Source organism: Megalobrama amblycephala, linkage group LG21 (genome assembly GCF_018812025.1).
Source record: "Megalobrama amblycephala isolate DHTTF-2021 linkage group LG21, ASM1881202v1, whole genome shotgun sequence".
Classification (NCBI taxonomy): domain Eukaryota; kingdom Metazoa; phylum Chordata; class Actinopteri; order Cypriniformes; family Xenocyprididae; genus Megalobrama; species Megalobrama amblycephala.
The window spans coordinates 29,711,148-29,772,095 of record NC_063064.1 but is presented as its reverse complement, the minus strand read 5'-3'; the positions used below and the strand labels follow the sequence as shown (position 1 = coordinate 29,772,095).

Genomic DNA, 60,948 nt, shown 5'->3' with positions numbered 1-60,948 from the left:
ATGATGCCCCAAAATAGGCAGTTAAAAAAATTTATTAAAAAAAATCTATGGAGTATTTTGAGCTGAAACTTCACAGACACATTCAGGGGACACCTTAGACTTATATTACATCTTTTAAAAAGAAGTTCTAGGGCACCTTTAATTCTTTAGATAGCAGGAAGGAGCTCTTTCACATTTTGTTTTTCCTAGAAATTAAATGCATTGGTTTATATGACAAGTAAATGTGTTTCTAAGTTCTAAAAATGTAAACCATTTTCTTTTAGGGACAGGTTAAGGGTGTGGGCTTGGGTTAGTCTGTAAAAACTATAATTAGCTTCATATAAGACAATAGAAGTCAATGGTGTGTCCTTATTTAGATAGTCAAGTAACCATGCATGTTCCTGTGTGTATATAAGTGTGTGAATGTGTGTATGTTTATGTGACATATCAGGACACAAATTTGTATAATGACATGGGTATGACATAGGTATTACAAGGAGAGGGTGACTTATGATGACATTACCCCATGTCCCATTTTTCAAAAGGCTTATAAATCATACAGAATGAGTTTTTTTGAGAAAGCAAAAATGTGCACAGTTTTCTGTATAGGTTTAGGGGTAGGAATGGTGTAGGGCGATAGAAAATACAGTTTGAACAGTATGAAAACCATTACGCCTATGGAATGTCCCCACAGTTTACAAAAACAAACCTGTGTGTGTGTGTGTGTGTGTGTGTGTGTGTGTGTGTGTTTTTATAGGGATGACAGATAATTGATTTAAGTCAAGGCCATCTAAACCGGTTGTTTGCTTTTTTTGGACTTTAATGTATGTGGTTCAACCATCTTCAGTTCCTCTCTTTTGTCTGCTTTTGATCAGGCTGTGATTAATCAGGAAGCTTATCTTTCTTTAAGAGTTGAATTACTGGTTTGCAAAGAGTCATTTCCATTTCACATGTAAGGTGAATCGACTTAGGATGTCACTGAAATGACTATCCTGTCATTACTATTATTTTTAGGACATATTTCATAAATGCCACCAGATAGAGTTTGAATAATCTTTCCTATTCATTATTAGTTATATGATATAAAAATATAATACAAATATAAAAATATATATATTTTTTAAAGCTTAGACAGGATCACCTTCACACTGTCCAATGTTCCTCAGAAGTCCTCAAAAGTGTTGTTATTGTTAACAAAAACATACTTTGAAAATCATTTTTGTTAGAAATAAAGCTGAAATTAAAAGATTAAACGAAATATCGAAATCTTGCCTTGGCAACTAACTGAAACATAAGTTTATTAAAACTACTAAAGATTACTAAAATTAAAGATTAAAGCTAATAAAATACTAAAAAAAGATGACAAAAGCATTTCATAAAATTCCCTAAAACTTAAAATAAAATAAATTAAAATGAAAACTGAAATATAAAAATTAAAAAAAGGTCTGAAGGTGAAAAGTATGACTTCATTTCCTATTATTAGAGCCAAATTTGTCCATTTGTTAAATTAAAAAAATTATAGTTCGCTCATTCAGCTGCTTATCGTTTCATCCAAGGCTTCTGCGCCAAAAAAAAGACCAGAGAAACAGCATTTTCCCCAATCAGCAAGGCAGAAAATACCAGTCTATGTGAGTAATTCCCAGGTTTGCTAGATAGTGCCCTGTAGAGCAGCTCCAAGACACGCATCCCTTCAAAGTGCAGAACTGATCCAGGATCTGTTTTAAAAGTGCAAAAGTACAGTTCACCTTCCTCCTGTCTGGAGCCAGGCCAATAGTAATGAGGCAGAGCACAGGGGCGTGGATGTGATAAAACAGGCAAAACAGCTATATCTCTGTGTTCCACAAAGATACAACATACTTCAGAGAATGAAATACAGCAGAATATCAGATAAAAACAAACTTGAGTCATAAATAAGTATTTATTTCTATTACTTTAAAGGATACAATACACTAAGAACTATTCAGTTTGGGTAAGAGGACAATGTTAAATACTTTTACACATCACAACATACTGTTTTATCAGTGCACTTTGCTTTATATATATTTTTATATATATACACACATACACACAACACAGCAGAGATGTCTATTTCTTCTTGAACTTGCCTTCATTTTTTTTTTAGGTAAGACTGCGAAAGGAAAATAAAAACAATGTAAACATTTTCTGATACACAAACTGGTAAAATAAACGGGTAAAAAAAAAAAAAAAAAAAAAATGAGTTCAAATCCTTTTGTGAGGTGGAAAGTTGTAGTTGACCTCAGAGCTCTCAAACAGCATGTTTTTATAGTCTTACTTTCCTCATCTTTTTCAAATTGCATGGCACTTGCTACATTTACTGAGTTATCACGATGGTTCTGGAAACAATATAGAACAATAAAACATCTCATTCACCAGCTGCCAGCAGCCAAAGTCTCTGGTGCCCACACCCATTGTAATCACGTCTAACAGGAATGCACATACAGTAACAGGAAGATCAGTATGTGTGAGCTCGGCCAAACGCAACACGTATGGACTTTAACTCCACATAGCTCTTAAAAAAAAAAAAAAAAAAAAAAAAAATCGGTCGAAGATGCGTTTTCATTGAGGAAGTGTTAATGACTGACTGTTTTGAATGAGCAAAACAAAGAAATACAAATCAGGGGCAATTGTTTCCTCGTGCGGGCTTGTGTGCGCCAAGGGAGATTGTATTCGTTGAGTCTTTGTAATCCGTAGTTGGGTATTTAAGAACTAGAATATAATGGGAGGTAGTACTCGAGAAAATCCTATTCCAGACAATGGCTCACAGCTTCACGTGGAGACAGCACTTAAAAAGAGGAGATAAACACATTCACAGGTTTAACAAGTATTGCTTTTTGTGCAACAACAGAACACACTACACCTTAGCGAGAAGCAAGGGATCGGAAATACTCTGTTCATTCAGAGGGCAACATTTCAGCTGCCGTTTTAAGCAGCTTATAAAAGCAGTGCCAAAATTGGGCAAATGTAACACATTCAGCTCTCGAATCACTCACACACTCAACTTGGAACAGAAAAGCAATACTTAGCCTGTTCCTATGTAACACACACTCAAGACTACAAGTTGTACAGACAGGCCACAAAAAAAGCACACAAAAGAGTGTCCTGACAAAGGCTGAAAGCAATAGCCCAACAGAAGAACTGCGAAATAGTGTGCATGTGTCAGATTTCATGCAATGCAAAAAGATGGAAAAACCTTCACTTATAATGCCGGCTGCAAAAAAAGCCAGGCCGTTTTTATACTTCATATATGGTAGACGACACAAACGTACAGAAGCATTACTGACCCTATGTCCCTATGATCAAATGAACGTGCTCAATGTTCCAAGACATAAAAATAATCTTCAATGCAATATAAAATGAGACTACGAAAATTTACAACACTGAAGTATGAAGGTACCAGACCAGCTAATACCAAACAACTGCACCATGTTATCATTTCAACACTTACATTTCACATAACAATGAAATAAAAAACAATTTCCGAGCTCGCTCTAAGAGAACTGTTAGAACCGTTTCCGAGTTTCCAGTCCCAGTAACTGCAATTCATACGTAACTCGCTCGAATTTACGAGCACTACAGCAAAACTGCGACAAAGCAGCAAAAAAAGTCTTCGGACAAACGTGTCCCAAGTGATAGCTCACTTATTTCATACCAAGTCTATTTGGTGCGTCGTTTTCCTTTTGCTTTGACAGTCCCAGTCCGAACTCGAATCGGAGGCATCTGTGCCTCGACTCGCTGTGCTGTCCATTAAATACTTCTCATGTTTGTCCAGGTATGATGGGCGTTGTGGCAAAAGGAAGTAGTGCGTGTTGCTGGCTTTCCGGCCGTTCTCCATGACGGGCAGAATGCATGGAGAGCCTTCGCTATTCTGCCGTTGCAGGCCGCGACTGACGTATTTGGGATCTGGGGCAAAGCTCTGCGTAGGGGGCATGATCCCGTTGAGGTACATCGGAAGGCTCTTTGGGCTCGGGGTACGGGAACTACTGGTGGATAAAGGTTCTCTAGGGGGTACTTTCGGAGGTCGGTCATCGTCGCTGTTGGCTCCCGATGAGACTTCGGCTGACCAGCGGCGGGAGTCTCCTGTTTTGATTGGTCGTGGGGGGATTGGAACTCTCGGAGGAACTTCCGGTTTATCCAGGCCTTGCGTATTCCAGTGGTGACTGGACAGCCGGAAGGAGGTGGGCTTGTTAAAGCAGCCGGCAGGGCCGGAATGGGAGCGCCGCAGCTTCCTTTGCGTACGTTCCTGCTGCCTGAGACAGTTCTGCTGCTGCTGCTGCTGCTGTTGTTGTTGCTGGTCGCGGAGTTCCTGTTCCCTCTGCTGGATTTCCCGCTCCTGCCTCAGCTTCTGTGACTGCTGCTTCTGCTGGGATGCTGGACCTTCAAAGTAGGCATAGTTAATCTGTCCACAGCCCCTGAAACTCCTCCTACTGGGCATTCCATAGCGGAAAGGAGAGGGTTTGGAGTAAGGTTCGGAAACCAGGCAGCGATTGTCATCTCCGTTGAAGAATTCTACCTCACTGTCCACAGCCTGATCCGGGGAAAGTTCCGCTGAACCAGGAATTGGGGGAAGGGGTTTGGTGACCCGGCTGGGCGTCTGGGGAGGACTGATGCAGTCAGATACGGATAGACGTTGAAAGCAGGGAACCACTTGGTCGTCTTTGGCAGGGCTAGACGTAGAAGGGTCTGTGTGCAAGGTGAGCTGGGAAGGTCGGGGCTTTTTGGGGGGCAAGGGCTGGCCTCCTGGGCTGTTTGGTGATTGAAGATGAGTCCGCTGTTCTGTTTAAATGGGAAGATGGCAGAGAATGAGAATATAGCCGTTTTAAGACTGAAACTGATCAATTGTTTTTTTATGCAAATTATGCAAAATGTTAAAGATGTGGCAGCAAAAATTACACTTCCCCTTAAAGCTTATGATTTTCTCCAACAGTATTACATTTTTAAATTATTTTACATTTGGCAGGCACTTTTACCAAAAAATTGTTCACCAAAAAATTAAAATACAATCATTGACAGACATGGTCACTATAAATTGTCATTTTTTAATGCACTTTTAATAATGATGAGGGTTATGTTACTTACTGTCTGCTCCTGAAAATGATGGCAGCACCTGTTCCTGGGATTGATGCTTAAAATCCCTAGAAGAATCAATTGTGAAGCATAAGCTGCAAATTAAGAACAGGACAGCTAATCAGATTGACGCACAAATCCGAGGTTCATTAAAATGCTGCACACCATTTCCCGTTTTTCTGTTCAGTCATGCAGTGCATGTCCAGGGACTTATAAAACTAATCCATTTTCAACTCTGAAAACATGTGAAAAATATGCACTCACTTGTGTAGATCATGGTATTTCCAAGAGGGCTTAGCTCCGGCCATGCTATGCCAATGGCTGCCCCGCAGGAATAGGCTTTGCGCGGGTAAACAGATCTCCTGGGCAGTCAAGCCTGCAGTGGACATGCTCCAGCTGCAGTCGGTTCGCATTCAGGCCAGGAAATGTTCCTCCCGCCAAGCTGGCAGCTGCTGGTCTGTACCTGAAACACAGCCATGAGAGGACAAGAGCATGAATCTCTGTAATACCACAAGTGTTTCTCTGACACAGGAATAAGATTAAAGTCTCCTGCGTCTCAGATTTCCTTTCTTACTGAGAAAAGGACCTCAAGTTTAATGCATCTTATCTAGAGTTCACAAGAGATCTTACACTGAGCACGTGATTCAAATAGGACAAAACTCAGAAAGCTCAAACATTGAGATTACTTCTGAAACTCTAGAGAAGATGCGATGGTTTAAACTATTGCCTTTTTTATGTCTATTTTCATTTCTTTCAAGGAATTTTAAGAGAAATGTCCAAGATTTACATTTACAATTATGCATTTGGCAGACGTTTTTAACAAAATCGACTTTCAAGGTACACATTTTTTTTTATTTTTTATCAGTTCTTGCTTTTCCTGGGAATCGAACCCATGACATTAGTGTTGCTATTGCCGTGCTCTACTAATTTAGCTACAGGAAGACACTTAAAAAAATGGTTAAAAAAAAAAAAAAATCTTAATTTTTTTAAAAAAGCAACTTGCATTGCATTCAAGGTACACATTTTTTTTTATCATTTCTTGCTTTCCCTGGGAATTGAACCCATGACATTAGTGTTGCTTTAAAAAAAAAAATGGTTAAAAAAATTGTGACTTGCATTGCATTCAAGGTACATATATCGGTTCTTGCTTTCCCTGAGAATCAAACCCATGACCGTAGTGTTGCTAGTGCCATGCTCTACTGATTTAGCTACAGGAAGATACTTAAAAAAAATAATAAAATACAGCCAAGAGCTCCATTAAAGAGCAACTCCTTAAAGACCAACCTTTGAGTTGCAGTGAAATATTTCAGTGGAATTTCACAGCCACTATCATGGCCATATGAACATTCAAACCAAACTGAGATCATCTAGGGATCAATGCAATGGTTTTGTTGTTGTTGTGGAAGAACTAGTTGTTTCTGGAGCCCAGGGCTATCAGCACACCATCCAATGCACCTCCTCCTCGCTTCCCCTCGCTTTGCAATGCAGTCAGCCATGTGCACGGGACTCCAGTTGTGCTCTTTCAGAAAAGAACATTGAGTAACATTCTGCTGAGCTTCACAGCCTGTGGTATGACAAGCGCTCAGTTTGACAGCACTAAACGACATGTATGCCCCAAAAGCCTTGAGGATAGTGCCAAACTAAAATGCACTCTTAGATGTCTCTCACACACACACACACAAAAAAAGCACAAACTTCACTGCAAGACTCAATGCTCGAAAAAATCCAGTTGTGTAGGATGCAATGACAGTGTACAATTTATCACTTTGCAATGTTTGATGAAACATCGCACTGTAATTTAGCATTCTGAGTCTTGTGCAAATGCGATTCTCACAGAGGAAGTCTAATATCAAATTATATATGCAAATGAGTCTCAAATTTCCTGCCTTGGGAACACATCTTGTGTTTAAAGGAAATTGCATCTACTGTTACGATTCAGTGTAACACTAGATATGGTCTAAAGCAGTTGCTTCAAGAGTAGAATCCAACGAAACACTTTTCACTCTGAGAAACCAGCTTTACACCCCTGAGAACTTGAAGAGTGATGGACCTGGAGGCAAGGTTCATCCTGGTTTTAGCTTACAAACACATATCACGCTCACAAGCTATCAAATCACCAACATTACGACAGTCTTCCAGAGATAAAACAACCCTATTACTGAGCAATTAGCATTTTTATAGAACAATTTATTGCAGGGCTGTTTTACAAGCATGGTGCATTTCTGCAGAACTGAGTGTGATATGCAACAAGTACAAGATCTTGCAATTTAAATCAATAATACACATTTCAAGAACAACCAATAGAGATTTGTACATGACTAACATCTATGACGAGTCAAAGAAAGCAATGCAACCATTTCCGAAACGGGTATGTGATCAAACCAGGTCTTTTCTGTTGACCGTCCCTGATCTGGTGCATAAATGCAAGCAGTTATGCATCCTGAAAGCTCTGGACCTTGGATACGGTCACTATGAGCACACAATGCAACCTGATCCGTGATAAAGAACCCCACGGGACGAGCGCTTCCTCTCACAACAGGTGCAAGACGGACAGACTTCCTAGTGTCCGGCACAGACATTTCTCAATGCTTTTGGGAAGACAATGCCAATGTGTTGTGTAGACGTTAAGTAAACAAAGCGTGCCAAATGTGTTCGCTGTGGCGTAACCCCCATGAAAGCTCCTTCTAAACACTTATAGACACACATTTACTAATTCTACCCTCTTTTGCATTTAAATCTGAGATTATGGTGTCTCAGAACCAAAACTACCGAATTTGAGACATTTGGTTGCATTGTGCAAGAAAAACATCAGTGTTGCATTTCACTTATAAAAATCACAAGAGAACAAAGCTTATTTTAGTACTATTAAGATTGTGACATTATAATTAAGCACTTTTTTTTTTTTTTATTAAATCAGCATTAGGGCTGCATACAACATATAGGTCTACTGCAGTTATACAATATTTATTTATTGCATTACAGTAAATATAAAGTGAAGAGAATAAGACATTTTTGCATTTGGCAAATGCAAAAATCATGTCAGACGGTTCCATTTGTTAACATATTGTAAAGCATTTATTCATTTAAGTTAGTTAATTCCAAGATAACACATTATTAAAATCAAAAGTTGCATTGGTTAGTATTATTAAATGGACCAGACCTGATATGAACAGCTGTATTTTTATAATCTAACATTAACAATGATTAATAAGTACTTTAACAAATGTATTGCTCTTTGTTAGTTAATATAACATTAACTAATGTGACCTTTTTGAAAAGTGTTTGCAAAAAATCTCAAAATAGGCATCATTTTCTTCATGCAATATATAATTTCTTAATTTTGCAATGAAATGAGGACATGTTCTTGACAGACTAGCATACAATGGATCTTTTGGAAATACCTGAAATACTGCTTATGAACTCACGGCACATCAAAAGTGCTTCTAATGCACATCTACTGTACTTGCATATTCACAGGTTTTTAAGACACCCATTCGGTCCCCTTATATTGACAAAAAGAAGTCCAACACTAAAGTGGACAGTCATTGTACATGGCCACAAATTACGAAATATATGCGTCCTGACAAACCACTAATATGACATTGTAAGAAGGTATGAAGGAGAGACAGTCGCGCGCGTTCACACCCCGCTCTTGTCACCTCGCCGCGGTTTCCAGGCAACCATACCCGATCTACCTGTCCGCTTCCGCGAACTGGCGGGATGAGTCACTTAAACTCTATCACACCTGACGAAACACACCTCATACATTTCTTTAAGAAAAAAAAAAAAAAAAAAAAGACTGATGTTCCACAAGATGAAGCAACATATATGTCAACATCACATATTATGACAGTGTCATGCGGGTTTTGTCAGCTGATAATCATTATGGTTGTTATTATTATGATGATAACAAAAACCTAAAATTAATAAAAAATATAAGGTAAATTATATTATGTTTTAGAACTGATTCTGAGCTTTCCATCCTAATTGAGCGCGCGCGCACACACACACACACGCGCGCGCACTCCTTATCGGATGTCCTGTCACAGAATCTGATAATATCGTTACACACGTCACTGTCGTCATCAGCACGCACACACATAGCGAGACAGACAGACCACAAACACTGACAATGTGACAAACGCATTAAAATTCACCTTAATCTCCTGGTAGATTCTAGGTGTCCGGTGTTAAAAGTTCATAATGCCGTAATGATCCCGTTCGGTCCGTTTGAAAGCTTTACTTTATCTCTATAGATGCGCGAGGACATACATTACAGCGGTCGAGAGGTTCGTTAAACGGGTCTTCTCTGTGCGCGCTGCTTTAAATGCTCGCTGCAGTCAGAGGACGCGCAAGCCCCGCCCCTCCACACGGGATTTAAAGACACAGTGCGCACACTGTTGTTATATATGTGCATGTCTCTGCAATATTGTTACTCTTTCTGTGTCATGTGTTTGTTTACTCTATATGCTTTATATGTAAATGTATAAGAAATATGATTTGGGGGAAAAAAAAAAAGTTTTTTTCACTATGGGCAGTTCTTAGAAGCAATGGCTCACATAACCTTGCATTAAAACAAACCCCTAAACCAACCTGCTGCTTTCGGTGTATTGATAAATAGATAGGAATGTCCTCACAAGTTTAAATTTTATGTCTCACTATATTTTAAGGACATTTTCATACAAATGCAAATAAAATATCCTATGTTTGCATTTTAATGTGAAACTGTCTTTCATTTAAATGTTATTTTAGCTACATACAAAATAATAATAATCACAATAAATAAATTGTGTGAGAGAGAAAGACTGATTTATTAAGTTGGCTTGAAAAAGCCAACTTACTGTTATGCTATTTTCTTCTGAGACCAAAATTTCTGACTCTAACTACTCCTAGAGCTTTAACTCTACAAACTGTTAAACTGTTCTGACTTAGTGTGCTATATCTTTTCTAACTTACGGATCCAACTTACGGTTTTCCCAAAAAATGACTATTAAAGCTCTGAAAAATCCCATTGACTTTCATTGACGGAATGTTCAAATGAGCCAAGACTTTCAAACTCAAACTGTCAAGACTCAATAAAGCTGCCATTCTATGTACTATTTCTAATCCATTGAAACTCATAGAATCTCATGAATCTCATAGCAACCACCCAGAACAACCTAGCAACCATAGCAACCACCCAGAACACCATGGTAACCACCTAGCAACCACACAAATCACCTTGGCAACATCCTAGAAACCAGTCTGAGTACCCTAGCAACTGCATAGCAACACCCTAGCAACCACCCAGAATACCTTAGCAACCACATAGCAACACCCTAGCAACCACTCTGAGTACCCTAGCAACCTCATAGCAACACCTTAGCAACCACCCCGAGTACCCTAGCAACCACCCCGAATACCTTAGCAACCGCATAGCAACACCTAAGTAACCACCCCAAGTACCTTAGCAAACACCTTGATTACCCTGATCTCTATCTATCTATGTATCTATCTATCTATCTATCTAAACTAAAACTGAAAACTGAAAACTTTTAAAATTGCTGCAAACTTTCTGGACTGGCTTTTTCAAGCCAACTTAAAGTTTGTCTTGACAAACTTTTTTTCATCTAGTTTTCATCTATATATATATAGTATTTGGATATATATATATATATATATATATAAAGTGATGTTATCACATATGAAATATTCAATAGTAAATAATAAAATATGCTAAATGACCACATCAAAATATTATATTGGTGTCACACTTTTTTCAGTAAATAACAGCACACATCCACTAAATTTCTAAAATAAATAAATAAATAAATAAAAAGATTTTCCATAAGGATAAACCACATTTTTTAGAGTTTACATTATTAATCTCAAAACATTTTGTTTTTTCCTAAATAAAAACTTGCCTTTGTCTCTCCCCCAAAGCAAAGCGCTATTAAAACTTTCCACTCTATTATTAAAAATACAATAACTGAGAAAGAAAACAGCTTTTGTTTCAGAGCCATAGTTTACACAAACCTGTGCATCTGAAATATTAAAATATGATATAACCATTAAGTATTTAAAAAAAGTGGTTTGGAGGCAGTAAATAAACATTAGATACCTAAAACCAGACAGACTGCTAACATGACATGACAGTCCAGAGTCCCTGCAGTCAAGACTTATTTGAACAGACAGACAAGACCATACAAGGCTACAGAACCTCCGTGAGACGTGCAAAGAGAGACATTTAATGCACAGAATGAAGAAAATAAGGGATCACGGCCCCGGTGACTCCATACAAACGATGAGACAGACATAAAGGTGGCTCCATTGCTGATAAGAAAGCACACACAGCAAACACTGGGATGTTTTACTGCTACATTATATTTACATGCCTGTCGAGATGGAGCCCGTATTGTCTGCAGGCTAGATGGATATTGGTGATGTCTCTTCATTATGGTCTGTGGGGTAGATAACAGCTGTTGTATATCATGTATAATACACATCTGATTCAGTCTTATCCTGATACCCATGTGGACGTGAGATGATTCCATCCCAGTGTTTCTGATTGTTTACTGTGGACTTCAATCAGGTCGCAGATCTGTTGTGTACAGAATAAAACAAAGCTAAATGCAAATAATAAAATGCAACTAACCAAACAATTATGCATAATTATGAATTGTACAGGCTCCTCAACTTTAAGTTGGGAGGAAAAACAGTTCTCATAGCTTTTTATGTAGATATCTAAGACTGTGTCCAATAAAAACTACTGCAGTCTGGTGCAAATCAGTGTTATTTTAGTTTTACAATGCAAGTGTTTTTTGGTAGTTTCAGCCCGACGCAGTTGTCATTTTCACATCCAGCGCCGACGTTGTTTAAATAACAATGCACTTGCACCCATCTGTTCGCCCATGGGCGTGCTGGTTTGAAAATGAGGTGTGTTCAGGTGCATTGTTGGCGTGTTGCTATTTTGAGGCAACTGAATACGACTGCGCCATTGACCAACTGAAACCTGGTCTAAAGTCAATGCCGCAGTATTTTTTTGTTATTTAAAGAGTGCATTAGTAATATGCGCCTATTAGCCGGGTACACAACAAACATACACTCTGCTTGTTACACACACAGGGAACCGCAGCAGCACACAGACATTTTTAAATATTAAAAATAAAAGGACTCCTCCCCAGAGAAGGGTTCTGTATTTCCGCAAATTCCGCCATGTAAACAGCGAATCCTCAATGGTGCCTCCAACTGGCTTTTAAAGGGAATGGGAGATGAGAGTCTGATTTGTTTATTGCGCGTTACATCCAAAACACACCCATGACTCATTAAGAGACTTGGTACAACCCTTTTGGACCATGAGCCTGGCGTGCTGACCATATTTTCCATCATTAAACTAGCAAATGAGGATTCGGATATGCCCTAAGTGCACATGCCCCATTCGCTTCAGACCATGTGCTTAGATTGTTAAAATAGGGCTTCCGTTTTTAGTTGAAAACAGCGTCATGTAAACAGCCCCTTAGTTATAGTTTTTATTTATTTAAGAATTTTAGTGCTTTCAGTTTATTGCCAAGGCAACATTTCTTATTTTCATTTAGTTCAAGTTTTTCAACTAATATTTATTTTAATTTTATTTCAGCTTTATTTTACGGAAGAGGATTAGGGCCAAGCAATAATAAAAAAATAAAACCATCTCGAGATTAAAGTTGTTAAATTTCGAGAAAAAAGTCGAAATAAAATGTTGAGAATAAACTCGTTAAATTACGAGAAAAAACTTGTTAAATTACGAGAAAAAACTCGTTAAATTTCGAGAAAAAACTCGTTAAATTTCGAGAAAAAACTCGAGAATAAAAAAGTCGAGATAAAATGTTGAGAATAAACTCATTAAAATATGAGAAAAAAGGTCGTTAAGTTAACCAATTAACCGCTTTTTCTCAAAATGTAACAACTTTAATCTTGAGATGGTTTTATTTTTTTATTATTGCTTGGCCCTAATCCTCTTCCGTATTATTTCAATTAACAGAAATGTTTGTTAACACTTTAGTATAGGGAACATATATAAACTATTAGTTATGACTTTTCCCTTAATAAATACCTAATTTATTGCTTATTAATAGTTAGTAAGTTAGTTGTTAAGTTTAGGTATTGGGTAGGATTAAGAATGTAGAATATGGTCATGCAGAATAAGGCATTAATATGTGCTTAATATGTACTAATAAATAGCCAATATTCTAGTAATATGCATACTAATAACTAGTTAAAAGACCCTAAAATAATAGTTTTAGTTTTAGTTAACAATAAAAACCCTGGTACAAATTCAGATAAAATAGACAGACCAACTTGTACAAGTTGAGTGAAATACCCTCATCTTCAAAAACCATGATGAAAACTTCTTGAGATAAAAGAAAACGCAACCCAGACTACATTAAATGCAAGCTTAAATTAAGACAAACATGGTTTAAGCAAGTTGTTCATGTTTTTGTTGTTTTTTACTTTTTTGTCCAACAAGCTGCAATGGTTTAGTCTGTATGAACACTACTAAATACAACAAATACGTTTAAAGTGTTAAATAAAATCTAGCAGCTCACTCCATGCCACAAGGCTACTTGAACTTGCATACTGAGCGTGAAGCTTTACATACAGTCAAACACAATGCCACACAAAAAACCTCAAAGTGCTAAACAAACAGAGCCGAGAGGCAGGAATGCAGCAGGAACAAAATGTGCTTGTGTTACAGTGTTGCAAATCTCTGTGTCTGGCCTTGGCCCCCCAAACCCAACAGGCTTATCATCCGATATTTGGCCGTGGATGAGCCGACTCGCTTTAATCCCCTAATAATTTCAAGAACATTCCACACATTCCAGCGGACCAGTTGTGGCCAGCAGGAGAGCGAATGAACTGTTGATTTTTGACATTGTGCTACACAGAAAGGTGAAAGTGCATGCATGAATCTATAACTGTGCACTTGTTAAGTTCGAGAGTGTACACAGGGGTCCATAAGAGCATGGTTTGTGTGTAATTGCGAATGTGTGCACATGTGCATTCAATGCAAATGTTCATGCAACAGCATGCATACATGCATTTATTAGGGGTGGAGGAACAATCGTTTATAATATATATAGAATAATAATATGTGATATATATATATATATATATATAGTAATAATCTGTCATTAAAATTTTATTTTTGCTATACAAAATAATAATAATCTCAATAAATCGCAATCTTCTACGGATTCGCATTGATTCACAAATTTCAAAAATCGTTTTTCTAAAGTGTTACACTTCTTTAATGTCAAAGTACTACTTAAAGTTATTGACACATTAAAAGTGTTATTAATCAGTAACAGTATATTAGATGAGTGCATTTGTTCTTAAAGGGACAGCAGCCTAAAAAACTGTTGCTGTCTGCTGTCTGTTTTATTAATGTTAATAAAAAACAACAACAACAACAAAAATCACCCACTGCTTTTGTATATTTTTGTCAATTGTATTTGTCCTATTGTTTGTAATTTGCTTCTTTGTTCCCATTTTAATAAAAATACATCAAAACAATAACATTGCCTCCATGCTTCAATGATATTTTTTTCTTTTTTTTTCAAGTCCTATTAAGATGTCCACCAATCAAATAGGAAAAGTAACACAAAACAGTAAACTAGAATATATCAAATTGAAATCTGATTCAAAATAGAGAATCGTGACCTCAAGAATCAATCTGAATAGAATTGTGAGGTACCAAACGATTCCCACCCCTAGCATTTATACAGATTAGAAGCTATTCAAGTATTATTTGCATTTGTCTATACATTAACCCAGCTAAGTCACAGTTTGTTCATCAGGAATCGCTTTCCTGCAGAATGCATTGTCGCTCGAATAAAAGTCAACTGTTTATGTCATTTGATGCACCTCGCTTTGCGATCAGGTGTGGAGACAGAACTGATCTGATCTGAGCTCAGATTGCCTTGTGTTGATAGAAACACGGCCATGAACTTTCCTCCGTTGCCAGATCCCTCCCAACTCCCGCTTCTCATACACACACACATACCACGCGCACACACATAGACATTCATCCACTCCATTGTTGATATGATGTCATCGTACGCACACATAGGAAGTGCCTTATAAAGTCAGGCAGCCATGCACCTTTGGAGCAGAAAGGGTCACTTAACCAGGCTTGAAGGAACACCTGCTTGAAATGTTTAAACAATAACATCACAGTAAGGTTGGCTCTCAGACGCATAAGGAATACTGATGTGGATTCAAAGGGATTTTAAAGGGCAAACATGGCTTTAAAATAACTTTAAATTGATAAAGTCAATTTTCTTCTTAAAGGTATACTTTTTCTGCTCAGAATTAACAAAATTTAAATAATCAATACATCATCAATCCTTCATCCAAAACATGTTTTTGTCTTAACCTGATTCACTACGGTAAGCCTATTATAAGAGTTTATATTTTAGCAGGATGGTTTTTGCAGGAAATTGCGTACATGCGTCACTCACCTTTGCATGTCTCGTCATATTAGTAAATAGAGAAAAGTTGCTCCGGCTACTTTGACATGGAGCAGCTAAATCTCCAACCTTCGGGGATTCACCTGTTTTAAACAAACTTCGAACAGAAGAGAGTCTGCTGGCAAAAAGAAAACGAGACAGAGCTCGTAATAAAACAAGAACCAACACCGGCTTGCCTTTTCAGAGATGGCGAGAACTGAGGGATTTGAAATGTTGAAAAAGTTACACAAAGATTCGTTTTATTACTCAACAGGTGAGTCAGGTATTTTATTGAACAGATAAGTTGCGATATGTATTGAGTTCATTGTAAAGCATTATCTATTGTGAAGGGCCATATTCATCCTCAGTCACGCAGAGCCGAAGCACAACAAAACAGGAATTCCTCCGCAAAATGCATGCAGTTTTGTTTTTTTAACCGCTAGAGGCAACCAAAAGTTGCATAGTGTCCCTTTAATAAGCTGAAATAAGGTTAAAGGGTTAGTTCACCCAAACATGAAAATTCTGTCATTTATTACTCACCCTCATGTCGTTCCACACCTGTAAGACCTTCGTTCATCTTCGGAACACAAATTAAGATATTTTTGATGAAATCCGAGAGGTATATGACTCATCCATAGACAGCAATTTAACCACCACTATCAAGGTCCAGAAAGGTACTAAAGACATCGTTAAAACATTTGAAGTGACTGCAGTGGTTCAACCTTAATATTATGAAGCGACGAGAATACTTTTTGTGTGCAAAAACAAAACAATAATAATGAATTTATGCAACAATCTCCTCTCCATGTTTACGTCCGAATGCCGGCTCAGTATTGGCCAAAGCTGATCACATGAGCAGCACGACGTATGCGTGTGATACTGGACAATGATGAGTCGGTGTTCTGAAGTTGAACCAGGAAGCGCTGGATGTAAACAATGTATGAGAATGACACAGAAGAGAAGAGATTGTTGAATAAAGTCATTATTTTTGTTTTGTTTTTGCATGCAAAATATATTCTCGTTGCTTCATAACATTAAGGTTGAACCACTGCAGTCACGTCGACTGTTTTAACAATGTGTTTAGTACTTCTCTGGACTTTGATAGTGGTGGTTAAATTGCTGTCTATGGATGAGTCATATACCTCTCAGATTTCATCAAAAATATCTTCATTTGTGTTCTGAAGATGAATGAAGGTCTTACGGGTATGGAACGACATGAGGGCGAGTAATAAATGACAGAATTTTCATTTTGGGGTGAACTAACCCTTTAAGCTTAAAGACAAAAATCTCTCATAATAAAAAAAGTCTCATAATTTGCTCTCATAATCCAACAGATTTCTGAGAGAAACAAGATATTCAATGTGAATTTTTTTAAATATTAAATATACCAGGAAGTGGAAATGGAATAGCAAAGAAAATGATTACATTCTGATAAAAGATTACAATAGTCATTTTCTTTGGAATTACATGCAATGACAAAGACTAAAAGCATGTATTAAGAAAGTAAAGAGTAAATTTTGATGTCATACTGACTTTAAAACATGGTTTGAAGTTAGATGCTTCTGTGTGTACTCTATTTCAGAATCTGATTCAATATCCCATATTAAAGAAAAATCACAATTAGAATCTTTTTGACAGCAATGAGGTGAAATGGAGAGCAAATTTCTCAGATTTTTCTTTTGAGAAAAAAAAAAACAATCTCAAGTGTCTCCTCTAGAGTTTCAAAAGAGATCAATGTCTCAAAGTGTTCTCAGATTTGTCAAGTCTTAAATCAAAGTCAGAGATCACAATTTTTATGCAAACAGTTCTCATGAAACAATCCGAGATGTTATGCAAGTTCATTTCGTAGCTCTATCCTCTTATCGCTGACTTTATTTCTCCCAACGAAACACCTATACAACACAATAAATACACGCAGCACCAATTCAAACCATCTCCATACGTAATGAAGAATTTCACACCTGTTGATTAAATACGGTGGAGATGGGCTCTCTTTACAAAACCACATGTGTGACATGCTGGCATATTGTCATGGACTTCCACAGGGAAAGGGTGTGCCGATTATGAGGGAAAGGGGTGATTCATCATTCATGAGGTTACCAGGTTAAGGACCTGCACCTGTTGATGTAATCTCACTTTGCACATTCCCAAACACTGGATCAAAGTTCAACCTGGAGATAAGGAGAGAAGCCAACAAATTTAGCTCCTCATGTGAGATGGATTAAAATCATGCAAGCTGTTTTAGAATTTAATGTACAAAAAAAAAAAAAAAAAATCAGGTCATTGACCTTCAACACCTACAGTAACACTAAGTGTTAAACTTTTGTGCAGCAGACTTATTATTAAACTTATGTTACACGCATTAATGCTACTACAAATCACGTGGGCATGGTGAGGTGAGATAACTAATCAGACTTATGATTTTCATTACATGGATGATAAAATGGACTGAAAAAAATCCCATATAGTTACAGTAAAGGACTTGAGCCAGAATGCAATAACATTTTGAAAGTTTCTTTTGGATGTTTACTGGCAAAACAAAACCTAGCAGACCAACCAGAACACCCTACACTGAAAAAAATGACTAATTTTAACGTAAAAACCTGTTAATTAGTAAACATAAGTTCCCATATACAGTAAAAACTGTAATAGACCTAATAGGATCTAATTCTACAGTAAAATACTGTTAAATGTACAGTTTTTGGAAATTACAGTTTTTCTTTTCAGTTAGGTATATTATGCATATGTACATCCTAGCATAGTGGCAATGAGTTTTGCACAGGCATACACCACTTTTCAAGAGCATTTTCTCCAGAAGATGACATAAATGTAGACTTTCCCTAACACTGACTAATGCAGCATAAGCTGGAACTAACTAAGAAGCTGGAAAACTTTGTTTTATTTGAGTCAGAGCAAACATCTGATTGATTATGCGTAAATGGATGCATAAACTTTACATGTTGGACAAGCTCTGTCTCTAACATGTGGCCTGGTTTACACAGTCAAACTATAACAAATGTTTGATTACGATGATGATGATAGCGCCAGGCGGTCTGATTCAAACTTGTTTAGTCAATATCGTAAGGACGTTAGTCTGGCAGACATGCTTATGCACAACTCACACACACACACACACACACACATTCATTCAAGTGCCTCTACATTTCTACATTTCCATATTACAACACCGACAATGATTACAGAAACCTTACTCAACCTTTTCTTCCACCCACGGCAAAATTAATCATTTTCTCACATGCGGTTAATAAGGTCGCTTCCTGGAAATGATCTTTGAGACATACTGATGTCTAGCTCAGTGATAAAGCGTAGGGGTTTTGTTTCGTCCCATCTTGTTTGTTTTTTAATTTAAGACGAGTGCTGGACTCGTTCAAGCAAAGGTCAGGAATCAATAGTAAAGGGGCGGAGTTGTGATTGTTCATGCGAGGGTGTGTTTGGTCGGTTCAGAAAATACTGCTTTCTGACTTGCTGGCAGCAGCATCATGTGTTATGACATAAAGAGGGACTTAAAAGTGTTAGCCGTCTCATTTATCTTACTCGTTTTCTTTCTTTGCTCTTGCTCTGTCACTTTGACATGCTTTTAATGTTAGTGTGCATCATTAAGCACATCAATTAAATAGTTTTACATTGCTTGAAGAACATTTGTGTGGTGCGAAACTCATCTAAGGTGCATCTTTAGTGAATCTCCCGTGACAATATCAAAAAACTAAAGACGTTCTTTATGATAATGACACACTGGCAGGATCGTCTGTCTTACATGTGGCTCACCTCCCACGTTTCCTCACATCTCTTGTTCTGTCTGTCTCTCTTAGACGACGTGCAGGATGGAAATGCCTGTTGGTTGACGGTGTCTCCACATCAGACAGAGTCATAGAGAGGAAGACTATAAAATCCCCTGCGGTCTGATCAGGAATGTCCCGACACAAATCAGCCTCCTTTACTCCTGTTTTACGGCCATATAAAAACAAAGAAAGAACACTATTAGGCTTTTAATTAGTGGTGCTCGCTAAGGCGAAAATTAAACAAGACAATGTAGGAGATTTTGGACCGTGGATTCAGTACTTAAATCCTATTGTTTCATATTTCTATACTTAATTCAGGTTTAAATATATTTTAAACACCATCATTGTGGCTAGTTAACAAAAGCGTATTAAATTAACATCAAATGTTTACTTTGGGAATACAGAAATAAAGTTAATGTTTTTTCTTAATGTCACATGATCCTTCAGAAATCATTCCAATATGCTGATTTGCTGCTCAAGAAACATTTCTGATTGATATATATATATATATATATATATATATATACACACACAGGAAAAGAAGAAGGAAGAGAATAGGACAATCATTTTGCTTGCCAGATTCAAACCCATGTCTTCCACATGAGCACCAATGTGTCAGAACATGTCAGAATACTGGAGAGATTTTGCTTTCATTTATCTTCAAACCACAGGATCGTGTTGAAACGGTTAAAGTCCAGCATCCTGGCATGGGGGCGATGAAGATTCCAGGTTTTTGCTGTGTTTCCTGCTGTCGTCTTTAGAAGTCAAGGTCACGCTTCATTAATGCAGCAATCAGTTTGAGTAACGTGAGAGCTGACGGATGAGGGAGTCACTCCTGCTCTCCTGGTTTCCTGTTCCGGAGGGCCTCAGGGACACACTGGAGAAACATAAAGACCCATACATACTGCTAATAAAGATTTCAGATGTGCTGTCCGGAGGGAAACGACCGGGGGTTGGTTGTGTACTACTATGAAACGCGAGGTGCGTTTCACGATAAGGGCACCTATGGTATGGCTGTGATTCACTGGGTGTACATCATAACACTATTGTACCATTGACAGCTCTTGGAAATGTGTCTCCTGAAATGTAACCTTATATGGAATTAGGCCAATACGCAAAATACAGGTGTGACTTGTGATGCAATCGTGTTTTACAAAAGTGAAACTCACTGATATGGCATCATTGTGAACTTTTAAAAGGGTTGAAATGAAATTTGCCAAACCCACTGGCTGACTCATGAGAAATGGATACCAAAATAATTTTCTTTCTTAGTAATTTTGTTTTCCATTTAAAAAAGAAAAAAAGAAAAATGACTTAAGATGTTAAGTCTTCTTTTATGAAAAATGCTTCAGTGAGTTTATGGAAGTGCGTTTCCGTCACAGAATTAAAAAAAATAAATAAAAAAAAGAAGAAGGTAATTTGCAACTTTTTTATTTTTCGTGCAATTGGAGTTATAAAGTCAGAATTGTGAGATTGTGAGACTTTATAAAACAGAACTGCGACTTTATATAATGAAATTCTGAGACAAAAAAGTCAGAATAGTGAGATAAAAAGTTGCAATTAACTTTTTTATTTTTTACTCAGTGGCAGAAACAAGCCTCCATAGAGTTTATGCTTAAAACATACAAGAAAAAATATCTGCCAACGGGGTAAGAAACATTATTTTGGTTTCCTCTTGAAGTAAGCTTATTTTTTCTGACCCCACTGGCAGATAACTGTTGCATGAACATCTCATTTTTATCAATTTTTCAGAAAACAAGATTTAATATCTTTTGACATTTTGTATCTCTTGATTTAAGAATGCTTAGATATTTGTAATAGAAAACCAGACATAAATACTGAGAAAGATCTTTTAAAATAAAAAAAATTAAAAAAGTGTTCCTTTAACCTAAAAGGCATAAAAACCCAAGAGAGGTTACTACCTATCTCTTACAAAACCATAGCCAGCAACATACATTAATTCCTGACAACACAGCCACCCACACATGAGCACAGAACGACTTAATGAGGCCCTGTACCAGCCCCTGGGGCTCACCGACATCACTTTTTCCATCTTCTAACACACTAAGTGACCATGTGAACGCATCTGAACTGGGCTAAATTATATGCATTTACGGAAGTTTAAATGCACAGTCTCGAACGAAGCCTTATCATAGGGACAAGTCGAACTAAAAGTCAAACTAAACCTACTGAATTACCGAACAAGCAGCCACAACAGAGTTTGTGTTTATTTAGATAGGCACCTTTAAACAGAGCGCTGTGCTTAAAGTATGCTAGAGTCGTCACACCCACCTTCAAAAGACTAGTCAAAAACCGCCATGTTTAAGCTTGGCTTCAGTAAAATGCAAAGATTAAAAAAGAAAATGTTTGTAAAACAGAACAGCAGTGCATATTTAAAGGGACAGTTCACCCAAAAATGAAAATTATCCCATAATTTACTCCATCCTAGGTGTATTTAGCTTTGCTCTTTCAGCTGAACACAATCAGAAATATATTTTAAAATATCTTGGCTCTTCCCAGCTTTATAATGGGAATAAAATTTTTTAAAGACTAAAATAGCACATCCATCCATCATAAAAGTAATCCATACGGCTCCAGGGGGTTAATAAAGGCCTACTGAAGCAAAGCTATGCATTTTTGTAAGAAAAATATCCATATTTAAAACTTTATAAACTATAGTAACTAAGCTTCCGGTAATGGCCATACGCGAGTCTAGTTCCGGTTGAAGAGTGACCTCTGACCTGTTGCATGATATATTGACGAACACGGAAGCTCAAATGATACAAATGTCACAAATTAGCAGTCAAAAATGAGAATTTTTAAAGAGAAATGTCGGAGGAGCTTGAGTTTGGATATATTTCTTACAAAAACGCATTGCATCGCTTCAGGCCTTTATTAACACCCTGAAGCCATATGGATTACTTTTATGATTGGTTGCGCATTTTTAGGCAGCATTCACTTCCATTTTAAGGAAGAGCCAAGACATTTTTAATATAACTCTGATTGCGTTTGGCTGAAAGAAGAAAGCCAACACCTAGGATGGCTTGAGTGTGAGTAAATCATGGGGTAACTTTCATTTTTGGGTAAACTATCCCTTTAAATACACATGAGGTGAATACATCTAAGAAAGCATGCATGCTAGTGCCTGTTGCCATTCAGAGTTAAATGACATGAGAGAATGGTCTTGCACAAATACAAAGCAGACCTTTAGTGACTCAAAAGAGAAATTGAAACAATGCAGGTACTAGCAACTCATTAAAAAAGCTATGATGTAGTGAATGCATTCTGGGTTAGAGGGGAAAACAGTCTATACTTCTAAATCGGTCACATTCTGGTATTACATAACACTGACCTTAATGAGACATGTTATAAAACCAGACCAGCAACGCAGCTATGCACACAGACTTCTTATGAATGAAAGAGCAGTGCATACAGAAACTACAAAATGCCTGCATCAAAGAAAAAAAAAAAGGTTGTGATCTGGTACTACTAAGTCTGACTAGTGAGTCATTTGAATTTAATTGTTTAATGCACTAGCTAAGCAACGCTGATTGCAATAATGTATGTTTTGCTGCTAAGCAGAGATAATGGTGTCATAAAGGTGTGCTGTCACCGAGGAAGGATGTTTTACTGGACGTGAGGACTAATAAATTATCGCAAGACCTGAGAGAGTCTTTTATGTGTGCTTTCCGGCCTCCTGTAAACCAGTTTAACCCTCCAAAGGGCCGGTAGTCCGCAGAAGGATGTAAAGGTTGGGAATGGTGCTCACATAATGGGCTTTGGGTGTTTGAAGGTGTTTGAATGCTCACATGCTAGGGCTTATCTAACCAATATACACACACACAAACTCTTTACAGACTCATTTCTGTATTTGCCACATGGCACAAAATGACTAGGAGCTGCTATTGTATCATGATCATTATATTTAACATCTCATTAATTTATCAATCTACAAAATGCTCATATAATATATTACATACAATTAATATATTTGTACAATTGTCTTCCTCATCCACAGGTTAGCAGACAACTAATTCTTTACATTTTCTGAATAAAATGATCCATGCAAAACTTGCTGTCACAATGCTAGCGTAATGTTTACAGACCAAGTCAAAAAAAGACCAGTACCTTTATGGTATCTGACTTGAAGATACTGTATGACTTGGGTTCCTCCTCCTTGTAGGTTTAATGGTTCCTGGCTGATGGATAAAAAAAAAAAAACCCAGCATGTTTCATCGAGACACAACATGAGGAATCATTCACGTCTGTAGCGCACATTGTGCAGGATGGGTCACATGTGGTTTCAAAAGCATATGGTTAGGGGTATGTTAGGCAAGAATGAGCAATAGTAATAGTCACGCATGCCTTAGCAAACACCTCTAATTAGAAACACACAAACATGGTAATAACATCTTGATTTTTTATATACACTACCACGTATATATCGTGTACAGACAACAACCTTGTCAAAACAATCCTTATTCTCACGGGTCTGTGAAAATGACAAAAAAAACGCTGTATTATTCATACTAGGCCTGTAGTTGGCGTTAGTGTTGTAGTCAAGACTACCTTAACCGAGACCAAGTCGAGACCAAGACAAGACCAAGACTTTGAGGGGTTGAGACCAAGACAAGCCCAAGGCAAGTCGAGACCGAGTCAAGACCAAGACCAGACTAGCACTTCTCCAATTCATCTGAAAGATCCACATTTACTGCCTGAGAAATGTCTTATTTTTAATCAACACTATATAGAGCTGTTACCAATCAATTGAAAAACTCCAATCAAATTAATAATGTCAACAAAGAAATCAGACTATGCAACAGCAATTTAGCCTGAGTCTGAGACCAAGACAAGACCAAGACCTTCAAAATATGACCAAGACCAAGACCGATCTCGTGTACTACAACACTAGTTGGCGTTGACACTTTGTAAAGAAACACTACACATCTATAGACGGAACATGTGACATGCATGATGCATGATGTCACGTTTTCACAGATTTGCGTTTTTGCTGTTTACACGGAGATGATAAAGGTATCGTTTTCAAAAACTCGACTTCAAAAGTTTGCATTTTCAGGCCACCAAAACTCAGTTGATATGGAAATGAACGGCCAAAACGCATAAAACGTTTTCCATTTTTAGTTGAAAACAGTGTCATGTAAACGGCCCCTAAATTACATTTTACAATATATTCAAAGAGAAAACTTTTATAATATTTCACAATGTTTTACTGTATTTTTTAATCAAATAAATGCAGCCTTGGAGAGCATAAGATACTTCATTCAAAAATATTTTAAAAATCTAGAGACCCTAAACTATAGATAGTCGAAGTGGAGAAATGCCAAACATAATGCTAAAATTGTCAAGCTCTAATACCAAAAGCCTCACGCTGAAGTTCTGTTCATCCACCTTAAACAGGAGGAGGCCGCTCTGACCTCACACTTTCCAATTTTTGGCAGAGTACATGAGGAGCGTGCAGCAGTGATTTCATGGGATGATGGCATTAGTGCAAGTACACACTCCACACGCAGCACAAACCCTGACCTCTAACTCACATTCCCCACCGCACACATTTATTTATCTGATGACTGCATATCACAGACTTCTATTGTTTATATATGAAGCAATTTAGAATTACTACAGACTAAACCACTTACAAAAAGTGCATTTTTTGCATCTTATTATTAAACATTTTCTATATTTGTTTAGCATTTTTTCAATTAAAGGAATAGTTCACCCAATAATGATCATTTACTCACCTAAATGTGGTTCCAAACCTATAGGACTGTCTATCTTCTGTGAAACACTAAAGTGTTGGGATCTAAATAACATTGAACCCCACTGACTTTCAAGTCAAGTCAAGTCACTTTTATAGTGGTTTATACAATCCAGATACAAAACAGCTTCACAGAAATAAACAGGAAAATAACAGAATCAAATATGAGACTTATATATGAGATATACACTCACCTAAAGGATTATTAGGAACACCTGTTCAATTTCTCATTAATGCAATTATTTAATCAACCAATCACATGGCAGTTGCTTCAATGCATTTAGGGGTGTGGTCCTGGTCAAGACAATCTCCTGAACTCCAAACTGAATGTCAGAATGGGAAAGAAAGGTGATTTAAGCAATTTTGAGCGTGGCATGGTTGTTGGTGCCAGACGGGCCGGTCTGAGTATTTCACAATCTGCTCAGTTACAGGGATTTTCACGCACAACCATTTCTAGGGTTTACAAAGAATGGTGTGAAAAGGGAAAAACATCCAGTATGCGGCAGTCCTGTGGGCGAAAATGCCTTGTTGATGCTAGAGGTCAGAGGAGAATGGGCCGACTGATTCAAGCTGATAGAAGAGCAACTTTGACTGAAATAGCCACTCGTTACAACCGAGGTTTGCAGCAAAGCATTTGTGAAGCCACAACACGCACAACCTTGAGGCGGATGGGCTACAACAGCAGAAGACCCCACCGGGTACCACTCATCTCCACTACAAATAGGAAAAAGAGGCTACAATTTGCACGAGCTCACCAAAATTGGACAGTTGAAGACTGGAAAAATGTTGCCTGGTCTGATGAGTCTCGATTTCTGTTGAGACATTCAGATGGTAGAGTCAGAATTTGGCGTAAACAGAATGAGAACATGGATCCATCATGCCTTGTTACCACTGTGCAGGCTGGTGGTGGTGGTGGTGGTGTAATGGTGTGGGGGATGTTTTCTTGGCACACTTTAGGCCCCTTAGTGCCAACTGGGCATCGTTTAAATGTCACGGCTTACCTGAGCATTGTTTCTGACCATGTCCATCCCTTTATGACCACCATGTACCCATCCTCTGATGGCTACGTCCAGCAGGATAATGCACCATATCACAAAGCTCGAATCATTTCAAATTGGTTTCTTGAACATGACAATGAGTTCACTGTACTAAAATGGCCCCCGCAGTCACCAGATCTCAACCCAATAGAGCATCTTTGGGATGTGGTTGAACGGGAGCTTCGTGCCCTGGATGTGCATCCCACAAATCTCCATCAACTGCAAGATGCTATCCTATCAATATGGGCCAACATTTCTAAAGAATGCTTTCAGCACCTTGTTGAACCAATGCCACGTAGAATTAAGGCAGTTCTGAAGGCAAAAGGGGGTCAAACACAGTATTAGTATGGTGTTCCTAATAATCCTTTAGGTGAGTGTATATGAGACTTATAACTTATTCAAATTCTGCTGTAAAGCAGCTATAAAAGACAATAGTGTCAATATGCAGCTCAGTGTTGATTCAGTTCATCATTGAACTATCCCTTTAAGGACATCCCTTCAGACTTAGCTTGCTTACAGAGACAAATATCCCCAAACTATAGCTAAGAAAACCCACACACACCATCACCAGCTTCTTTAAGCTGCATAATGACTTACCCATGCAAGGCATATTTCATTTTAAGTTAAATATCACTTTATGCTTTTTCAAGGCTGTGTTTACAACTGGAATTTTGCATCACCTCTGATATTACTTATTTCTCTTCTCAGCTGGTGTATTTTTAAGATCAAACACAACAGCCTCTGGAAAAACACTGTCCCAAAAGCCTCTGTTTGCTTCAAATGCTGTCTGAACTCCAAGACAAACACTGCATGCTAATTAACTCTCCAACCTTCTAATTATGGAAAGGGCAATGTCTGATAATGCGTTCTACGAGCCGCTTAACTTCTGAATATCTGAGGATATTTGCCGGTCACGGAGGGACATATGTGTTCTTGCCATTATAATTATGTATGTGTGTAAATGTGCGAGCAGACGCACGTCTAAAGACATAAATGCCTTTGACACTTGGAGTGGGTGGATTGTGGGTTGTGAGAGCCCATGTGGCAAAGTCCCAATGCACAAGTTAAAAGTGCCATGTGTGCCTCCTTGACACTGACATTTCAACATAAACACTGACACCTCATCAATCCAAATAACAGAGGACCGGAGGTGAGCTCCAGAACATGTGTGCATGAGTCACAGCCTTGTGAACCCTTCCTGGACCCACATATGGACATCAAGCATCTGTCCGACGCTTCATTTTGGGACAGAAAACAAGCTTGCGTAGAGCTGGCCGGTATGTTGTTTATACCTGTGCAGGGGTGATAATCTGATTCTGCTATACCAATTATACCACAGTATATAGGATATATTTTAAAGGATTAGTTCACTTCAGAATTAAAATTTCCTGTTCACTCACCCCCATGTCATCTAAGATGTTTATGTCTTTCTTTCTTCAGTCGAAAAGAAATTAAGGATTTTGAGGAAAACATTTCAGGATTTTTCTCCATATAGTTGGGTTGAAGGTCCAAATGTTAATTTCAGTGCAGCTCTACTTGATCCCAGATGAGGAATAAGGGTCTTATCCAACAAAATGATAGGCCATTTTCTACTTTTTTATGTTTTGTGGTTACTTTTTAACCACAAATGCTCATCTTGCACTGCTCTGTGAAGCGCCACACATTACAATCACGTCAGAAAGGTTACGTGTGACGTAGGCTGAAGTACCGCAGTAGGGCAAAAAACTCATTTTCTCCTCCAACTACAAAATGTCTGACATCGTTGTTTTACCTTTTTTTGGTAAAGTTTGTTTGACTTAGTCTTTGCACGTTCACTTTGTAGACACTGGATCGGTACTTTCGCCTACGTCACGAGTGACCTTTCCAACATGATTACGAAATGCATAGTGCCAGACAAGCATTTGTGGTTAAAAAGTATATAAATGTGTATTTTTTTTTAGAAAATGACCGATTGTTTCGCTAGATAAGACGCTTATTCATCATCTGGGATCATGTAGTTGAACCCGTTGAACCCCAGTGAAGTCAACTATATGGAGAAAAATCCCAGAATGTTTTCCTTGTTTTTTTACAATTACTCATCATTTATTTATATATCTTATATATCTCATAAGTGGCAGAAGCATCAGTAGTCACCAGTGTAAGACCACAGGTTTGTTCCCCACACAAACTCACAAAGAATTTCAAAGACACATTTCAATTTCACCCCATTAAGAGCGCCGTAAATGTGGCTTCAGGTCTCTGGTGTCATACGTATACAAAATGACGCCTTGTTTATATCAAGACTGCAAATCATGATAAAAACATCTGTGTTATACCTCACTTAACAAGAACAAGAGCAGTCCTATTTATCAGACACAAGCAGGAGGGCCGAAATGACAGAGGAAGTGGCCGGCACTGTTTACATTTCTGTCTTTCTGCGATACAGAGCCAAAGTTTCCCACGCACCAGAGACGTCTTTCACCAACAAGCCATAAGCTCCTAAACTTATCTTAATTAAAAGTATCGAATGTAAAACTGCAAATGAAAACAAGCTTGTCTTCAATCAAAATGACAAAATTTAGATTTGGAAGCTATTATTTGCCCAACACCTGCAGAACAGCATAACTGAAGACCGTTTAAAAAACATTGATTATTTGACTTATCCCGATCACAATTCTCAAACAAAACGTGTTATTGTGAAGGCAGTAATATTTCTCCTCAATAAACTTTTGAAAAAGCAGACTGACTGTGTGTTCTGTTTTCATTATATTTCATTCTATGGTTCACCAAAGTAGTGACTATGTGGCCAAGAGCAACATGTGTGGGAAGCCATGTATCAAAGTATAAAAAGAGATGATTTCAGGGAGAGCGTCTAGACATTGTGAGGGAGGAGAACACGGGTGATTCTAAAAGTAGACGTACGCACGAGTAATAATTAAATTGTCCACAGCCCTACAAACCTTCTTGGCTTCCACTGTTCTGTTCCTATTCGCTTTCCATCACTGTTTAAAACAGTGCAGTGCAGTTTAATGATGTTCTTCCCATTTAAATTACCTTGCAGGTACAAATCGTCCTAGTAGACTCTGGCAAAAAAGATTCACAACTTGTTTAAAGGAATCCAAGTGCATCCAAATCCAGCAAATATGCTGGGAGAACTTAAATTACATAGGTCTAGTAAAGCAAAGAAAAAATGCACAATGCACAAACCTGTCGAAGTCTCAAATCAAATAGGAAAACTATAACAATAAGGGCAAATTCATACTAGAGTTTTTTGTGTAGATAATGAATTTCATCATTGATTAGTCATGTCTTTGCACTTCATATCAATGAGATTCATATCAATGATGTTACTTTATTGTGAAAAACACATTTCTTTAAAAAAAAAATACATCATATATTTTACTGTCTTAAATTGTATTTCCATATTGCAAACCTGCTCATTCGAACAGCAAGGAATTACAATTCACGGTGACTGTTAAATTTAAAATAGAGACAAAGGGTGCTCAGTTGTTATGTGTCATAATATTTGTTTAATCACTATAGATTGTAACCTTTGTATTGTGGCTTATCAGCTGTAAATACTCTTATGCTGGGTTCAGACTACTCAATATTTTTGTTACGATAGTCACTGTGTCAGATTATGTGATTTTGACTCCTAAATTCTTGTCGCGTCGTGGACATGAAATATGTCAGACTACACTGTCATGGTATAACCTTGAGGAAACATCATAAAGGCAGGAGTTTTGTTGCCATAACTCCACCTTTCCTCCATTGCCTAATTCCACCATGCAGTACCAATACCATCATCTCTCTTTAATTTCACCATGTTTGAAAGCTATGTACGGAAGAGCTTCTATGCTCATCTTGGTCAACATCACAGATGTGAGGGAACCCGTCATGTAAGACTGAAAATTTTTTAAACATTGCTAGTCTTGCTGTTGTAACATTGCAAAAGTTTTGTAAGCCTTGCGAGTTTTGTAAGCCTGGGCAGGGCCTTTGCAAGAGTGGGAGCCCCTGCGAAGAAGATATTTTGAAGTATATTAGAACAGTTTTTTGGCCCCAGTATTTTTTGTTCATACTATGGAAGTGAATGGGGACCAGCAACTGTTTGTGAACCGTTTAAGATTAGAACTATAAAATGAAGGCGGCTCAGATCATACTAAGATCTCTGACATTTGATTGCATACTCCCTCCACTGATTTCATTACAATCTAGCAAAGACAATTCAGATATTAAAGAGATCTCATTTGCGATTTTCCATTCCTGTGGGGAAGAGCATGGAGTTTCCAGTTCCGTTTCACACATTCTGCTGTGTCCCAGCGGACACATTCCAAACACTGGCCAGATAAGATTTGGAGTCAGTGAGAACTGCCCATTACCTAAACTCTCCAGTGTAGAGCAATCCATACAGGGCTATCATCCCAGTTCCTGTATCAGCACAGGAAGCACCCTGCTGAGGCTACAGGACGGCCACCCTTCAGTTCCCTGGACGCCCGGAAAACTGGTGACAGCAAATGCGTCAAAGGGAAGAGAGAGGACCTCTGCTTTATGTTAGGTCAATGTGCGTGAGAAAATGAGAGGGTGGTGAGAAAGGGAGGAATGGAAAGAAATATACAGAGAAAGTAGATCTCATGAGTGTTGAGGGACATGGGCGGTCAATCTAACGGCATTGTTTTTATAGTGACTTGCAAGCATGTGACATAAAACAGGTTTTGGACGTTTTGCAATTCATCAGCCATGGTGCACAGCTTCACCCTGGTGAGCAATCAAGTTAACCATGACCACAGTCAAGCATGTACAGCGCAACAATCGGGTTCTGGGAGAAATAAATTAAATCTCCTTAGAGAAATTATTTTGATAGATACTGTATAAACATTCAAGACGGTGTGATTTCAACTCTAAAGTTTAATAGCCAAATTACGCGACCCATAATCTTGAGTTCAACCAATCAGAGAAATTGAATCATTATTACTATAAAGCATTGTGAATGGCAATCATGTGAGGAGAAAAGTCAACAGTTTTATATTTTAATAATGTTTCTTATTCAATTACATCATCTGCAATGCTTGAGAAATGCTTGAATGATTGCAATGAGAAAAATACTTGGGCAGTCACTTTTGCACTCTAACATCTAATGGCTTCAAACATCATTAGGGGACAATAAAAAACAGGGACTCCATCAGTCCATTCTTACGAGGCAAAGAATCATCCGCTGCACATTATGGGTCTTTGACAATATTTAGACTCATGTTTATTCTTTTGACAAAGTGGCGCCATCTACATTGGTGATTCACATGGGACAGTCTAGTGTGAAGGGAACCCACGGTTGCTGTAGAGACAGAGGGTAAAGAGACACCTACACTGACCACGGCACAGTCGGTGAGTCATGAGAATGAGGCCAGTTCACAGGAAACGCATCCCACACAAGTCCTGTGGGCTGAGCACTTTGGGTCAATCAGCTGTGCCAACATGAATGGAGTAGCCACACCATTAGACATGTTGGCTCTAGGTGGGAAATAAGAGGAATGGACATATTGTGTTTGATCAATTTTCTGTAACACACTTGTTTTTATAAAGTCAGTTTCAATAATCCAAATGTCACTCATGCAATGTGACGTAATCTGTGCAACTGGGCGTTTTGACGGCATTCTGTCAACCCCCAAAATGACCTAATTCTGTTTATACTATGCCTGGGGAAACTCTAATTGGCACACTTGGTTGGATACGCACAACTTTTTCACTGGTCATTGGAAGTAGGAAAGTTTTAACATTGAAACTTCAAACACTTGCAATTAAATTGATATATATTCTCATGTATCATGCAATATCAAAATATTGGACATTCTTCATTATTATATTTTCAACATACTAGAATTATGGAAAAATAAAATCTAAGATGGGCAAAAATTAAAAGAAGAAAGATTCTCTTAAATTTAAGCATCCTCTTATGGTAAGATTTGAACTCTGGACATTCATCAGCCGACCAACCAACATCTAAAAGCATTTAAATCATTTAGATTATTACAACATAAATTTAGTCATGCATTTCCAGACTTTTGACTGACAGTGTATAATTTACAAGACAGACATCTCATAGACATTTAACTTGATGGCAAAGGTCCTGTTGTTAACTTTTTCACCGTTTTGCAGAAGTACAGTAGCTCTGTTTAGGACTGGCTGATAAACTAGTGTGTCGTACACTGAACTGAGCGAGTGGGAATTGAACAATGGCCGTATTATTGCCAGTGTCCTGGGTTATATGCTGGCAGGCTAACAGCGTCTGACACAATGTGCGTTTGTTACGAAGGGTCCGTCTCATACACCATTCATATTATATAACAGTCTGTTCGGTTCTCAGAAAGATGCAAACAGTATGTGTACCCAGAATATTGAATATTGATATTAATCTGGCGGGTACTTGGCATCTTCCTGAAATCTTTTATTCTTTGACCAGGTACATGCAGTGATGGGTTTAAAGCAAAAATTCTGAATGAAAAATTGCCTCCCTTTCAATTCATGTGTGTGAATTTGCATTGAAATGGCCACACCCCACAGGACGTTGATTTTTGGAATTTGAATGACAGGAAGAAGAGCATCTGAATTGCTGTTATATTTCCTCATCATTATTTCCTCATCATTTTCTCAATCCGTAAGGCCTACAAACCTTAAAACTTACTTGATAAAGCCAACATGATAAAGCCTTGATAAAGCCAACATTCAAAAATTCAGTTTTTCTAGTTTAAAATTTAACTTACATGTACTTGAATTAAAAATTCTACTTCCTCAATTCAAATTCAGTTCAAATTTAAAACAGTGTCACTTCTTGGAAACTATTGCGCCTTCAGGGTTCTCAAGCATGCAGAGTCTCACTGGTGCACACGAGCAGAGAATCTAGTAGTATTGCACGATATCAGGTTCCTCCTATCCGTCTGTCTACTTTTTTACAGAATCTGTTTTTCCTTACTATCCTGGATGTGTTTACCTTTCTCCCTGGTGCTGAGTGTTCCCAGGACATCCACGTCAGCTTCCATCTACCTACAGTTCTGATAAAACCCAGTGTTATGCACACTGAGATAAGGCTCACCAAGTCAATACCTAAATATCCTCTTTAGACAAAAACATTCTCCACATCTTTACACAATAAAATCTCCTGTTTTGGAAATGAATGGATAGGGGAGTCACTAAAGCAGTAGTGACACTACTAACGTTTTTAGTAAGTGACAGCAGTTTCAAAACAGTGTAGCTTTTCCAGTAACAAGCTACTAAATAAAAGTATAATTCATTCCAGTGAATCATTTCATTTGGACGGTTCATCTGAATGAACAGATTTGAAATGAGTCCAGTCTCAAATTGGTTGAACTGGACAATGTACAGTCTTATATTTTTTTGTATTGGAATCAGTCCCGTAACTATGATCGTAAAGGGTAGCACTTGAAAAGTACATACTTGAAATACATGAAAAATAACATAATAATTTTGGGTTGAATGTCCACTTTAGATATTCTACTAACTACAAGTAACTACATATCAACTAACTCTCATTAGAGTATTAGTAGACTAGTAGACTGTTGGATAGTTGTTAGGGTTAATAGAATAAGTTGACGTGGTTTCAAAGTTACTTATAGTCAGTAAAATGTCTGTTGGGGAGCATCAAAATAAAGTGTATATATTCGTCAGACAGTCTACTAATATTCTAATGCGAGTTAGTTGACATGTAGTTGCAAAGTTACTTATAGTTAGTAGAATGTCCAAAGAGGAACATCAAAATAAAGTGTTACAATTTTGTGTTTACAGTCACAACCAAGTAGTATATCTTTTCAATCTATGCCAAATTTAATGTCTCTGATACTATCCCTAAATGAATTTCACAAAATATCAGTGTTCATTCTGTTAATTTATTCATTCATATAATTATAACATTAATTCAATTTTGAATTTAACTTTCAAAGCATTCCTCCAGCTCAAACATAATGATAAGGTCACGGGTTTGATTCCCAGAAACACATGAATTGGTCAAATGTATAATTCAAATGCAACGCAAGTCACTTTGGATAAAAGAGTCTGCCAAATGCATAAATGTGAATTCACTTCCCCAACACTGCTGCAATAATACAAATGTTCGCGCACACACACATCTGTTTTTCTGTTTGCCGGAGGGAGGGTCAGCCGTGCACTACTTGACCGAGCTAATAGACAAATAACAGGCGCACTTCTATGAATGATGGTGAACTGCTTATTGTGATGATGAGGGGGCTCTCCAGAAAACCACTGCTAATTGGTTGGGCTGTCAGATATGGGATTTGTCAAACATTGTGGTTGGTCTAGCCTGCAGCCAAAAAAGTGACTGGTGTCCTTCTAAGGAAACCAAACATTTGATTTAATTGAAAAATGGCTTGCCAAATGAGACATTTGTGACTCTGTAGGGTAAAAAAAACACATTCATTAGCATTAATGTCATAGTGTGGCACAGAATACATATGTCTGCCTATAGATTAACATTTACAAACTATTTAGATTTATTCAGCTGCAAATGATCTATTGACATTCATTATGTAAACATTACAAAAAATTGGAATTCTTTGGAATTGGAACAGCCATTGTCAAACGATCATACCTGCAAAACGTCCAAAAAGATTACTGGTTTTGTTTAGACGTGTGCTCTCCGTTCTTAAGGAAGCTGCTATTTTGATCAACCCAACTGTGAATGGCAAATGTGGGTCTACTGTTTCATCTACATGCAAAACCCACGCACTGTTTGTTTTACTCGTTTCCATAGTGATGTTGTCATCCATTAGAAGCTGAACTCAATAGCTCAGGCTGAGCTAAGATAATAGTCCTGGAAGTGTTTGTGTCTGTCGGATTCCTCACATCGTTTACATTGTTCAACCACTCGATGAGACCAGTGTTACTCACTGACCCCTTTTCCGGTGTATTAGAGGAAACAGCATGACTCAGATGGTTTGCCTAAACCCCCTCCCACCCAATTCGCCCAGCTTGGTCGGGGAACTACAACCATGCAATGTGCAGATGTTGCTTATTTTCAACTGCTTTCAAGGAAACGACTCTTGAAAAGTGATATATCTGGTCAAATATAGCCTTAGGAGAGACATCCTAATATTGCTTTTCTTGTGCATTTAAAAAGTACTTGACTTGTCAACCTCAGAAGTTTTATTATAGTCTGGTGGAATAAGATCCATCAGAGTATAATAAGTAAGTATAACCATAAATACAAGTAGCTGTATTTGCCAACATGAGCTACCATGTAAATCTAGCACATCAAAAGGGGGACATGACGGCCATAACCCACAGCTAAACTATTGTAAATCTTTTATCCGATCAGAAAGATATGATTTATGGCTCATTGGCACTTGCCAATCTGTCCCAGATACAATCATCGCCTGTAGCTTTAATAAGATGACATCTGCAAATCTCACCACAGGAGATAATCCTGGCCACATGGATCAAGAAGATTTTCCATGCTGCAAAATACAACATTTCAAACCTCATGGAGTTCAGCACTCAACGTTGAGTTTTTAATATAAAACACAATGCTATAGGCTGAACTCCAGTCAAACCAGCTGTGGTTTAAAAATAGCGGCACACGCTTACTAAGATGGCTATGGTATTCTGTAGGAAGAGCAGAAGTGAACTTTTTGAGACTTTCTTTCTTTGAGTTGGCCAGCAAGTGTTCATATAAAGACAAAACATGATGCTTTATAATGTAACATATTAATAATGAATATGCAAGATGGAGGGAAAAACAGCAAGACACAATACAAGGGAGAAAAGGTGTCTCGGTGATGCATATGTACAGATACTTAAGAAAAAATTACTGTCTGACCTTTTATCTTCCAAGAGGAAAGTTAGAAAATGCTTATTCAATAATGGGGGAAAACAAGATGAGAAGCAACTCTGCCTTTCTCTACCGATTCTAACATGGCGACAAAATAAAAAAAAAATAAAAAAAAAAAATACAAGCTTTGCACTTCTGAAATAGATGTGTTCTATAGAAATTCAACAACACAGTAAAAAGGTGCGTAAATCTCAAGCCTCGGAAGCTAAGGGCAATTCTAGAGGCTTGTCCTTGTGCACTTGCAGAACCAGCTCTGTCGGATATGTCAGTGTCCTTTCCCCTGTCACTGTGGGTGAGGTTTGACTGAACCTTGGCTGTTGTTGCAAAAATGGTTTTTGCAGCCGCATAGTCATCAATTAAAATACACCAAGTTGCTTTACATAACTCGGCTAACACCATCTCTGTTACCCTTTAGAGTTTCCATATGCAGCTGAGATATTCAGTACTGTACATTCGGATGGCAAAACTGTCTGTATTATACATAAATCATCATGCTCTGATTCGTGGCTAATTTATCACCAAGTTTATTAGCGTAAAAAACTTAATGTTCCTGATTAAGTCTGTGCTTCAGTGAGTTTTCTTCCTGTAATATTTGTGGAGCAGTTAATGTTTAGCTTTGTGTGCACCCAGCTACACCTTGCAAGTGCTTACTCTTATTCTGTAAAGTGTGTTATCCTCTAAACATGTGTGTGTTTGTGTACATGTGTGTCTCTTGGGTGGGTGTTTGCATGTCCTCTGTGCTGTATGTGTTTGTTGTAGGTTTACGTGTTTAAGTGGCTGCTTGTACCAGTGTTTGTGATTGCAAATGTGTCTACGTGTTTGTATGCTATAATCCACTCCTATTTGAATGGATTAAGCCCTTCTTATCCAGATCATTTCTCTCCATATGTCAGAATCAAGGTCATGAGCTTGTGTTTTAATGTTGCCAAAAAAGAGAGATAGATGGATAGATAGATAGATAGATAGATAGATAGATAGATAGATAGATAGATAGATGGATGGATGGAAAGAAAGAAAGAGAGAAAGAAAGAGAGAGAGAGACAGAGGGAAAAAAAGAACAAAAAGAAATGGTCAAACTGGAAAGTCAGGATTTATGAAAGCAAGAAAAAAATGTGCGACTGCAAGGATCTGATGAGAGACGAACAAGACGTACCCTGCAACCTAAAACCTAGAATCTGTGTCACTCTTTAAGAAGTTAACAGTATACTGAATAACTATTATTGAAAGTTTCCTGTTACCATGCCATTTATTATAACACGTCTCGTCTCCCTACTGTCCGGCCTCAGTGTGGACGACTCCAGGCAGGCTTCAAAGGTCAAGAGGTCACATTCCTGGAACCTCTTAGCATTCTTCCACGGGGATGTGCTCTATGTGTGTGTACAGCAGAGTTTTGCACATGGTGTGTGACTATATGTTTGTGTTGCATGTATGAGAACGTGTTAAAAGTGCAGCTTTTTGTGGACGGCATTCCTGCTGAGTAGCAAAAGCAAGTCTGCTACATGTACTTGCCATGCAGATGATTCATGTGCTACAGTTCGACTTTTCTTTGAACATTATGTGTTTTCTTTGGAATACTTATTCTGTTTGGCCACTTTTAGCATTCTGTGGTCAAATAGTTTTGTATAATCATGCCAAGTTGTATAACATTGTCCCAAGCATCTGATTCCCTACAGCTTTAAGCTAACCTACATGCAACTCAAATAAACTAAAATCAACCTCATGTCCATTCGCATGAATTTATTTTGATAACACACATATCATAAATATTTTAACCAACTAAGACTGAAAACTTAAAGGGATAATTGACCTAATCTGTCATAATTTACTACCTGTCGTGTCCTTCTAAATGAGGAATTTCTTTCTTCTGTGGGAACATAAAAGAAGATTTTTTTTATTTCACCTCAATGGGGTTGAATGCAATATGGACCCCGCCATTCTCCAAAATATCTATTCTATTCTCTTTAAAGTTGAATTGCTTTCTGAATTTTAAGTGGTGCCAAAGTTACAACATGCAGTGACAAGGTCATTGCACTTTTCCAATCACACTGAATTTCAATTCATTTCAAATCACTGATGAAGGTGAATTTGAACACTTAAAACTCATTATCTTGAGTAGAAATGCCAAATTGTGACAAGTTCAATGGATGCAAACAAAGATTTTGCAATGATGAAAATGTTTTTCATAGTCAAACAAAAAGAGGGATTTATCTCACAACTTGTATGAGCATTCATTGACATCATTGATTAAGCATTGACGTATTGATTTCAAGTATCTGCTCTGTCATTCTGACATCCACAAATCAAAGTATAGATCAATATGTCATTTAGTCATATCTTTGCCGTTTGTCACTAAGGTGTAACCATTCTGGGGTGGCTCCATCATATTTTTCAGCAACGCAATCCTGACTTATAATGTGAAAAGGAGGAGCTCCCTAATGGACATGATGCAGAGGACCTGATAAAGGGTTTCCCCAGAATTCGGCAGACGAGCCTGTTCTTAAAGGTGTTTTTAAAGGTGGAGTGCAAAAGCCCTGACCAGCCAGGGAGGAGAAGGCCGACTGTCATCACTTTTGTGCATGGCTGTTTGATTTGACAGCACGTTAAGAGACAAGAGGCCTGGCTAGCCCTTGTAATCCAGACACAAACAGACAAACACTTGGGAGTACACACTGATACAAGTATATTTGCAAGCGTACACTGCTATAGATGCCGCTTCAGACACACAAGGGTGTGGTGCATTAGTACAGCTTGTCTTGCACTCGCTCTCTTTGAATGGGTCACTTGGGCACTGCTTATGTCATCATTTCCAGCCTTTGCCACCCTAGAACACAAAATAAACAATGACAAGAAAAGGCAGCTCATTTTAAGATAAACATGATGGGGAGGGTGCGAGACCTTACATACTACTTCCTCGCAATGACTCAGTGTTTAGACTGATGCTCTAATTTAGTGTTTGGCGGCACTAAAAAAAGGACACTGTTGAAAAAATTTGAAGACGTACTTCCCGAAATCTCAAAACGGTTACCGGAAATCTGAAATAAGGCAACAAGTGACCCCCATTAAGGGGAGGAGTGTGTGTGTTAATCTACACATACTGACAGACACATTGAGTCAGCAGTCACATTCCACTGGAGTCAAGCAGCAGTCTAGCTCACTATCCTGAAACATACACTCTTGCTGCTGTAATTAGTGCTGTTTGATAGAGCAAGCATCACTATTACAGTTAAGCCGTATTTCCACCGAAATTACCTGGTGCAATTTGTCCCAGGAACGTTTTTACCAAGAACTTTTTTACCAAGAACTTTTTTACCAGGAACCCCCCCCCCCCCCCCAATCGCGGTCTAAAGTACCGTGAAGAAGAGTCCAGTGACGTAGGACTGCAAGTTTCCAGTTCCCACTGGATTTCGTTCTCTGCATATAAACTTAATAAAGCCTGAACCTCGACGTCAGTCCATCAGTCGTATTTTTTAAACTCCATGCACCAACTCTTACTGCACGCACCACAACAGACTTTAAAAAGTGGTGGTTGAAATAAAACGCTGCGTAGAGTCACACGTCCTGATATTGCTGAGTTAGATGCGTTCCTGGGTCAACATATTTTGTTGATCCTGGAACAAAATTCTAGTCTGAAAATTTAGTCTTAACCCTATTCCTACCCCTAAAGGCCCCGGTATACTTCAAACAAAATCGAAGAACGAACTGATGTGACGTCATTTCGAACAAAATCAGGCCAAAACGAAGTTCGTTTTGTGTTCTTTTTGGAAGTTCAAAACGGCTTGCCAAAGCAAACTTTCAGGAAAAGTTTGCTCCAGCTGCAAAACACCTTTGTACTACCATTGGTCCGTGACGATAACGTAATAGGAGGTGTGCGCCGAGGCTCCGCCTTCACTCACGTGGAATGCGTCTTTAACTCGTTTCGTGTGTTTCAGTTCGCTGAGGTAAGAGCTCTGTGGGTGAAAACATGAACACACTGGATAGCCGATTTATAGTACAAATGAAGTTGTGCTTGCAAAAAAATGAGGCACTAACGCTGTTTTTCATGTTTGATACTATAAAGCTGCTTGATTTTAAGCAATCTATTGAATAAAGTGCTATATGAAGACGTGACGTGACTGGAGTGCTACTTTGCAGAGCTCGTGCTAACATTCCCATGCTGTTATGATCAGATGATTTTCTTATGCTTTCTATAATAAATGCTTGCTGTTTTCTCATTTTTGTTGTGTTTATTTTGTTACTGTGAAGAAAGTGTACAGCACATATTTACATATTCATCTAACCGTCGATCTCAGCAGTGTGGGCAGCGTCAGATGTTCGTTTACAGTATATCGCTGGTCACGCATTTCGAACTTCGTTTTACCCCTAAACGAAGAACGAAAAAGAACTTCGTTTGAAGTATACTGGGGCCTTAAACCTAATAAGTTGTCCCAAAAATCAGAGGGAAATGATAGATGAATAACACTGATGTAGAAGCACCAATTCATGATTTTAAGCCTAAACTTGACATAATCTATAAACTTGTCCCTCAAATCTGATTGGTTGATTTGAATGTTGTTCCAGGATCAACAAAAATGTTGACCCAGGAACATGTTGAACTCAGCAATATCAGGTTATGGCGTAGAGTCAACCAAACCAATCAGCAAGTTCAGCAGCCAAGTCCCACCCCTGTAAGTTCGTAAACTTTAAAAAAGTACTACCTTGCGAGCAGGGACTTTCTGAGGGGGACATTTTTTACCCGGAACTTCATTTAGGCCCTGGTCACTGCAGTCAAAACACACTGAGTCCTTAGTTCCTGGGGAAAGTTCCTGAGGTGGAAACATGGGCTTTAGTTATACTTAGGGTTAGGGATTTGAACAAAACCCCGCTACATATTAAACTATAGTGTATAATGGTCTTAAATCATGTTCACCCAATCATTATGGTGGCACTACTTCTATTAAAAAAAGAAAGAGAAAACCTTCTATTAGTGCAATTAGCATTTCTCCATTCTGTTAAAGGGGTTAGTTCACCCAAAAATAAAAAATTTTCATAATTTACTCATATTGTCATAATTACCCTTATGTCATGACTTTCAATGTATGGTACATTATTCAAAATATCTTATTTTGTGTTCCACAGAAAAAAAGTCATACAGGTTTGGAACAACATGAGGGTGAGTAAATGACAAATTATTCTTTTTTGTTTTGGGCAAACTATCCCTTTAATCTTAGACATCCTGGAGATTTCAAATCCATATCATTGCCACTGTCTCAGAGGAAGTGTACGTAACCAATATGGTTTCTGCTGGGAAAGCCCACCCTCAGGACTTCCTCATCCAACCACCTTCAAGCCCAGATTAGGGGGAGCCAATGGTTGCACACTAAAGCTAATGGAATCCACATGAGTCATATCCAGAGTCAGGATGTGTGAGAAGTGACGTATAAAATGGAGGAATACTATTGCTAATGTGCAACAGAACAGAGGAAAGAAGTGCATCTCAGGACAAGTAGTTTCCTGTAAGTTTTCCACAATGATTATCAACAGGCAACACAGAGAAGGTGGCCGAATCCCAGGGGCCGTAATTTTAAACATATGTGCCTAGAAACATGTTGCCCAGGCAATTTAATTTTATTTAGCATCATCGTTAAATCTGCTTTCAAACTGATGGAGAGGAATGTTTTATTGCTTAGAGGCTGCTCTTTCATAGCTCAAGAGACTGGTGGAGTTCTCAGTTATGTTTGAGTGAAATATCAACATTGTTTCACAAGTTTCCCCTGAAAAAAAAAATTAAAGAAATAGTCACAAATGAGTCAATAGTTGATAAATAATAAGAGTATAGAACTAATAAACATGGATAGCAGTCTGGATCATTTATAGATTTTATAGATGACAAGCTTTCTAGGCATGTGATGAATCAGACTGTCCCTTTGCAACACATTTCAAAAGACACATATCTTTGACTCCGAGATGAAATATTTCCTGAAATGGTTTCTCCGAAGTAGTTTTGTTATGTCAAGTTCAGTGATTCAGGCAGTTTACCAAACAATCTAATTTTAAAGTTGAAAAATTGGGCTTATTAATCACAAATGCATGCAGGAATATTGACACATTGTAGACTAACACTGATTGAACAAAGCTGACAAACACAAACATGATCTTAATCAGATCTGTGCTGAACCTTAAATGACCTTATTACGATTTCTCGTTAACCCTTTCTCTTTAGGATTACATATTTTACGGATTACATTTCCTGTCTTCTACAAACATAACTCATTTCCCTCTTTGTGTGTCTTATGCATGTATGTGTGTGCGTTTCAAGTCTGTCTCCTGTCTCCTTGACGTTGCTCCGAGCGGTGGGTGTGGCTTTGGCAGAGGTGTGATTAACTCTGACTGACTCAGGTACAGGTGTTTTGAAAGTAGAGGGACGCACCTGTAACATCCTCCTGCTTATTTTAGTTTCAGACTGACAGTCAGCTCACTCCTTCACACGCAAACCTCTGCTATGACCTAAACACACACATACACGAATTGGTGCTATGACCAAATATCACGGCATTACTAATTTTACATTACGGTAACAAAAAAAACAAAATACAGTATAGTTGTTTGCCTGGAAATTCAACTATAAATATAGTTAATGTATTAATATTTACAAATGCAAACCAAAAGATCAGGTTATTCTTTAAAAAAAATGAATGGAAAGTCAGCCATCAAAAACAGCATCAAATTATGCAACACTTGAGTCAAAAATAAATATTTAAAAAAACAAAAACTTTCAATGCAAAATTTTTACTAGATAAGCCACACAGCTTATATAAATGCACGAGTTGTATATTAAGTCTTGAAAGTTCTTCCTTATTACATTTTGAGACATTCCATTTTGTGTTTTCGTATTAGTCCATGTTTCTTTGTCACACGTGAAAATAACATGAAAAAGTCCTGCCCACTCAATGGTAAAATGAACCAAAATCTCGACTGATTCTTTTCTAAGCTTGCACACAATGCCACCCAGATCGAATACACATACACGTCTGCTCGGGTACTGTTCATCAACATAAGTGCAGTTGCTGGGAATACTTAACTTACTAACAGCTCATTTCACAGTTTAAACTGAGGCTATGGCCATTGATTCTTTTCCTTAGAAGAACAAATGACACTTGTATCATTTTGGCACCATCCATCTGTGAAGTGACATTGAGTGCTATTGTGATCAGCACTCAAGTCATGTGGAATTTCCTGTAAGATGGCCATTGTGACGTAAACCACCTTGAGAGTCAAAAGAACTGATTGAGTCATCAGGCACTACAAAGTGAAGGGAGGCATACTATAGGAGATGGACTATTGTTTGAGAAGCGTGCACAGCTAGTTTGTTTGAAATGTTGGATGATATCATCCCCATCTGACAATAACCTGATCATTCATTCAAATTTTTACATATAAGCACTTCAGATTTACCATCCCGGAAAACAGACCAGTTACAATTAGATAAAGATCTTGCATAACTGCAGGCAAATCAGATTCTTCTCACCTCCTCCACTTTTTCAAATGACAGTATTTCATGTTATACTGCCAAAAAGCATCAGGCCACAAAACCCTTTTGGAACCGTTTTTCATGTCATCTTCTTAAGCTAAACTTGCAGGCTACTGTCACATTCTGTGTCCTTTCCTTCCAGCTGGCCCTGGCACCACATCACTAAAAATAATTAAAAACCAGGGGAGAGGCCTCTGCTGCTGCCGTTAAGACTCTTAATTATAGGGTACAGAGTGAATTAAAGTGAACTGGGTGTTCTTAACCTTTGTCTGACTACAGTGTGACTGGGATATTTTAATGGCGGCCCAGAGGAAGATGCTCAAATGCTCAGTTCTTGCTCAGTTCTCAGTGATGTTTCATTGAAGTGTTAACTTCTTTTCAGATGTTTCTTCTAAAATAACTTATGAAGAATAAAATAGACAAATTAAACCATTATTGACGCACAGTAAGACTATAGAACTATACAATTAATGAGGATAGCATTGCTCAGGCAATTTTGTTGAATTTGATGATAAACACGTGTTCATACTGAAAACTTAAAGGATTAGTTCACTTTCAAATAAATATTTCCAGATAATTTACTCACCCCCATGTCATCCAAGATGTCCATGTCCTTCTTTCTTCTTCCTTCTTTCTTTCTTCCTTCTTATTCTTTATAGTGGACTTAATTGACCCCAAACGGTTGAAAGTCCAAATGTCAGTTTCAGTGCAGCTTCAAAGGGCTTTAAATGATCCCAGACGAGAAATAAAGGTCTTATCTAGCGAAACGATCGGTCATTTTCTAAAAAAAAATAAAATAAAAACGTATATGCATTATAAACACAAATGATCGCCTCGCATATACATTTTTATTATTATTTTTTTAGAAAATGACCTATCGTTTCGCTAGACAAGACCTCGTCTGGTAGTCCACTATAAGGAGAATAATCCTGGAATGTTTTCATCAAAAACCTTAATTTCTTTTCGACTGAAGAAAGGACACGGACATCTTGGATGACATGGGGGTGAGTAAATTATCAGGACATTTTAATTTGAAAGTGAACTAATCCTTTAACAAATCTGATCACAGTTTGTGAGGGCCTCTTCTGAAACTTTTGAGAAGAAGAAACTTTCGTAAGAGAAAAATCTGAGAAACAAACTTCTTTGCTCATTGCTGTCTAAGAGATATTAACTGAGGTATTAAGTAAATCGCATTGGGGAAATCTCTTGTTATAGGGGTATATAAAGAATTCAAAAAATTACCTGTATTTAAAGGGATAGTCCAAGCAAAAAAATGTCATCATAAACCTCTTTGCATTTTCTTCTTTTGAGGAACAGAAAAGAATATAAAGAACATTGGGTTCTAAATAACATTGTAGCCCATTGATTTCCATTGTATGGACATCAAAAACACTGAGATATTTCACAAATTATCTTTGTTTAAGCTCCACAGAAGAAAGAAAGTCATACAGGTTTGGAACCAAGTAAATGATGACAAATTTTCATTTTTGGGTGAACTAATCCTTTAAGTGTACAAACTATACATTGCTCACCCTTGTAAAATTCTTCCTCCATTATAATTTCCACCCTAGGCCATCTTTGCACTTAAATTAGCCCTGTAATAAAATCACACGTTTAATGAATGTTCTATTTCTAAATTGGCATAGCGTGATCTCATGGCAGGAGATTTAGAGGCTCATATAGTCGGTAGCACAAAACGCCCACTCTTACACTACAATTATTTTTTCTTTTAAAATGAGAATATTATTCTCCTATCTGTCATACAGGATGCGCCAACACATCTGACAGATGACTAACCGCTCACCTGGAGTATAATTAAAATCTCTTCCATTCTATTGAAGGCTTCTGAGAAAGTATGAGGCATAGAGGGTCTTGTGACTCACAACCAGTCAGGTAATATCAGCCTGCCTTGAATGAACAGGACAGTGGTGAAATCAAATCCAGAGCCTGGGGTGAAAAAGCAACTAAAAAAAGCAACATATAAAAAAAAAATCATGCCATTTCCAGACTGCAGGTGTGGACCCGGGAAAAGTGGTTACATGAGTCAATGGGGGTGAGGATAAGTCTCAACAGGTGGGATTTTCGAAATTGGAATTATTCAATAATCATGTAGAAAGATGAAAAGAGGATGGAAAAACATGAAGAACATGTTATATATTCTAGAACTGTCCTGTGAAGTAACTAAAAGCAGCACCAATGTATTTTATCATTATTTTAAATTATGAGTACCTTTTAGACTGGAAAGATCCCAAACACTCTTCACCACTCTTGGACCACTGATCTAGAAAAGGACAGAGAAACGCTTGCATGCCTGACCGCTCCTGGACCAGTTATACTCTTACATAAGCCTGATAATTGCACTTACACATGCACACACACGCTCCTTTTGGCTTCAGCCTGTGGCTACAACACAGGGGTTCGTACAGTTCTCAATTAACCTAGAATGTTTTCACCCACGTTTACCCATAGGCTGCTCCAGTTTCCCTGTGCTTTAAATGACAGGGTTTTGTGCTACAAATTTCCAAGAATAACTACCTGTGGAGGTCTATGCAATTATGTTAAACACTAGCCTGGAGAGGTCATTCTTATTTGCTTGTTTTTACTGGGTTTTGGGAACTCCTTTGAACTAGTGCTTTGATATTTAAATGCAAGCATCACTATTAGTATTATTGCAATAAACCTTAAAACCCAAGTTAAACTACACTGGTTGTGCCACAGACATGAAACAAACCACCTCAAATCTTGTTAAGGAGAGGTAAGAAATTACTATTATAAGCAACTGGATTTATGATGATTGCCTGGCGAACGATAAAACAGGTGAAAAATTCCACACAGATTTACACTGAAGAGAGGAGCCATATCTAAAGGCCAAAACACCATAGAGACTTAGGAATGGACCACTTGGACCACTAGGGCCACATCCACACAAAACCAGAGCTTTCCCTATCTGATCTTTTTTTTCCCTCAATCTCAAGAAATATCTGCGTACACACGAAACCACATAAACCAACTCAAAACGATGTAGTATACATGCCAGATCAGTATGTGGTGCTGTAATTCTGCCACAGAGATATACTAAAAATGGAGAATAAGACTTGGAGCATGCACATAAAACCTTGCACACTGTATACAAACTTTAGTAAAGCTTAATAATAAAGTTTTACTTTAGTAAAGCTAATAGGCTCATTAGCTTCGGCGGCACAAACACAACCATGTAGTCCGCTATTGTTGTTGTTGCTGTTACGTGACGTAGCGTGTCTGACTAGGGTCGAGATGTGAGGTGATGACATTATCGTTTTACAAAATATACAGATTGGTTGTACACACGAAAACGCAAGGGTGTCGTTTTCAGATTTATCCACGCTGGGACCCAGTTTCAAAAAATTGCAGTTACAGGCTCCCAAAACGGCGAATCCTTTTAAACGAATCGTCGATACGATACAAAATTTTTACGGATACATCTAAACACGTCTCCGTGTGGACAGGCTAAAAATAATAACCTAGAAACACCTTAGAAACCCCTCCAGAATTCTTAGCAACCACATATCAACCACCCACAATACTCTGCATGCACAAAATTTGTCATCAAGATGCTAAACAACAATTTCACAATGCAAAAATCTAGTATTTCTTACTAGAATGATGCCTCAGTAACTAGCAGCCAAACACTTACATTTATGCATTTGGTAGACGCTTTTATCTAAAGCGAGAATGTATACATTTTAACAGTTCTTGCATTCCCTGGGGATTGAACCCATGACCATGCCGTTGCTAGCACCATGTCTACTGTTTGAGCTTACAGGAATGCGCAAACACTGGTCCTTTTCAAAAAAGCTGTCCTGAAACTTTTGTTCAACTTTAAAGGCAGTTCCTTCAATATAAAGAGCTATAGAAATCAGAGATTCAGATACAAGAACAGTATCAGCAGAAGATTCACAAACTGCAGTCTGTAACTATAATAGAGGTTGTATTATAGTTTCTTTAAAATGTTAAAATTAAAGAAACTATAATACAGTACTTAACTGAAAGAAGACAGTATGAATCTACTTAAAAGTATAATGGAGGTTGCTGGAGGTCCCTAATGGTCGTGGAGGAGCCTAATGATTTACTATTTTACAGTAGGGAGCAGCTGAATTACATTACAACAGCTCATAATTTATGCTTCATTACATCTGAAAACTAAATTAAATGAGCAGTGCTGTATTCATTCAAGTGTGCGTGCCAAATGGGAAGCTCAGAGCAGATTATACGTATATGTGTGTCGGTAAGAAGCACCTATTCTTGTTGCAGGGTTAGAATGCTCATCTCAGTTTCTATATTTGTAGGTGACAATTGGGTGTTCAATTCTGAGCTCTTCTAGAACTGATGAAACACTATATAATTATAACACAGAACGGGAACCCGTTCACACACTCTCACTTTATCTCTCTCTCTTCAAAATACTTTATAAGTAAAAACTGTGGCTAATTTTGAAGTGATTAAAAATACAACTGCTCCAACAGACAACATAGCATACTTGATACTCTTGTTAGCACATTTCCAACAGCCTTTTATCCAAATCAACTGAAAGTGCATTTAAGGTGTGTGCTATTTGTATTTAATTGAACCCATGACCTTGGATGTCATATGGTGCAATACTGTTTATATACAGCTTTGCTGTAGTTTACAAACTGAGGTGCAATGTGCCAACCAACTAAAGCGGCTGTAAGATTTATTTATGCATTTATTTAATATGATGCATACAGTGTCCCTATAGATATCATTGAAATATGTCCGTGACAGTGTTAGACTCTGTAAACAGTCATTCTGTTTGCAATTCTGTTTGGTCTGATGTAGAAATTGTGTGGAAAGGGCAGTTCACAACTGACCAATCAAAAGACTAGCTGTTTCTATGTATCTGATACATTTTTATTCAGATTGTTTTGTTTTCTTTACCTCGTCCTTCTTCTGTCAAGCTTTATTTTGTTTGACTTTAATTACAGAGTCTGTATTTGCTAGGTGACATGGGTTAGTATTTGAAGAAAATAACAAAATCTGCTACATGTATTACATTTTGGTACATTTTCTACAATATATGCAGTATGTGTTTCAGTGTGTTAATGTTTAGTTATGATTTTGCCCATGACTATGCATGTGTGTGTATGTGTGCGTGAGTCACACACATACATAGACGCACACACAAAGTGCATACAGTTACACACACAGCCCATGTGAACCAGAAGAACAGGTCAGACAACTGTAGATAAAGGGGGACAACAGGAAACAAGGATGAGTCGTATGTGTTTAACTGCGGGTGGCAGGCTTAGCCAACACGCAAAACCATCAATAAAACACAACACAAAAACGCATCTATTCTAACGTGTAATAAAAGTTAAGGGTTAGAAATTAGAATAGATGCTTTTCAGATAGACATCATTAAATTTCACATAAAACAAAGCAGCAGGCCAACTAGTATTTCATATATTTGGACTGTCAAAACAAACCTTATCATTCTCATCTGAATAAACTAGCATTTCTCTCATCCTACTAAACAGTTCTAGAATCATATTAACACTGTGTTCTTATTTGCACTTTGCAATCTTATCTCAAACACAGCAGGTGATGCAACTGCTGCAGTTGCAATCATACTGGTACTTTTCCTTAAACGTGCTATGTGCAATTTCACTCAATGTAAAATGCTATTTTTTATTCTGGTTTAACTTGCAGATAATACACAGTAGAACAGTAGCACTTTTCAAAAAGGTATCAAACTGACAATGAACCACACTTTCACAGCTTTTATTAATCTTGTTAATTCATTATTAATAATGTTAATTTATATATATTAACAGCTTTTTAAAATTTACAAGCTGTAGATGTTGTAGAAATGAACAAGTTATTATGAATCATTATGAATAACAATGAACTATAGCATGTTTATAAATTAACATAACCCTAGATTAATAAATAACTGCTGTAAAACTGTTGCTACAGTATATAATTAGTAAAAATCTCTGCTGATTGATTGTCTTCCAAAGAATGGAAGACAGGAGCATATCCAAACCCTTGACCAGTATTATCAAACATAAGAGATACTCATTCTTCATAAAAACATGTGCCAAAGCATTTATGTACTTGCAAACACATTGCAGAGCACTGTTTTTGTCCTATAAGACGTATATGAAGACAAAAGAACATGCTGAAGGAGAAGGATTTTCAGAGCAAGTGGGAAAAAGAGCAAAGTAAGGATCAAGTGAGGCAGAGAATGAGAGTCTAGTTAATAATTTGTCAGCGACTGTGGTGGATCTAGCCAGCGTGTTGACAACGGGCCCAGTGTTCTCTGGGTCCGCTGATGGAGATTAGAGCTGGACTCATCCAACCATTCACGGAGGGGAGAGAGAAAGAGCGAGCAAGACGAACATGAGGGGTCTAGTGGGAACGGGGGGGTTTGGATGCAACACAAATGGAAGTTCAACAGAACAAGGCAGTGAGTCCACAGGGAATCAGGCTAGAACAGCATTCTGGGAGCTCTCAGCACTAGCTTTCAGCACTCCCCAAAACGCTCATACACTCTATACTGCTTCCAAATGCAACTGTGCACCTTTTCTGACGTTGGTAAGCTGATGCTTTTTGGAACAGTTTCATCATGCATCTGTTTTTTTCTAAAAATACAATCCTACGCAACACAACAAGCTGTAAACCTGAGCAATAGCGGCAGCAGAACATTCTTACGCAAGCTGTAAAATCTCAGGCGTAAACTAGACACAGGGGAACAAACCAAACACACATGATGTTGACAGAGTAATTATCTGCTGATAGGACATGCAGACTCATAACCGGTCACATCTCCGTTCCCTGAAAGTAGGTACATTCAACCCATGATATCAGCTGTCCAAACACGCTCTGGCTACCCTTGTACGGCCCTGAGGCCATCAGCGTCCACCCACGCATGTCTTTTTTGCCCTCTCTGTGCAAATCACTAGATCTGTATGCCTCTATCACTCAATTCCTTAATCAGATTATATGAATATGTTCAGCTCATAATTGTGCAATAACCTTCTTTACATTGTGTATTTTTGTTTGTTTATCGGAACAAACAGTAACAGCATGCTTTTGCGTTCGTTAATCACTTCTTTAATGAGTACTCTTGAACATTGTGCAAGCAGGGCACATCAGGACGCATGCTAAGATGCACCCTCAACCCACGTTCACTGCATGCTGTTTGCACTGTTCTGCCACCTAGTGGCTTCCTGTGATGAAACAAGTGTGTGGTACAAGATGGTACGTGAAAGGTCAGTGCTTATTACTGTTAAATGATTTGTATGCAAACTAGACAGTCTTTCAAAGTACATACTACAGTAAATGCGTACCCCTTTTAAAACTTTTTAAAAGCCAATGGAGGAAATAAAAGTCTGACTAAAGTGTAATTGTATTCACTACAGAAAAAGATCTGGTGTTAAGAAACCTGGTGTATAAACCTGTGTAGCCTAGTTATTAAGGACCTTGGTTGATAAAATTTTAAGTTCAAACTCTGCGAAGGGTTATACCATTATGCTGTTGAGAAAGACACTTAAAAGCATGCATGCATAAAAACAAACTAAATTAACTTTACTATGTTGACACCTTCTTTTGCACATTTTAGTTACAAAAATATCTTTTAAATTACTGCCACAGTAACAATCTGTTGAACCACTAAAAGTTACCAATTTTTTGCTGACACTGTAACGGACATGTAAAAAGTCATAAAATTTAAATTTACAGTGTGCTATAAGTCACTCAACAATTTTCATAGTCAAAATGGTGTAGCTACTGTAAATGCCAAGATATACTATTTGACTGAGTATGTAGCTTGTTAGGAGGAAAAAACAACAACAAAGAAACATTTCTCTGCCAGTTTGAATGAATCAACTATAAACGTCCATGTTTAATGCAGCCTCAGAGCATAAAACAAACTGCAAATGTGCAGCTTCATAATAACTCACTCACACCAACGCACACGCACACACCCGCTCATCACCACCTACGCATGCAGGAAGAGGGAAGGTGGAAGATCCACCTACGCATGTTTAAAACACACCCATGCAGTGCACTCGAGGAAGGTCGTCCAACTGGGCAACATACAAAATACCCCTATACATCTACATCTGAACATCAAAGCAAAAACAAACTGAAAGGGAAAACATTTTTATATCATACGTATAGATATGACCTTCTTTTCTTAAAAAAAAAAAAAAGAGAAAGCATACGTGCAAACTAAAGAAGAGAGAAAGCAAGAGCAAAGGATCAAAGGTAGCAAAAAGCTTTGAGGCAGATAAAAAAAAACAGGATAAGATGCTTGTGTGCCTTTACTGGTTGATGTCAAGATCTCGAGGGAGATAAAGAAGTTTTTTCTTTCTTTCCTTTTTTCCTTTGACTTAGAGAAAACCTTGATTATAATCATCAATTAAAACATCATTTAGACCTCTGCTGGTTAGTGACATAAGAGATATAATGATTAAGGTTGGCAAAAGCAAGAGACTAGAAATCAGCTATAATGTGTCTGAAAGGTTTTAAAATGTCATATCAAGCTGCAAGTGAGCTTGTTCTATTTATATGGAACAGAAATATGTCTAGCGAATGGATCTCTCAAATGTTTCTCATTTAACATAAATTAACTATTTATGTTATTCATAATTGAAAGATGAACTCTGCTTATGTACTGTATTTACTCTGTATTTACTGTATTTTTAATAATTAGTAGGCAAATAATAATTAAGATTAATCTATTCATCATTTGGATTCAGTCCATTCAACTACATTAATCCTGTGTGAGATTTACAAAATAACATATAAGCAAAAACTAACACCAATGACAATGTAAGAGAAAAATGCTACGAGCCCCACTTCAAATGTATGCAAAGCACTTGTAAACATGTGGCTGGGACTGGAATTCAATATAAGTTCATTTTAACAAGTCAAAAGTGCATGCAAATATCTGACCGATAGATTTGACATTAAACATCTGATGTTACACTTATGCAAATCCATTAAACGCCCACAGTATTAAGTAGATTGTGTATGTGACATTACATAACTTGCAAATACAATAGAGACAGAATAGAAATCTGTATCGTAATATTTAATAATATTCTAAAGAGTTTAAGGTCACAAAATCAATTATATAAAATCTCTGATATAGGTATGTTTAAAATAAATCTTAAAAAAATACATTAAATATTAAAATGGATAGGACATATATTAAGTCATTTGAAAACTTAATTATTTAAATGGGTTGGACAGATATTAAGTCATTTGAAAACATAAATACTTCCTTAGTTTTTGCTGTCTTTCAATGTTTAATTCGCTACTCATGCATCACTCATGCCAAAATCCATCATGAAGCACTTTCTATCAAATCCACAAACAAATACTATGGAAATTTTTGTATGAATGCATTGTGCAAGCCACTTTTCAACTGTCTATTCAACACACATTTTTCCAAACAAATATTTTGTACATCTCTTTTCTGTGCTTGTGTTCTGTCCCTGCACTACACAAAGTGTTTCTGAACATACAAGTTCTGTGATTGGGAAATAACACCCTGTTTGGTAGCAAAAACAATTTTCCTTTGGCTCATATTTTATTGAAGTACACAGACAATAACTTTCTACCCAATGCATAAGAAACTCCTCTGACCTAAACAGTTATTGAATCGCTTTGCACTAAAAAGCAGCAAGACAGAGCTCAAATGAAGAAAGCAAAAAAGAAAGGATTTTTTTTTAAGTTTAACTTGATAATGTCTTAAAAACACAGCACTGAAAGAAAAACTATGAGAGGAGATGCAACTGGAAAGGACCGGCAATTAACAAAGTAGCACAGAGTGAACAACCTGTGTGAACAATCCCATACTTTAAAGCTTTACTCTGTGAATTATCAATGTCATTTAAAACGTGCTTGAACGTTGAGGTGAGACCAGAACATTTCCATGTGAAGCCGGAATGAAACTTGATGTAAACCCTTAATTTACTTGCAAAGCACATGCAAGCTGATCACAGAAGTGTGGGGTGGGGCGTATTACTCACATACTCATGTACGTGTTGTCAGTTGACCATCTAACTATCATAATCACTCGCCATTAAGAGAATCACAACACATCAAAACAAGAAGAGCCTAAGCAATACTGAGGTCAGTCCAGCTATTTCACTTTCATTTATCAATTTCCATTATATAGTGAGTTGCTTCTTCATGCTTCCTGGATTGTCTACTCTCTAGAATGGCTAAGGTGTGGACACTTCTGTTGCTCTGCGGTATTCTGGGGTCTGGACTCAGCGAGAATCCATCATGGTTTGAGAACATCTCAACAAATCTTTTCAAATCCCCTGGAGATATTCTGATAGGAGGACTTTTCCCTATTAACGATCTCACCAGTGAACTGAGCCAACGGGTAAAGCCTGACGATCTTGAGTGCAACAGGTAAATTCTTTCAGGAAGCCATATTGACCGCATAGCCTGCAAAATTTGAAAAAGCTTTACTCCCTGAAATAACCTTTAATTATTCTGTTTTGGCAGTATAAGCACATTTGGTCTGTCTCTCTCATTGGTGATGAAGTTCTCTGTGGATGAGATCAATTCCTTAGAGGATCTTCTACCTGGAATCACACTAGGATTTGAAAATTACGACACCTGCATGCAACCAGCCGTTGTCATGAAGCCCGTCCTCCAGTTTCTCACAAAGGAATCAACAGAGGAACTGGACATCTCCTGTAACTACACTGACTACAAGACTCGTGTTATAGCTATCATAGGCCCGAACAACTCAGAGTTGGTTCCGGTCATTGGCAAGCTGATTGGGTTTTTTCTGATGCCACTGGTGAGTTGCCATTAAAAGTGTTAGAGGATGAAACATAAAATGTCATTCTAACAGAAAAAGAATGTAAAATGCTAAAGAAAAACTAAATTAATTAACCAAAAATACTTTACTGTAAAAATTGTTTAGGTAAAAAGGGTAAAACTTTCCAAAAAAGGTTTCATTTGTTAACATTAGTTAAATATATTAGTTAGCATGAACTAACAATAAATACTTCTACAGCATTTATTTATCTTAGTCCATGGTAATTTCAGCATTTACTAATACATTTTTAAAATCCAAAGTTGTATTTGTTAACATTTTGTTGATGCACTGTGAACTAACATGAACAAACAATAAATAGATTTTTACAAACTAACATTAACAAAGGTGAATAAATGCTTTAAAAATATATTGCTCATTGTTAGTATGCATGTAGCATGTCCCACTGGCCATATTAGTTAATATAACTGATGTTAACAAATGATACCTGTAAAGTGTTATTGAAAAAGAATTCATTTTTGGAAGAAAAAAAATATAAGTAACAAGTATAATGCATGTACTTTTACCTAATATATTATTTTTAAAAAATGAATATTTTAAAAACGATCTCAAAATCTGGGATGCTCTTCCTGTTTTTGAATTCATCTCTAATTGCCCAATCTTAGATTAGCTATGGTGCCACCAGCGACATGTTCAGCGACAAAGAGACCTTCCCGTCCTTCATGCGCACAGTTCCCAGTGATCGCTGGCAGGTTGCGGCCATGGTGCAGCTTCTGAAAGAGTTTGGGTGGAACTGGGTGTCAATAGTAGGTAGTGATGATGAATACGGACAGAAGGGTCAGCAGCAGTTTTCCAGCATGGCCAATGAGGAGTCCATCTGTGTGGCATATCAGGGTTTGATTCCTGTATACAGTGATCCAGTGCCAACGATAAAAGAGATTCTTAATCGAATTGTGGACGCCAAAGTGGGAGTGGTGGTGGTCTTCTCTCTCCCCAAGCCAGCCAGAGACTTCTTCATAGAGGTGAAAAAACTTTTTGCAACTTTAAATGGGCCATATTGTGAAAAAAAATATTTGATCTTTTGAAGTACAGGAGTTCAGGATTCAGAACTGTAAACTTTCTGGCCAGAACAAAAAAAGACCAATCAATTACAAGATGCAAAAGAGCCTTGTTCCAAAATTGTTGGATTCCCAAATACATTAATATGACACCACATACAACTGCTGGCTACAATTTAGCACAGGCTTTTTTCTTGTTATCCCTTCGAAAAGAAGCATAAAGCTGCTCTTCCTCTTTGGTGAAACAAACTGCAAACCTCACATCACTTTCAAGAAACAGCTAAAGACACCGCTTACCAAATCTACAACCATAAACAAGGGCACTTACTTTAAAACTGGCATTGTGTACTATAAATTTTGATCACTCTTATGACAAAATTCATGTGAAGTCCTTTCAGATAAAAGCATTTGCTAAATAAATAAACGTAAATTAAGTATGGGCTGTTATTCATTTTGCATGCAAAGAGGGTGTTCACATAAACATTTACGGGTTGTTCAAACAGACCATGTTTTTTTGTTTAAGAATGCAAGATGCAGGACAGTGGAATGGAAAACAAATGCAAGGTCACAAAGTATGTTTAAACTAACTTGAGCACTGCTGTTTTTAGCAGCCTGCAAAACATGCGAGGCACGAGTGCAATGGTCAAAGACATCCAACTAGGGCATGTTTAGATAAAAAAAACATGAAAAAGCAGTGCAGTAGAATGCAAAGACGCGTTCTGTGTGAACAGCCCCTTAAAGTCAAAGCAGCAAAAACAGCCTGTTTAAATTTAAGGCTTAAAAAGACAGAAACATTATGAAACATTATAGGTGCAGGAAATAGTGGGCCTCAGGGAAAAATATTAATATGTAATTCATGTTCTCTTTTTCATTCACTTCTTTATATTCATAAGTCTACAGGTTTTGGTGATTCTAAATGTTCTTGTCGTCATTACCTGACCAGGTAATCAAACGCAACATAACAGCCGTTTGGGTGGCAAGCACAGCATGGTCTCTGAGCGATGGTGTATCCACCCTGCCCGGCATCAATTCAATAGGCACAGTACTGGCGTTTGCCGACATCACCAGACCTCTTCACCTATTCAATCCCTATATCCGTGAGCTCTTCAAAATAATGGAGGAGACACAAATCCCCCAGGAGCCAGATACAGAAATCTCCCCTCTGGACAACCCTTGCCCAAGCTGCAGCTTCCTAAGCCAAGCCAACGTGAGCATGGTAGAGGTAAAACTTGTGGAGCGGTCAGCTTTCAGTGTGTATACTGCCATCTACTGTGTTGCATATGCACTGCATGACTTGCTTGGATGCAATGCCACCAGCTGTGCTCTAAATCCCAAGACTGACCAAGTATATCCTTGGCAGGTAATCACTCACAAGTATTTCTTTCTGTAAATCGGCTTGTTTTAGCCTACAAGATTAAAAGTGTACTAACAGAACAATATATTTTTCCAACAGCTGTTACAGAAACTCCAAAAAGTTTCTGTAGATCTAGAGGGAGTCAATTTTAAGTTTGATAAAGAGGGTAATCCAAACTTTGGCTACGATTTTATGCAATGGATCCTTAATGACACCACTGTGCAATTTGATGGAATTGGATACTTTTATCAGAATCTCACAATTGATAAAGAAGACATAATATGGCACACGAAAAATGGGAAGGTATGAAGGGGGCAAATGCTTGTAAATGCATGAAATGCTTCATATAACTTGTTTTATTACCAGCCAATAGTTTTGAGACACTTTCTCATGATCCTTAAAATCCTTTCATTTAAAGGCATAAATGATAAAATTAGTTTTGTAGATTAATAATATATAATGCTTAAATATGGATTTTTTTTGGAACATTTTACTGTTATTTTAACTATAATTCTAAAATATGTAAAATTGTAATAATAGAGAATGAGTCACAAATGTGTCCAAACTTGTGACTGATTCAAGTGTACAGCCTGCATCTCTTGACAAATGGTCTCTGTAACAGGTGCCATTGTCCACTTGCTCCTCAGACTGTGGGATAGGACAAGTGCGCAGAGTTAAAGGCTTCCACTCCTGCTGTTTCGACTGCATTGACTGCAAGGAGGGAACGTACCTAAACAGCTCAGGTGCTACTAGGGTCCAGAATTAACTTTTCCATTAAGGGCCAATATTTCTTAAACTTTTTAAGAATGTTTAATGATGCTTTATTCTGTTCAAAGGTAGAATAATTGCATGTTATGAGATTAGTGCAATTTTAAATATCCTACATAGAGTATACAAATTATACAGTTAAAAAACAGGAACTAAATGTAATTCCCTAAATGCATTTTTGCCCCAACCCCATTAATTTCTGACCCAGGGTCAACTACACTAACATAGGTTTTCAAGTCATTCTAAACAACCCTAATAGGACTGTTAATATTTGCTCTGAACATACTTGCTTTATCTAACATGCCTGTAGAAAATAGAAAATGCATGCATTTATGAACTCTTTGCCATTTGATTTCGACTTACCTTAATCTGCCTCCTCTTTTGATTGGAAGATGACATCCAGTGTAGAGCATGTCCCACTGGCCAGTGGTCCACCCTACGAAGCACAAGCTGTGTCTATCCCATCTATACGTACCTGGACTGGAGCAACTATGAGTCAATCGGACTCATTCTGGGAGGAATTTTGGTGCTTGCATCACATGTATGGGTAGGGGCTCTATTTTTCATGCACAGAGGAACTCCACTGGTGAAAACTGCAGGTGGACCGTTGACTGTCCTTACCCTGTTGAGCCTAGCGGGAGAATGTATAAGCCTGGTGCTGTTCCTGGGTCAGCCGGGAGACATTGTGTGCCGTCTGCAGGAGCCACTAAACGCCTTTTTTCCGACTGTGGCCCTCTCAGTCATTCTGACCATTTCCCTTCAGGTGATCTTTTAAAAATTAAAGAAAGAAGGCATCAATGCATAATAAAAGCCATTTTAATTTAATAAAATTAAATAAATAATGTAATAAAATTAAACTGAAGTATTAATACAAAATTGTGGTACTGTGATGAGTTGCCACTTGAGGTTTAGTGTAAAATCTGAGTCCTGAAATAAAACCAAATAGAACCACTGTATTAAAACAAGACATACAAAAATAAATAAATAAGTAAAATAATCTACTGCCATCTTTTACTTACCAGATTGTGTGCGTCACAGAGTTTCCTGAAAAGTCTCCCGATCACCTGGAGAACCTACGAGGACGAGGAAGCTTGTTTGTGATTCTGGGATGTTGCGGGCTCCAGGCGGGACTATGTGGTTGGTACGCCCGAGAAGGTCCCTCCCTGACCCAATACGTGGCCAGTTTGGAGGTGAACTATGTGAAAACGTTTCTGCGTTGCCCAGTGGAGCCCATGTTAAACTTCGGCTTGATGCTTGGTTTCAATGTTCTTCTGGCACTGATATCATTCATGTCCACCTTCATGGCTCTCAAGCCACCAGGACAGTACAACCTGGCCAGAGATATCACCATCTCCACCTTGAGTTACTGTGTAGTGTGGGTGATGTTCATCCCCATCTACACAAGTCTAAATGATAAAGATAAGTCTATTGCTCAAGTAGGAGTCAGTTTACTTAGTAACATAGGACTGGTAGCGGCCTATTTCTTCCCTAAATGCCACCTGTTGGTCAAACACCCAGAACTCAACACAGATGATCACTTTCGTACATTTTTAGAAGGGGTCCCACCAACACCACCTGAAGAAAGCTAGAAACAATTGCTAAATTATTAATATTATTGTTATTAGTCTCTATGTTATGCCTGGTTGTGATTGGCCAGTCGCTGTAGTTCGTGGTCATATATTTTTGTATAACGATCCTAATGATCCTTTCTTTCTTAAGTCTCATATAAAACATTTCAACGTCAATCAATTTTTAATTTGGTAAGCAGTATGCAGTCATCTGCTATAATATATATATATATATATATATATATATATATATATATATATATATATATATATATATATATACACACACACAGTCAAACCAAAAATTATTCAGACATTTTTTATATATTTTTACTAGTGGGTGCAGTACAGTATAGTTAATTTATGCAAGTGAGGATAGCAAAATAAAGTAAACTGTGACATATTATACCCAAAAATTATTCATACAGTGGACTACCAGTAAAATTGATAAAAAATTTGGTACCAAAGATTATTCAGACACTTTGACCTGACCATGTTTTGCTTAAGTTCTATGTGACATAATTTATTTATTTTTTCTGACACAGTTTAACTCTGAGATCTTGTCATATTTTATTACCATTTTTTTAAACTATAGTGAATAAACTGTATTAATGGATGAAATGTTCAAGGTGTCTGAATACATTTTGGTTTGACTGTATACTGGATATTCATACAATATTACAATTCAATGACTTTTAATAAAGTAAATAGAAAATAATTATTGTCAAATAATTAATGCTTTCTTTTATGACTACTGTTTTACATGTTTAATTTTAATTAAAAACAAAAAATAATAATAAAGCTGAATTGAAAGTCTTTCACTGGTCTCGTGTTTGTGAGAAACAGCGCCCGCTATGGATAGTTTACCACTATTTTCCTTAGAGACTGTTGCTAACAACTTTGACTAATATGAGGAAGACATGTCAAATAAAACCACCTGAAGAGTGATAACAGTAAGGTAAGATAAGCCTTTATTTACCTCACCATATTTTACTGTTACCAGAGGCAGCGATCTCTGATAAAATGAAGCTAGTTTTAAGTAGCATTATTTAAAAAATTTATATTTTTGAGCATAGCTTGACTACGTTCTCTTCTTGATTATATAGCATCATCACTGTAAAAATCTAAGTAATATAATTTGAATTAATTAACATAAAACTTTTTATTATGGGCGCGAAAAAAGTTACGGTTGTCTGTGTAGAAAAATGTACTGTAAACAAATACTACTGTGGTACTACCATGGTGTAGGTAATTAACGTAAATTATTGTGATAACATGGTATTCGAATATATACATCCTGGAACTGAATTATTACCTAACGTACATATGGTATTTACCTGCTACTCCAAGGTACTCCAAAGAGATCATGGTATTACCAAAGTACAAGCCCAAAAGCATGGTGATACCATGGTAATTTTAGTTAGTCAACAGAACACCAGTATAAATAATGGTTAAAATTAAAAACGATGCATAGTTACTCACATAACGTGAGGGAAAATCAGACGTTAGCCTACCACCGCGTTCACCGTCGAATATTTACCGTCTTTTTCGTTGTCCTCTGCTTCTTCTTTGTTATATTCATCCAAAAACTCTTCACTTTTTTCTCTTTTCTTTTTTTTTTAATCAAATTTCATATTTATTTACCTGAAAGTCTCGATTTTTGTATTTGACGAATCGATTACTCCCGCCACAGACGCAGTGCGCATGTGCGGATTATGACCCGTTGCTATCGCGCGTTTCTGGGAAAATTCATCAAAATAATTTTTAAATCTCAATGAATCAAATGTTTAATGTACTATACTTGATGATACATGTTTTACCTGTACTTTAAACCTAATATATACACCATATTATTTTATATTCGCTGTGTAATCTAAAATGATACACATTATATTATTTTCATTTTATATA

General features: G+C 37.5%; 3 protein-coding genes across 7 annotated transcripts in view; 2 read left to right on the top strand and 1 right to left on the bottom strand.

The window, feature by feature from the left end:
- Positions 1–1,878: 1,878 nt before the first annotated feature.
- errfi1a (ERBB receptor feedback inhibitor 1a) lies at positions 1,879–25,223 on the bottom strand. 3 transcript variants are annotated; one of them, XM_048173513.1, is made up of 6 exons: positions 25,090–25,223; positions 23,459–23,529; positions 19,317–19,491; positions 5,329–5,527; positions 5,077–5,159; positions 1,879–4,773 (listed from the first exon to the last, which is right to left on the bottom strand). In XM_048173513.1, the coding sequence occupies exons 4-6, from the start codon at positions 5,475–5,477 to the stop codon at positions 3,644–3,646; spliced, it is 1,362 nt and encodes a 453-aa protein (XP_048029470.1). In that variant the 5' UTR covers positions 5,478–5,527; positions 19,317–19,491; positions 23,459–23,529; positions 25,090–25,223; the 3' UTR covers positions 1,879–3,643. The 3 variants fall into 3 exon arrangements, with proteins under 3 accessions (XP_048029470.1, XP_048029471.1, XP_048029469.1); XM_048173514.1 differs by lacking the exons at positions 19,317–19,491; positions 23,459–23,529; positions 25,090–25,223 and adding an exon at positions 9,222–9,379 and having other exon boundaries at positions 5,077–5,132; XM_048173512.1 differs by lacking the exons at positions 19,317–19,491; positions 23,459–23,529; positions 25,090–25,223 and adding an exon at positions 9,222–9,378.
- A 24,303-nt stretch (positions 25,224–49,526) lies between these two features.
- On the top strand, positions 49,527–59,281 carry LOC125257076 (taste receptor type 1 member 3). The gene is made up of 9 exons (XM_048173507.1): positions 49,527–53,625; positions 53,713–53,913; positions 54,010–54,310; positions 54,955–55,311; positions 56,291–56,707; positions 56,801–57,004; positions 57,324–57,444; positions 57,862–58,232; positions 58,492–59,281. The coding sequence occupies exons 2-9, from the start codon at positions 53,714–53,716 to the stop codon at positions 59,056–59,058; spliced, it is 2,538 nt and encodes an 845-aa protein (XP_048029464.1). The 5' UTR covers positions 49,527–53,625; position 53,713; the 3' UTR covers positions 59,059–59,281.
- Positions 59,282–59,845: 564 nt separating this feature from the next.
- The window catches only part of odad1 (outer dynein arm docking complex subunit 1), an 8,769-nt gene continuing 7,666 nt past the window's right edge, over positions 59,846–60,948 (top strand). Inside the window, exon 1 of one of the 3 annotated variants that reach the window (XM_048173508.1) lies at positions 59,846–59,995. The gene's annotated coding sequence lies outside the window, so the exon portion shown is untranslated. The remainder of the gene's footprint in view (positions 59,996–60,948) is intronic. The other 2 variants (XM_048173509.1, XM_048173510.1) reach the window with 2 other exon arrangements.

Coding starts and splice junctions, on each gene's coding strand:
- errfi1a (XM_048173513.1), bottom strand. CDS start 5,477: ATGCGAACCGACTGCAGCTGGAGCATGTCCACTGCAGGCTTGACTGCC. Junction 5,160..5,328: donor AAATACCATGATCTACACAA/GTGAGTGCATAT, acceptor CTTAATTTGCAG/CTTATGCTTCACAATTGATT. Junction 4,774..5,076: donor ATCATTTTCAGGAGCAGACA/GTAAGTAACATA, acceptor CCATTTAAACAG/AACAGCGGACTCATCTTCAA.
- LOC125257076 (XM_048173507.1), top strand. CDS start 53,714: ATGGCTAAGGTGTGGACACTTCTGTTGCTCTGCGGTATTCTGGGGTCT. Junction 53,914..54,009: donor GACGATCTTGAGTGCAACAG/GTAAATTCTTTC, acceptor CTGTTTTGGCAG/TATAAGCACATTTGGTCTGT. Junction 55,312..56,290: donor CCAGAGACTTCTTCATAGAG/GTGAAAAAACTT, acceptor TTACCTGACCAG/GTAATCAAACGCAACATAAC.